General features: G+C 32.7%; 11 protein-coding genes and 1 long non-coding RNA gene across 18 annotated transcripts; 5 read left to right on the top strand and 7 right to left on the bottom strand.

Moving 5' to 3' along the window:
* The first annotated feature begins 3,777 nt into the window (after positions 1–3,777).
* Positions 3,778–5,244, top strand: LOC123895766. The gene has a single exon (XM_045946256.1). It carries the CDS (start codon positions 3,778–3,780, stop codon positions 5,242–5,244), a length of 1,467 nt encoding a protein of 488 aa, XP_045802212.1.
* A 7,712-nt stretch (positions 5,245–12,956) lies between these two features.
* On the bottom strand, positions 12,957–13,871 carry LOC123895765. Its single transcript, XM_045946255.1, has one exon. It carries the CDS (start codon positions 13,869–13,871, stop codon positions 12,957–12,959), a length of 915 nt encoding a protein of 304 aa, XP_045802211.1.
* A 1,251-nt stretch (positions 13,872–15,122) lies between these two features.
* Positions 15,123–15,570, bottom strand: LOC123894263. Its single transcript, XR_006803657.1, has 3 exons — positions 15,436–15,570; positions 15,262–15,333; positions 15,123–15,164 (listed from the first exon to the last, which is right to left on the bottom strand). It is a non-coding gene; the product is annotated as an uncharacterized LOC123894263 (long non-coding RNA).
* Positions 15,571–19,539: 3,969 nt separating this feature from the next.
* LOC123895764 (1-aminocyclopropane-1-carboxylate synthase 3-like) lies at positions 19,540–22,657 on the top strand. The gene is made up of 4 exons (XM_045946254.1): positions 19,540–19,680; positions 20,222–20,353; positions 20,897–21,057; positions 21,712–22,657. The coding sequence occupies exons 1-4, from the start codon at positions 19,540–19,542 to the stop codon at positions 22,655–22,657; spliced, it is 1,380 nt and encodes a 459-aa protein (XP_045802210.1).
* Positions 22,658–23,973: 1,316 nt separating this feature from the next.
* LOC123894255 (CSC1-like protein RXW8) lies at positions 23,974–29,588 on the top strand. Of its 2 annotated transcripts, none has more exons than XM_045944206.1 (12): positions 23,974–24,391; positions 24,576–24,926; positions 25,127–25,273; positions 25,426–25,489; positions 25,586–25,795; positions 26,172–26,351; positions 26,739–27,037; positions 27,502–27,778; positions 28,116–28,394; positions 28,702–28,935; positions 29,016–29,190; positions 29,282–29,588. In XM_045944206.1, the coding sequence occupies exons 2-12, from the start codon at positions 24,649–24,651 to the stop codon at positions 29,323–29,325; spliced, it is 2,187 nt and encodes a 728-aa protein (XP_045800162.1). In that variant the 5' UTR covers positions 23,974–24,391; positions 24,576–24,648; the 3' UTR covers positions 29,326–29,588. The 2 variants fall into 2 exon arrangements, with proteins under 2 accessions (XP_045800162.1, XP_045800161.1); XM_045944205.1 differs by having other exon boundaries at positions 24,085–24,391; positions 26,733–27,037; positions 29,282–29,567.
* Positions 29,589–37,441: 7,853 nt separating this feature from the next.
* On the bottom strand, positions 37,442–39,297 carry LOC123894258 (transcription factor RAX3-like). The gene is made up of 3 exons (XM_045944209.1): positions 38,862–39,297; positions 38,607–38,736; positions 37,442–38,469 (listed from the first exon to the last, which is right to left on the bottom strand). Exons 1-3 carry the CDS (start codon positions 38,995–38,997, stop codon positions 37,725–37,727), a joined length of 1,011 nt encoding a protein of 336 aa, XP_045800165.1. The 5' UTR covers positions 38,998–39,297; the 3' UTR covers positions 37,442–37,724.
* A 3,243-nt stretch (positions 39,298–42,540) lies between these two features.
* LOC123894257 (branched-chain-amino-acid aminotransferase 2, chloroplastic-like) lies at positions 42,541–46,386 on the bottom strand. Its single transcript, XM_045944208.1, has 10 exons — positions 45,859–46,386; positions 45,536–45,600; positions 45,095–45,269; positions 44,018–44,194; positions 43,780–43,911; positions 43,571–43,669; positions 43,364–43,480; positions 43,189–43,284; positions 42,983–43,095; positions 42,541–42,862 (listed from the first exon to the last, which is right to left on the bottom strand). Exons 1-10 carry the CDS (start codon positions 45,931–45,933, stop codon positions 42,748–42,750), a joined length of 1,164 nt encoding a protein of 387 aa, XP_045800164.1. The 5' UTR covers positions 45,934–46,386; the 3' UTR covers positions 42,541–42,747.
* Positions 46,387–48,520: 2,134 nt separating this feature from the next.
* LOC123895763 (protein MAIN-LIKE 1-like) lies at positions 48,521–52,737 on the top strand. Its single transcript, XM_045946253.1, has 4 exons — positions 48,521–48,536; positions 50,568–50,788; positions 51,135–51,812; positions 52,021–52,737. Exons 1-4 carry the CDS (start codon positions 48,521–48,523, stop codon positions 52,735–52,737), a joined length of 1,632 nt encoding a protein of 543 aa, XP_045802209.1.
* Positions 52,738–53,126: 389 nt separating this feature from the next.
* LOC123895762 lies at positions 53,127–53,720 on the bottom strand. Its single transcript, XM_045946252.1, has one exon. It carries the CDS (start codon positions 53,718–53,720, stop codon positions 53,127–53,129), a length of 594 nt encoding a protein of 197 aa, XP_045802208.1.
* A 351-nt stretch (positions 53,721–54,071) lies between these two features.
* Positions 54,072–55,903, bottom strand: LOC123895761. Its single transcript, XM_045946251.1, has 4 exons — positions 55,016–55,903; positions 54,666–54,871; positions 54,131–54,581; positions 54,072–54,086 (listed from the first exon to the last, which is right to left on the bottom strand). Exons 1-4 carry the CDS (start codon positions 55,901–55,903, stop codon positions 54,072–54,074), a joined length of 1,560 nt encoding a protein of 519 aa, XP_045802207.1.
* A 3,108-nt stretch (positions 55,904–59,011) lies between these two features.
* LOC123894261 (homeobox-leucine zipper protein HAT9-like) lies at positions 59,012–61,065 on the top strand. Its single transcript, XM_045944211.1, has 3 exons — positions 59,012–59,430; positions 59,895–59,974; positions 60,461–61,065. Exons 1-3 carry the CDS (start codon positions 59,080–59,082, stop codon positions 60,780–60,782), a joined length of 753 nt encoding a protein of 250 aa, XP_045800167.1. The 5' UTR covers positions 59,012–59,079; the 3' UTR covers positions 60,783–61,065.
* Positions 61,066–65,076: 4,011 nt separating this feature from the next.
* On the bottom strand, positions 65,077–69,408 carry LOC123894254 (endo-1,4-beta-xylanase 1-like). 6 transcript variants are annotated; one of them, XM_045944198.1, is made up of 6 exons: positions 69,129–69,408; positions 68,933–68,994; positions 67,899–68,254; positions 67,227–67,404; positions 66,578–67,114; positions 65,077–66,354 (listed from the first exon to the last, which is right to left on the bottom strand). In XM_045944198.1, the coding sequence occupies exons 2-6, from the start codon at positions 68,978–68,980 to the stop codon at positions 65,245–65,247; spliced, it is 2,229 nt and encodes a 742-aa protein (XP_045800154.1). In that variant the 5' UTR covers positions 68,981–68,994; positions 69,129–69,408; the 3' UTR covers positions 65,077–65,244. The 6 variants fall into 6 exon arrangements, with proteins under 6 accessions (XP_045800154.1, XP_045800155.1, XP_045800156.1 ...); XM_045944199.1 differs by having other exon boundaries at positions 68,933–68,997; positions 69,129–69,373; XM_045944200.1 differs by having other exon boundaries at positions 68,933–68,997; positions 69,141–69,206.
* Positions 69,409–70,151: the final 743 nt, after the last annotated feature.

Genomic DNA, 70,151 nt, shown 5'->3' with positions numbered 1-70,151 from the left:
TTATTTATATTTATTTTAAAAAAACTTTTTTTATTTAATATAAAAATAAGACAGAATTATTTAAAATATTAATAATTAAACATAAATTAAAAATTCGATAATAAACGACGAAATACGATAATTGTCATACAACACAAACAAAATACCCGATAAATGTCATAGGTTACAAACCAAATACGATAATTGTCTTAAATTACTTCTACAAATAAAACTACTAAAATGATTAATACGACAACACAAATGGACACAAATGGAGGTTATGCATTTTGACCGTTTCCCGTTCCTCTTCTTCCGGCACTTGTTCTTCCACCGCTTCCTCTTCCCACGATTGCCCTTCCGGCGCTTGTCCTTCCCACACTTGGCCTTCCGGCGCTTGCCCTACCGCCGCCCATAGACATTTCAGATGAAGAACCTACCCCTCTGCCTTGACTATTTCCACCACTATGGACAAGTGGACTTATTATGCCACCTTGATTCATAGAAGTGGAATCATGAACTGTGAAACCGGGAATTTCCAAGTCTCCAAGCATTGCCTGCCCCTGCTGCCCAAGCATCCCTTGCAATAAAGGGTCATTTTGGAGACCTGTAAAGAAATTCTCATCCGGGTCAGAGGATACGTTCAAATCAACTTCACCAGGTCGATACCCCTCCTCTTCCGCCGGGTCCTCATGAAGACTTCCCGGTTGGTAGGACGACTGTGAGTTCCTTCCAACGCTCTGAATCTGTTGAACTGCATAGTTCACACCTGTCATATAATTGAAATTGTTGGAATTTTGCTGACGTTGTGATTGATTAGGACGCTGCTGCTGCTGCTGAAGTTGTTGCTGAAATTTCTGCTGCTGTAATGGTTGCTGCTGAAATTGCTGCTGCTGAAATGGTTGCTGCTGAAATGGTTGCTGCTGAAACTGTTGCTGGTTTGATTGTCCTGGTATCCCGCTAGAGAGTTCTGCCCTGAGTTGTGTCATCATCTCTTCTCTCATAGAAGCAATTGACTGTTGATGTTCAGCTCTTAATCGTTGTTCCAATTCTTCAATACTTTCCACACGTTGAGATCGAACGGTAGGCATGGTGGCAGTACTGTCATAAGAGTCGCTCATATTATCCATCATATATCCTCTTGTCGTCCTCTGAACGAGCGAAGACGTACTACCCTGACCAACGATACGACCTTTATACTTTCCCCCGGAAAACTCCACAAATTTGTCTAATATCATATTCTGTAGCTCTACATCAGTTTTCCGCAAAGCAAGTGGAAGGGCAGCCTCGGTAGCTTTGAGTTCCTCGATGTATACCTTAATCATATCCTTCAAATATAAAATTATACCAATTAATTGAATTATACAAAATAACCAATTATTTATTAATTAAAAAAATATATCATATGTCACAACACCTTCCCACAACCTCTTCAAATCATCAATCAAAGGCTGCAAATAGATATCAATACCAACAGTTGGACTAGATGGCCCAGGTATTACAGCAGCTAAAAACATGTAAGGTTTTGACATACACATTTCGGGTGGAAGATTGTACGGGGTGACAATAACAGGCCAACATGAATATGGAGTAGCTGATACTTGAGTATACGGGGTAAATCCATCAGAACATAATCCTAATCGTACATTTCGTGGCTCTGAAGCAAAATCAGGATTAACTTGATCAAAATGCTTCCATGCAAGACCATCAGAAGGATGTCGCAACTCACCCGACCTTTTTCTTTGTTCATAATTTTCAGAGTGCCATGTCATTTTTGTGGCAGTTTGCAATGATGCATACAACTGTTGAGACAAAATCCTATTTTGATGTTTTAAAGATAACAACCCTTAATTAAATTTTAATTTGATTCTGATCATTTTGTGATCTAACAAGTGCTCTTGAGTGATTTAATTTAAGAACAGATGCAATGGATTAAATTAACCTTGTTTCACTCATAAGAAAAGAATCAAGCACGTTTTAGACAAATCTGCCTCAAGAGAATGATCTCAGATTGGTCTCCAGACTTATGTGTTCTAAAGCATAAGCACTTATTCAAGTCAACTGGTACAAGACAAGAAATAACTTTTAAGTTGGACTTATTAAAGGATCATAACAGTGCAAATAAGTCATTTAAGGCAAGGAATTGATTTTGGTTCTTGAGCTTACTCGAATAAGCTTCTTTAAGGAATAATAACTTCACATCTTGCAACAAGGCTTTATGTTCTCCAAGAACATCATTAAAGAAGTTAATCTAGACCAATGAGAACTCAGCAACAAGTACATACAGCTTGCAATGAAGGTTCATATCTGATCCAAAGTACAAGCTTATGACATGGATGGCTACACTCTCCCATAAAATAGTACTTATCTCACTATTCATGTGTCCTTTGAAGGACAAGTGAACAGTGGCTACTCTATGCCTTTGATGAAGAGTTTACAGCTGGTTGACAACTTGAAACAACTTGCAACAGCTATATTTTCGTTGGACCTTATCCACACCATCTCAGAGAATGGTCTCCAACGTCCTGGAGAATGATCTCCCAGTTTCTGCACTTAGGTGGCAATCTTATCCAAATGAATTCAAATCTTATTTTCCCACATGGGAAATACATTTGCAAAGGATATACACTCAGAGACAACTCATTGACAGTTGGTGGAAGAATATTTCTGACCAACAAGTACAATGTGACAGTCAGAGACCATTAGAAGAATGATCTCCTGGAGCATCTCAAAGACAAAATCACATGGGCTGTTTTGTTTCTCTCACAACGGAGCATCTCCATCTATAAATAGCACGTTGGTTTAATTGGAAGAGCAAGAACTTCAAGCACACAAAGCAATCTAATACATTCAAACAAGCTCTCCTTTTCACTCTTACTCTAAAGCTCTTTAGAAATCTAGGATCATATATTTGTAGAGTACTTTGAGTGTATCAATTTGTAAGCTTCACATCCGGTTAGGTGTATAAGCTTAGATCCAAAGAAATTGTTGAAAAAACCTTAGGATTATCTCAAGTCAATTGGGTATAATTGATTGAGGTAGAGCAGCTGGTTATAGCTGGATACTTTGTGATCTTGGTTTAAGATCATAAAGGGTCTTTGATCTGGGCTTAGATCAAAGAGAAGTTTTCTGTAATCTTGGTCTAGATTATAGTGGATAATCTCACGCAAGTGGGGACTGGAGTAGCCCATACTATTAAGGGGTGAACCAGGATAAATTCTTTGTGTGATCTTCTCTTCCCTTACTCTTTTATTTGTGCAAACACTAACTCACACGAATCACTATATTGCACTTACATTCGAGGAGAACGTTCTCCAGTTAATCTAACCATTTACTATCGTAGTGTGTTATTGTGCTTAAATTGTTTTGCAGTTAAATTTTTAAAGGGTCACAATTCAAACCCCCCTTTCTTGTGACAAACATTGTTACTTCAATTGGCATCAGAGCACTGCCTCTAAAAGCTAAGCATCTAACAAGTGCTTGAGGAAAAGATTCAGGAAGGAAGTAATGTCTAAACCTGCAAAATTCATCTCAGAAGGAGGATCATCAAATAGACCACCTCTTTTTGAAGGAAATGACTACTACTACTGGAAAGACAAGATGGAATTGTTTCTTAGGTCACAAGATATCAATATGTGGGCTGTAGTAGAAGTTGGAGACTATGCTCCACTGGTCAAAGACTCATTCACACCAAAACCACAGCTTGAGTGGACAACTCAAGAATCTGACAGGGTACTACTAAACACTAAAGCTCAATTATTTATTAAAAGTGCTTTGTGCAGGGAAGAATATGACAGGATCATGGAATGCAAGACGGCCAAAGATATGTGGACCACTCTCCAAACACACCATGAAGGAACCAGCCACATAAAAGAAACAAGGATTGACATAGGAGTAAGAAAGTTTGAACTGTTTGAAATGAGTAACAGTGAAACTATAGATCAAATGTATGGAAGGTTTACAGTTATCATAAATGAGCTAAATTCTCTTGGTAAAAAATATACCACACATGAGAGAATAAGAAAGCTACTAAGATGTCTACCAGAAGAATGGAGACACATAGTAACTGCAATAACTGTAGCAAAAGATCTCAAAACAATGGATCTGGAAGATTTCATTGGATCCTTAAAAGCTCATGAAGCAATACTTCAAGAAAAGAAACCAGCAAAGAACAAAATGATTGCTCTAGAATCACAAGTAGAAGAGAACTTAAAAAGAGAAATAAGATGTGATGAAGAGAATCATCTTCAACAAGACGATGAGGAAGAAATGGCTTTTCTCTCGAGAAGAATCCAAAAGCTAATGATGAGAAGAAATCAAATCAAAAGATCATTCCCACCAAGAAGAAATGAAGCTGACCTAAGCCAAGTAAAATGCTACGGATGCAATCAAACTGGACATTACAAAAATGAATGTCCAAATCTAAAGCAAAGAAAACCTCCCTACAAATCTATGATGGCTACATGGGACGATCTAGAAGAAATACCAGAAGAAGAAGAAGCAAATGTTTGCCTAATGACAAGAACTGACTTTGATGAGGTAAACCTTGAACCTTGTTCATCATGCATGAAAACTGAAAAATTATTTGATAATCTCTTATATGATTCACAGATTACTGCTCAAAAATATGATCAACTTAAAATTGAACTTACTAGAGTAATTCAAGAAAAAGATGAATATAAAACTAAAAATAAAATTTTAGAAGAAACTTTGAAAAAAGCTCAGCATGATCTAGATAAAGTTTATAAGTTAAAAGAAAACTTAGAACTAAAACAAAGTGTTTCAGTTTTAGAAAAAGACATAACCAAATGTGTAAAAGCTACTGAAACTTTTGAAAATATTATAGGAGTTCAACAAAGAGTTGTTGATAAAGATGGAATAGGTTCTAAAACGTATCAAACAATTTATGATAAAAATTTCTTACCTAAAAAGGATCAAAAAATAAAAAGACTATTTTGTTCCTTCTGTCATAAACATGGACATATAAGATACTTTTGCTTTAAGAAAAGATCTACACACCATGTAAAAGATCATTCTCCAGATAATCTCCAAAACTATTTTCAAAAGAAATCATACAAAAGATCACCTCATAAGAAAATACCATTTAAAAACACTAACCATCAAGGACCCAAAACACTATGGGTACCAAAAGTCTTACTAAACTCAAATGCAGGAATGTCTGCTAGCAGTCAAGAAAAAGCCATGGTACTTGGACAGTGGCTGCTCGAGGCACATGACCGGAGACAGACACAGCTTCCTTTCCCTTGAGGAAAAGGAAGGAGGAACCGTTACCTTTGGTAATAATGAAAAAGCTAGTATCAAAGGTAAAGGTATAATAGGTAAAATTAATTCTGCTAAATTAGAAAATGTTCATTATGTAGAGGGTCTAGAACATAACTTAATAAGTATTAGTCAACTGTGTGATAATGGTCTTGAAGTAATTTTTAAAACTCATACATGTGAAATTAAGCAAATATCTACTGGAAAAACTCTTTTTAATGGATCAAGAAAAAAGAATGTATATGTCATATATCTAGATGAACTGCCCGTTGAGTCGTGTTTTGTATCTCTTGAAAAGGATAAATGGATTTGGCACAAAAGGGCAGGACATGTAAATATGAGGACAATTGCAAAACTTTCTCAACTTGATCTAGTAAGAGGATTACCAAAGATAAGTTTTGACAAAGATAAATTATGTGAAAGTTGTACAAAAGGAAAACAAACCAAAAGTAGTTTTAAACCTAAAGACTTTATTTCAACTAAAAGACCTCTTGAATTACTTCACATAGATTTGTTTGGACCTGTCAAAACTACTAGTCTAGGTGGTAAAAATTATGGCTTTGTTATTGTTGATGACTACTCTAGATACACATGGGTTTTGTTTTTAAAAAGTAAAGATGAATCTTTTAAAATCTTTTGTAAAAAGGTTCAAAATGAAAAAGGTTCAAATATCATTTCCATAAGAAGTGATCATGGTGGAGAATTTGAAAACTCCTATTTTGAATCATTCTTCAATGAAAATGGTATTTCTCACAACTTTTCTTGTCCAAGAACTCCTCAACAAAATGGAGTTGTTGAAAGGAAAAATAGAACCTTACAAGAAATGGCAAGAACTATGATAGATGAATCCAATGTTGAAAAATACTTTTGGGCTGAAGCTATCAACACTGCTTGCTATATCTTGAATAGAATGTCTATAAGAAAAGTTTTAAACAAAACACCTTATGAACTTTGGAAAGATAAAAAACCAAATGTCTCTTATTTTCACATTTTTGGGTGTTATTGTTACATCTTAAATATTAAAGATAATCTAGGAAAATTTGACTCTAAATCTGATAAAGGAATTTTCTTAGGATACTCTCTAACCTCTAAAGCATATAGAGTTTATAATCTAACATCAAAATCTTTAGAAGAAAGCATGCATGTAAAATTTGATGAATTTGATGATATATCATGTGTAAGAGAAATAGATGATGAAGATGAGCAAAACTCATCAAAAGAACAAGTTATAGAACAGGAATCACCACCACAAGAACCTCCTAGAACTTGGAAGGTTGTAAGCAATCACCCTCAAGAACAAATAATAGGTGACACTGCAGAAGGTGTAAGAACCAGAAGATCATTTCAAGTTGATGAGAACAATCTAGCTATGATCTCTCAAATTGAGCCAAAATCCATAGAAGAAGCAATCACTGATGAATCATGGATAATTGCTATGAAAGAAGAACTTTCACAATTTGAGAAGAATGAAGTTTGGAAGCTAGTACCAGATCCTTTAGACCATTCTATCATTGGAACTAGATGGGTCTTCAGAAACAAAATGGATGAAAATGGTAAGGTAATTCGCAACAAAGCAAGACTTGTTGCTCAAGGTTATAATCAACAAGAAGGTATAGACTATGATGAAACATTTGCACCAGTAGCAAGGTTAGAAGCAATAAGAATCTTACTTGCATATGCATCTCATAAATGTTTTAAACTTTTTCAAATGGACGTAAAAAGTGCTTTTCTAAATGGATTTTTAAATGAAGAGGTTTATGTCCATCAACCTCCTGGTTTTAAAAATGAACAAAAACCTAATCATGTTTTTAAACTTACCAAAGCTCTATATGGACTTAAACAAGCACCAAGAGCATGGTATGATAGACTAAGCTCTTTTCTAATTGAAAATGGTTTTTCTAGAGGAAAAATTGATACAACACTTTTTAGAAAAACAAATGAAAATGATTTATTAATTGTACAAGTGTATGTTGACGATATTATATTTGGTGCTACTAATGAAAAAATGTGCGAGGATTTTTCAAACCTTATGCAAAGTGAATTTGAGATGAGCATGATGGGAGAACTCAAATTCTTTCTTGGCTTGCAAATCAAGCAACAAGATGATGGAATTTTTATTAGTCAAGAAAAATACATCAAAGATCTTCTCAAAAAATACAACATGAATGAAGCAAAGATCATGACTACTCCAATGCATCCATCAACAAATTTAGACAAAGATGAAAATGGTAAAACTGTGTCTGAAAAGGAATATAGAGGAATGATTGGATCACTTCTATATTTAACTGCAAGTAGACCAGACATTGTATTCTCAGTTGGTCTTTGTGCAAGATTTCAAACATCTCCAAGAGAATCTCACCTTACAGCAGTCAAAAGAATTTTTAGATATTTGGTGGGAACACCAGATGTTGGGCTATGGTACAAGAAAGGATCTCATTTTGACCTAAAGGCCTATTGTGATGCTGACTATGCTGGTGATAAGCTTGAAAGAAAAAGCACAAGTGGTGCTTGTCAATTTCTTGGTGAAGCTCTTGAAGTTGGTGCTGTAGAAAGCAAAACACCATAGCACTCTCAACAACTGAAGCAGAATATGTATCAGCTGCAAATTGTTGTTCACAAGTGATATGGATCAAAAACCAGCTTGAGGACTTTTCTCTAAGGTACACAAATATTAAAATTCTGTGTGATAATACTAGTGCCATTAATTTATCAAAGAATCCCATTCAGCATTCTAGATCTAAACATATTGAAATTAAACATCATTTCATACGTGATCATGTTTGCAAAAAGGATATTGAATTAATATTTGTTGACACTGAGTCTCAACTAGCTGATATTTTTACAAAACCTCTAGTTGAAGATCGTTTTAATTTTATTAAAGAAAATTTAAGAATTATAAAAATTCCAGCTGAACATTGTTGAACAAAATTCCTCTTCCTGGAGAACGTCAGGAGAACATTCTTTCCCTGAACGAAAAAAGATCATGTCTTAAAAATGATATAAGCTATGTCTGAAAACTCTTGAGTGTTTATTTCTCCAATTAATTATAACTTTTAAATCTTTTACTCTTCCCATGACATTTGTCTCTCTCTTTCTCACGCCTTAACTCTCTCTCTCTCTCTCCTTTTAGTTTTCCTAAGTACAATTTACAACTATTCATAATTGTACTAAGCTACACCTAACCTATCTATCAAATCCTTTCCTATTCTCTAGACACTCTCTCATTAGTGGTTTATTTAATCCAAACAAACTCTACACTCTTTCATCATCACTTCCGTAATTCTTATCTCTTCTCCACTATTCATCAAACCCTCACTGTTCATCTTCCCAAAATCAATTTGATTTCAATGGCTCGATTGAAGAGACCAGCCAACAAGAACAAAATGGAAAGTTGTTCATCCTCTTCTCAAAAGTCAGGTACCAAATCATCCTCCTCTACCTCGTCTAAATCCCTTTCAAATCGTGAAAATGAGATTGAAGTTCAATCAAATCCCTCAAATATTCCTCAAACAAACCAACCCACTTTAGATACCACACCTGCATCACCACCACCATCAATGGTTCAAATCTCTGAAGTTTTAATTGGAGCCATTCCAATTACTTGTAAAACCGTCATTGAACCCATTCAATGTTCTCAAACCGCTGCTGAAATCAAAACCACCACTCCAAAAATCAAAACTAACCCTATCTCTAAGAAGACTTCAACTTCGAACAAAACCAAAAAATCCAAATCACTTGATGTTTCAAAAGTCAGAAAATCAAGTAGATTAGCCTCAGGTGCTGGGAGAAGACCAGCAATAGATAAAACTGTGTATTCTCTCTCTGATGATGATTCAGAAAATACACACTCAGGCTCTCCAAAAGCCAAATCCGTTCCTGAAATTAAAACATACTCAAAAAGACCTTCATCGTCCAAACACCACTCCAAACCCTCAAAATCTGAATCTTCTGGAGAAGATATCATGATTAGAAAACTCAAAAAACCTGCTCCTCTTATTCATGAGGATTGTCAACAAAGCTTCGAAATCTTTTCAAAGAAAAAACCTGTTCTTCCTGGTAGAGTGTATAACTTTGATGATCTTATCAACACAGATCATGACCTAACTCAATATACCAACCCTCTTGGATGGACAAACTTGTTCAACATTAGAGAAACTCATTATCCTAACCTTATCTCAGCTTTTTACTTCAATGCTGTTATTTCCTCTGAACAAACCTACATTGCCTCTGAACTCAAAGGAATCAAATTCAAGGTCACTGAACAACTCCTCAGTGAACTCTTAGATGTACCCTCATCTGGTCACAAACTGTATGGAGAAAGCTGGTTCTCCATGGCAGGAGTGAACAAGGAATCATTCATGTCTGAAATCTATGAACCCGGAACCTCTCTCAAAAATCCATCCTCTTCCAAACTTAAACTTGTGTTCAAAATGTTCCACAACATGTGTCTTCATGCCATCTTTCCCAGAAAAGGTAGCAAGGATAAAGTCACTGACAATGATATGTTGATAATGTATCATATGTTCAACAAAATTCCTCTCAACCTACCCTTTGTCATGCTCAAACATATGGTTTCTGTCATTGAAAATGAATCCAGAAAAGTCACTCTTCCTTATGGTATGTTTCTAACAAGAGTCTTCAACAAGTTCAAAGTAAGCTTTGAAGGAGAAGAAGGAAAGAATTCATCTACCACATTCTCTCTAAAGAATATTGGAAGAATGAAGTTCATAGGAGATATTGAAGACCACACCATTCCTGATCCAAGCCAGAAAAGAAAAAGAGAGGAATTTGAAAAGGATAGCAATCTGAACCTTCTAGCTGAAGTCATGACAACACAGCAGGGAGACCATCCAGAGATCATTCTCCCAGTCTCAGCTCCAACAGAACAAACCAAAGAAACTGTAAGTGAGAAAACCACTTCTGCTCAGTTCAACCCTTTTGTATCCCTAGAGTCTGATAACCTAAGAAATGATTTTGGCAACCCTCAAAATCCACACACCTCTGTCTTGGATAATAACTTTTCCACCATTAATAATCCTGTCAATACATCCATCTTCTCACCTTTATTAACCTCTCCACAAACCTCCTTTGACACAACAGATTTTCTAAAAAATTTCATTTCAACTCCTTCAGATTTTTCAAAAATCCATCAGCCTATCTATACTGATGCTGGTCCATCTCTGCCATCCTTCCCTCAAAACTTTGCTTCCATGAACTCTTTTTGCACTAGCTATCCATCAACTGATTCTGCTGCATTCCAAAACTCTGCAAATATACCTCCTTTTGACTCTAGACCCATCAAAAAGTCAAAAGTTGAGAAAGATATGGCTAAGCTCTTTCAAGCCATCAAGATCAACAACACTCTGATGAACTACACTATCCATGAGCACCAGCTCTTTAGGACCTGGCTCATTGAAGAATTTTGCCCAGCAATGCGTATCAATCCACCTCCATCAAATCCTCCTCCACAAGTTCCAGATTTTCCAGAACTTGAAAAAGAATCCTCCTCTGATCCTACCTCTCCTGCAAATCCTCAGTAGCACTCCTTCGTACCTCCCAGGCCTTTTTGCTGTTGACAAAAGGGGGAGAATGAATTCTGTAGTAATTAGGGGGAGATTGTGAAGCCGTTTAACTCTTTTGAATTAATTCTGTTTGTTTCCAATGTACTTAGAATTTGTAGATATAGTTGGAAGTTGTTTTGGTTTCAACTTCTAATTGTATGTTGTTTGAATTCTAAGAACTTAGATTATGTTTTGAATTACTATGTTTTGATCATTAATCATGTACCTGAACAATGTCATATTCTCTGATTATGAGTTTGATTAATGGATGTTATGTTTGATTCAAATTTATGTCTTTACATATTTTTACTCAATTTGCATTTGCATATTTTATAAATTGATAAAGAATGCTAAAATTGAGGGGGAGCTTTATATGATTAAATCACAAGTATTATTACTGAATATGGTTTAATCAGAATCAATATCAAAAATTAATTAAAGGTTTTGTCATCATCAAAAAGGGGGAGATTGTTGAGACAAAATCCTATTTTGATGTTTTAAAGATAACAACCCTTAATTAAATTTTAATTTGATTCTGATCATTTTGTGATCTAACAAGTGCTCTTGAGTGATTTAATTTAAGAACAGATGCAATGGATTAAATTAACCTTGTTTCACTCATAAGAATAGAATCAAGCACGTTTTAGACAAATCTGCCTCAAGAGAATGATCTCAGATTGGTCTCCAGACTTATGTGTTCTAAAGCATAAGCACTTATTCAAGTCAACTGGTACAAGACAAGAAATAACTTTTAAGTTGGACTTATTAAAGGATCATAACAGTGCAAATAAGTCATTTAAGGCAAGGAATTGATTTTGGTTCTTGAGCTTACTCGAATAAGCTTCTTTAAGGAATAATAACTTCACATCTTGCAACAAGGCTTTATGTTCTCCAAGAACATCATTAAAGAAGTTAATCTAGACCAATGAGAACTCAGCAACAAGTACATACAGCTTGCAATGAAGGTTCATATCTGATCCAAAGTACAAGCTTATGACATGGGTGGCTACACTCTCCCATAAAATAGTACTTATCTCACTATTCATGTGTCCTTTGAAGGACAAGTGAACAGTGGCTACTCTATGCCTTTGATGAAGAGTTTACAGCTGGTTGACAACTTGAAACAACTTGCAACAGCTATATTTTCGTTGGACCTTATCCACACCATCTCAGAGAATGGTCTCCAACGTCCTGGAGAATGATCTCCCAGTTTCTGCACTTAGGTGGCAATCTTATCCAAATGAATTCAAATCTTATTTTCCCACATGGGAAATACATTTGCAAAGGATATACACTCAGAGACAACTCATTGACAGTTGGTGGAAGAATATTTCTGACCAACAAGTACAATGTGACAGTCAGAGACCATTAGAAGAATGATCTCCTGGAGCATCTCAAAGACAAAATCACATGGGCTGTTTTGTTTCTCTCACAACGGCTAGTTCCTCACTCACAACGGATATGTGTGATGTCCAAGCAACAAAGGAGCATCTCCATCTATAAATAGCACGTTGGTTTAATTGGAAGAGCAAGAACTTCAAGCACACAAAGCAATCTAATACATTCAAACAAGCTCTCCTTTTCACTCTTACTCTAAAGCTCTTTAGAAATCTAGGATCATATATTTGTAGAGTACTTTGAGTGTATCAATTTGTAAGCTTCACATCCGATTAGGTGTATAAGCTTAGATCCAAAGAAATTGTTGAAAAAACCTTAGGATTATCTCAAGTCAATTGGGTATAATTGATTGAGGTAGAGCAGCTGGTTATAGCTGGATACTTTGTGATCTTGGTTTAAGATCATAAAGGGTCTTTGATCTGGGCTTAGATCAAAGGGAAGTTTTCTGTAATCTTGGTCTAGATTATAGTGGATAATCTCACGCAAGTGGGGACTGGAGTAGCCCATACTATTAAGGGGTGAACCAGGATAAATTCTTTGTGTGATCTTCTCTTCCCTTACTCTTTTATTTGTGCAAACACTAACTCACACGAATCACTATATTGCACTTACATTCGAGGAGAACGTTCTCCAGTTAATCTAACCATTTACTATCGTAGTGTGTTATTGTGCTTAAATTGTTTTGCAGTTAAATTTTTAAAGGGTCACAATTCAAACCCCCCTTTCTTGTGACAAACATTGTTACTTCAACAACCTCTGCAACCTTGATACTATGGGTAAATAGAACATTGTCTTTCTTGGTACTGGTTTTCTACTACTTGACCTCGAATTTTTTGTTTGACGGTATCTTGGTTCTTCACAAAATTTACATTCAAGTAAATCACCGTCACTAACACCAAATTCATTGGTATAAAATATCATACAACCGTTAACACAACAGTTAATTCTCTTCACTCCTAGTCCTAGCTTTGACACTAGCTGCTTTGCCTCATAATAACTTCGCGGCAAATCACCGCGAGCGAAGATGGGTGTCGTATCCAGCACCAGTTTCGTGATCAAGTCCATAGCTAATTCTGGAACTAGATATTGAGACTTCAGACCCAAAAGTCTAACACAAACTGTTAACTTCGAGTCTGTAGAACCTTCAAACAACGGTACGTTGGTCTCTTTTAAAAGATCAAAAAATCTCTGAGCTTCGGCATTCGGCTCTTCATCTCCTTCACATTCATCTTCAAACTCGTTCACCACATTGTACCCAAGACCATCACTTATCATATTGTTCATCATGTTGAACGGGTAATGCTGATAATCTTGTGAAGGTAATTCCGCCGGGTAATTATGTTGATAATTTTGTGAAGGTAAAACAGTATTGCTTGATGAAGCACCTTGCTCCGATGTAAAGGATTCACCATGACTTGTCCAAACCCAATAATTCGGCTGAAATCCTTTAGTATGTAAATGAAACTTAATTTCATCTACGCTGCGAATACGTCTACATTGACAGACCACACAAGGACACCTAATTCCCCCTTCCCTAATAACAACGGGCTTTTGTTTTACTGCATCAATAAACAACTGAACCCCAAGTTTAAAAACGTCTTTAACATGCCCTCTTTTCCCATCTTCATAACGATCATACATCCATCTACGATCCATGTCTGGATAAATATAAAATATCAACACGACTATTTATATTATAGATATATTTCATATTAATTAGATCTACAATTAGGGGGTATCGACTTCCATGCATGTATAATCATTATTTATATAAACGTTTTTTTATTGGAATAAAAAATTAAATTGTTATTTATAAGTATTTTGTTTATTAAACATAATCATTTATTATTTTAAAAAACCATGTAACATTTATTTATTAAAAAAAAATGAAACAGAATTATTATATGACTTTAAAAAAACTCAATTAAAAAGTACATTAACTATATGACATGCATTTATTTATATATAAAACATAATTATTTTTTTATTTAAATGAAAAATTTAATTGTTTTAAGTATTTTGTTTAATTATCAATTAAAAAATACATTAACTATATGATATATATTTATTTCATTAATATATAAAACCTAATTATTTATTTATTTTAAATTACGTTTTTTTATTATTTAAATGAAAAATTTAATTGTTTTAAGTATTTTGTTTAATTAACAATTAAAAAGTACATTAACTATATGACATATTTATTTATATATAAAACATAATTATTTTTTTATTTAAATGAAAAATTTAATTGTTTTAAGTATTTTGTTTAATTATCAATTAAAAAATACATTAACTATATGATATGTATTTATTTCATTAATATATAAAACCTAATTATTTATTTATTTATTTTAAATTACGTTTTTTTTATTTAAATGAAAAATTTAATTGTTTTAAGTATTTTGTTTAATTAACATTTAAAAAGTACATTAACTATATATGACATGCATTTATTTCGTTAATATATAAAACAGAATTATTATTTTTTTTTTTAAAAACGTTTTTTATTTAAATAAAAAATTAAATTGTTAGTATTTCGTTTATTAATTAATAAAACGTTATTATTTATTATTTTTAACACTTTTTTAAATAAAAATTAAAACATAATTATCATTTTACATGCATGTGGTTAAGTTAAATATTAATAACTATTTTTCTTTTTACACGATCTAATAATTTTGTTAACAAAAATTAAAAATATAACTTTTAAACATCACATTAAACATATAACCGGCGAGAATAACTTTAAAAAAAATCACATTAAACATGTTAACCAACAATATATTTTAATAATAACAAAAAAAAATACTAACTTTAAAAAATCACACAAACATATATATTATACAAACCAAATAATATTACTTACTTGTTGTGCCGGGTAGTGTCTGACTTGGAGTTATTTAAACTAAGCTCCCAACCACAACAACGGACGAACCAACCATGAATCTTTAAATAAAAAAGAGAAAAACAACTATTAATAAAAATATATATAAACATTACAAAACAACTCATAAAGTTTTTTTAAGAAAAAAATTGAACTTACATTTTTATGCTGAGGAAGAGTGGTGTCTACATTATACTCCTATGTACAAATCGCCAGACAAAATAACACTTGCTACAAAAAAATTTAAAAACTAACTATTAGCATAAACACAATTTATCATATCAATATAAACATCAAATATTAAACTTGCATGAATATTAGAGAAATACTTACCAAAATGAAGAAAAACAAGAGTGAAATGATAAAAAGTTGGAGAATTTTTAGAGTTAAGAATTTTTAGAGAGATGTTGGAGAAATTTTAGATAGAGAAAGGATTGTAGGAAATGAGAGTTGTGAAGTGAAGGAAGATATATATAGAGGGGGATAAAATTCGTGAAAATCTGTTCTTGGAGCTTATTGGCGGTCAAAGCCGCCACTAAGCCCAACGGTTATATTTTTTTTCAATTTCCAACCACTTTGCGGCGGCCCAGGCCGCCATTAATGTCTGGGCAAGTTTCAAGAACATTACCGGTGGTCAAAACCGCCACTAAGTCCTCCAACGGTTATATTTTTTTTCAATTTCCAACCACTTTGCGGCGGCCCAGGCCGCCATTAATGTCTGGACGTGTTTCAAGAATATTACCGGCGGTCAAAACCGCCACTAAGTCCTCCAACGGCTACTTTTTTAAATTACCAACACTTTGTGGCGGTCTAGGCCGCCAGTAAGGTCTGAGGCGCCATTTTTTCTTTTTTATAAATATTCTTGGTTAGTTAGTGGCGGCCTGGACCGCCGGTAATGTCCAAGACAATTACTGACGGCCAGGACCGCCAATAAATTCAAATTTTCGTAATTAAATATTATTTGATAAGTTTGTGGCGGTTTTGGTTAATTATTGGGGGCTTAGGCCGCCAGTAAGCTACTGAGGGCCAAAACCGCCAGTAAATTTCGCCGGTAAATGAGTATTTTCTTGTAGTGTAAAAAGTAGTTAATTGAACGATCTTGAATTTGATTTCTGGTGAAAATAATTCTTATTTATACTCAAATTCTGGATTATCGGCTGTTAAGAAGTCCCACATCGGTTGCGAGATGGCCTGACTAAGTGTTTATAAACTAGAGGCAATCCTCACCTTACAAGCCGGTTTTGTAAGGTTGAGTTAGACCCAATACTCATTTCTAAGTTGGTATCAGAGCCTCTCCACGATCCGTTGGGCCACCTGTTATCAAGTTTCCGGAATCGGACCACCCACCGTTTATATCCACGCACCAAGCCCAATAGTGCTGGGCGTGAGGGTGTGTGTTAAGAAGTCTCACATCGGTTGCGAGATGGCCTGACTAAGTGTTTATAAACTAGAGGCAATCCTCACCTTACAAGCCGGTTTTGTAAGGTTGAGTTAGACTCAATACTCATTTCTAAGATCGGCGTTCCATTTCCTAGGAATCGGAGGGTTAATACCGAAAAAAAAACAAAGAAATATATATATCATAAGATCACTAAATAATATTTTTAAACTTGATAAGTTAACTTTTTCATTTTTGCATTAAGTTAACTTATTTAAGTACACCTAGTTCGATGATCAATTCTAGTATTAAAGTGGTTCCAGCCCCTCCCGATTGCAATTTTATTTTTGGCAATCTAAAAAAGAGTTTAATTGTTGTGCACTGTCGGTGTAAATTTTTTTTACACATGCATCCAATAACACGTTGCCACATCATTTAATGAATGTGACACATCATGTGTTTTTAATTACCATATATGATGTGTCGGAATATTATTGGATGTATGTGCAAAATAACTTTACACCGACGGTGCATATAAATTAAACTCATCTAAAAAATTGCAATTTTGCACGTGGGATGCGTACTTGGCAGCTCCCCTGCCTCTAGTCTAGCTTATATCATGGCAATTTTCATGATATTTGACATCCAACTTATATTCCATTATGTTTATATATCAATGTTGCATTTCAACGCCATTAAATGTCGTGGAGGCGTTACAAGAGAGTGAAATCTTATGAAAGCACAATTTTGTACCCTTTATCTATAGTTTTGATTTTGAACCCTCTTCAGCACAATTTTGTACCCACTGTCAATAGTTTTGACCCCTTCAACATTAGTATCAATTTCTAAAGTCTTCTACATTCCAATATATATCCAACAACTGCGTCAATAAAAATCTATATCCAACAAAAAATAATACATAAAAAATAACCAATGAAAGAACAAAATAAAAAAAAAATCTTATACTATCAGTTGAATAACAATATGATTAACTTGTATTTCACAATGAAATTTAAACCTATATACAAGAGAGAATCGTAAAATAAGAAATAAATAAAAGCTAAATATTGTTTAAGAAATAAATAAACATTATCAAATGAAGACACAAATGAAATGAGAGAGGTCAAAAATAAAAAACAACACAAATGAGAGAGCGGCAATATTTTTTTCCTATAGACGAAATGATAAAGTACCACTAAAATTCACACAATTGTAAGTTTAGGGGGTGTATTCAATTAGGATTTCAATGGATTTTAAAAGACTTTTTATGATGACAAAATCCTGTGGTATTCAATTAGGATTTTAAAAGACTTTAAAAAAGTCTAGTGGTATTTAATTAGGATTTTAAAAGACTTTAAAAAAGTCTAGTGATATTCAATCAAGACTCTTTACAACTTACAAAAAGTCTTGTGGTATTCAAAAGTATTCTAATTTCGATGGATTATAAAAAATAGGATTTTAATGGATTTTGATGGACTTTTTAGTGAATTTTGAGCTACAAAAAGTCTTTCCTCATATCAAGAGATTTTGATGGATTCTCATTTTTTTTATTTCTTTCACCTTTCCTTAAGTTTCTATTTCATGTTTCCTGATTATCTCATGTTTTTTATAATCACTTATATTTTCTCCCTACCTCTCCCCACGTTTCCTCTTCATGGTTGTCCTGCTACCATAGATAGTGTCACGATTCATTATAGGATATAGACATTGAAAATATATACAACAACATGTTTCAACAACAGCAACAAAACCTTGTTCGTCATTTTTTTTAAAAATTATTTTTTTGTTTATTCATTGATTTTTTTTTGGTAGAATTTTATTCATTGATTTTTTTATTATATTAATGATTGTTGATTTTTTTAAAGAATGATTAATTTCATTGATTGATTCATTATTATTTTAGAAGAAATTTATATCGAATTTATTGACTCATTTAAATCTTAAAAGTCTATAAAGTACTTCAAAATCTCAAAAGTCTGTGTCATAAAGTCTCACAAATTCTTGTGTTAAGAATCTTGATTGAAAAAGTCATTCAAAAAAGTCTTCTAAAATCTCATAAAATCAATACAATCTCACAAAGTCTTTTAAAATCTTCAAGATTTTTTTTGCTAAAATTGTCTTGTGAAATCTTAATCCAATACACCCCCTTAAATTCAAACTTGAATGAATACATTCCGTTTAACAATATCAGTATTTATCATTTGAGATACAACTTCTAAAAAAGGAGAGGAGGAAATTAAAAGATGAAAATTGAATGAGGATAATAGATAGCCATCACCCTAGTTTGATGGTTGTTGGTTTTTATAAGAAATCGGAGAAAGTTTATCTTAAAAGATGTACATTCAACTTTTATTGATGAGTTGATTCCATATTATAATGTTGATAGATGTTCAAAATCAAATATGGATGCTTATATAGCCAAGAAATTTGACTCACGTGCTTAATGAGCTTTCCTTATGACAAATTGTTTGGGAGAATCCGACTTCAATTTCTGGTTGAAATAATTTTTTGTCAGACTTTATTTACTTCACGGCCGAACTTTGAATTACATATGCACCCCTTCTCTTGATCGGATGATTAGTACAAGAAAAAAAAAAAGAAATAACGTGAAAAGTGTTCGTTATCTATAAAAAAATCGAAAAGTGCACCTGTACATTTGTTCTAAAATAAAAAAGAAATCGATAAATTGATGTATTTAATCTAAATTTTCAACCAAATAAATTATTTTTTCTATTAATTTTTCTTATATTTTGGTGGTTGGATGGAGCATTATTTTGATGTTTTACTTGACCAGTGTTTGCATTATTATATAGACCTAGATGTTGATAGTCACATTGTAGGGTTTGTGTCTCTAGTCTCACACCTTTATAAATATGCAACCCCCTGGCTATTATTTTCACCACATGCACCACTCTAGTCTTCCACATCAATCAATATTCTAAAACCTTAATTTGATCATCAGTCTCTCTGGGTGTCTTGATTTCACATTTCGATTTCTCAAGTTTAAGCTTACACAACAAATTGAACTAATATATAATATTTGTATTGTTTAAGAAAACATGTTGTCTAGGAAGGTTAGTGAAGACTCTCATGGGCAAGACTCTTCTTACTTTCTAGGATGGCAAGAATACGAGAAGAATCCCTATCATCCAATTCATAATCCCACAGGAATCATTCAGATGGGACTTGCGGAGAATCAGGTTTATTAATTTCTCAGTCTACTCGCATTTTTTGTCCACAAATTTTATCTCTAAAAAATGTTAAAATTATTAGGTCGGACGCCATAATCGAAATTTTAAACTTATTTTAGGCTTTCAAAAAGGCGGCATAAATCGTTGTTTTAAACTTTCATTTTTCCTTTTGATAATAATAGACTTTCATTTATTTAAAGGCCCTTAAGCCTCCAAACTAAATTAAAACGTTATTATTAAGTTTATACTTTGTATATCTAATACGAATCTCTCAAAAATGGTTCAAAAGTTGATCTTAACTAATTTTAATAAAAAATAAATTTTATAATAATAAAATATGGAGAACATAATTATATATATTTTTTGGGTAGAACATAAATTATTTTTATTAAATTTACTAAAATATAATATGGTCCATATATATATATATATATATATATATATATATATATTAGATGCTGAATATATTCTTCGTAATGGTGGCTATGTTTGTCAACTATATCAAGCCAAGCACTTGAGAGAAACTGACAACTTTTTAAGTAATTTGCAGCTTTCATTTGACCTTGTTGAATCATGGCTCGAAAGAAATTCCGATGTAGTGGAGATGAAGAAAGATGGAATATCCATATTTAGAGAACTCGCTCTTTTCCAGGATTATCATGGCTTACCTGCTCTCAAAAATGTAACACATACTTTTTTGAGAATTCAGTAACATATTGTTTAGAGAGTTTATACGGTGCATTTAATTTTAAGTTTTAATAAATGAATGATACTTTTTATGAATAAAAAAATTATTTGTCGATTATTGTATCTTAGAGAAAATCATTTATTCAAGTTTATTCTTGATAGCACTTTCGTGAGAGATTATTTTCATGAGTTTATGCTTGATTGCACCCGCTGCAACATCATGCTGCATGGATGCATTGGTCTACTAAAATTCTCTTCATGTGCTTCCATATATTGCGCCAATACCATAGACATAGACTATCACTTTAATGAGCATGCAGTCCCTCATTGCATAAAAATACGTATTGGTATTGGTATATATATGCAAAACACAATACGTATTGGTATATATATGCAATGCAAAACACTTCTTTCTACGTATTGGTATCATTTTACGTACTTAGAATAAAAAAATTGAAAAAAATAATTATTTATTTATTTCTTATATTTTAAGAAGGAGGGAGTGTACTCAATTCAATATTTAATTTTTATTTTGTAGGAACTGGTGGAGTTTATGGGAAAAATAAGAGGAAATAGAATAAAATTGGATTCAGAGAATCTTGTCCTCACAGCTGGCGCAACTTCAGCAAATGAAATTCTCATGTTTTGTCTCGCTGATCCAGGGGAAGCTTTCATTCTTCCCACACCCTATTATCCTGGGTACATATATATATTTATACCACTTTTATTAAATTAGTTAAATTATTTAATGCCATTGACAAATATATATTGAAAAAATGGATAAAAACATAATACATTTTTGTAGTTAACGAAGTTGTAAAATTGATTAATGATACAACTGAATTTTTATATTACAAATTTTTTTCTTCATATTAAAAATAAAATAAAAGGTCATGCTGCCAGACACTAGTTAAGCAAACAAAAGAGGTATATTTTACATTGAAAATAATATTTTTTTTTTTATATTTTAAAAACATTAACTAAACAAATTTCAAGTGAATTACAACCATCATTATCTCTATTCCATTCTTTCGATTTCATTAGTTTTAGTGTATTCAAGTGAATTACAACCATCATAATTTCAAGATAATTTCAAATGTATTCATCATTACTTGTGAAACAAGAAATTATTGCTGCGCCTATTCTATTTCTTGAGCCTATTTTCAGTGTGTGCATTGATCCTATCTTGCACCAACAATGATAACATTTGGATCAATTGTTTTAAACTATACAACAAAACTGCAATTCAAATGCTAAATTCACATTAATTTTTTTTATCATAATAGTAATTTAATTAATTGTAAGTTGCTAATTAACACTTAAAATTTTGTTGACTTAATAAAAATTTGGCAGGTTTAACAGAGATCTTAAATGGCGAACAGGAGTTGAAATCATTCCAATGCATTGCTCAAGTTCAAACGGTTTCAGAATCACATCCTCTGCTTTAGAACAAGCCTATGAAGAAGCAAAAAACAAGAACCTTATTGTCAAAGGGGTATTAGTAACTAATCCCTCAAACCCATTAGGCACAACAATGACCAAAAAAGAGCTTAACAAACTAGTAGATTTTGCAATAAACAAACAGATTCACATAATAAGCGACGAAATCTACTCGGGTACTGTCTTCGACTCACCAAAATTCGTAAGCATCATGGAAGTTATCAGCGAAAGAAGTCTAAAAAATGATGAAATTTCGAAGCATGTTCATGTTATTTATAGTCTCTCTAAAGACCTCGGTGTACCTGGTTTTCGTGTTGGAATGATATATTCAAATAACAAAAGTGTTATATCTGCAGCTACCAAAATGTCAAGTTTTGGACTTATTTCGTCGCAAACTCAATATTTGGTCGCAAAATTACTCGGTGATAAGAAATTTATTTATAAGTATATGGATGAGAATAAGAGAAGATTGAAGAAACGTAAGGAAATGGTTGTTAATGGTTTAAGAAATGCCGGGATTCGGTGTTTAAATAGCAATGCTAGTTTGTTTTGTTGGGTTGATATGAGACATTTGTTGAGTTCTTCAAGTTTTGAGGCAGAGAAAGAGCTTTGGAAAGTGATTATTTACAAAGTTGGTTTGAATATATCTCCTGGCTCTTCTTGTAATTGTTCTGAACCAGGGTGGTTTAGGATTTGTTTTGCTAATATGACTCAAGAAACTTTACAAGTTGCAATGCAAAGGATTAAGGTCTTTATGGATTCGTATTCAACCATGTTTTCTATCAAACAACCATTTCTCACTAATAGTACTAATGTCAATTATTATTATAACACTACTAGATGGATGGGAAATTACTAAGTTTTCAATTTATCATCTTATGAATGTATAATGAGGGCCCAAAAGTGTGCACAATGAAGAACTACTTGCACATATATGTATATTATTTGGTGCTATATGGCTACAAATCTTTGATTGAGTTGTAATCCTTTAGCCCTTAATAAGAGGTAGGTTAAGCAACTTGTAATGAGTTTGAGTACCCCATATTCTCCTTTAATTTGTAATCCTTTAGCCCTTAATAAGAGGTAGGTTAAGCCACTTATAATGAGTTTTAGTACCCCCCCCCCATATTCTCCTTTTAATATGCCTATCTAAAAATAAATAAGTTTTTTTTAGCTTTTATAAATATTTTTATATTTAAAAGTTAAAAAAATAAATTTCCAAATAAAGATTTAATTAATTAAAAATAATATCATACTTCTTTATGAAAAAAAATAAATTTATCTTTAAATTCAGTTTGAAAATATGTATAGAATATCAATTCATGGTGGGAAATTATTTTTTCGGACTTTACTTACTCGTGACTGAATTGTGGATTATCAAATCCCTTCCTCAAAAATTAGAGGGTTAAAAACAAAAAATGTATAGAATAAATTCTTTCCTCCCATTTAGTCAAAAAAAAAAAATTCTTTCCTCCCATATCAAGAGAATTTTTGTAGGTGAATATTACTTTATACATCTTAATAAGTGATGTACTAGTACATCGCTGAGGTGAATGCTTAAAAATTAATAAATATTATAAGTGAACTTGTTAAAATTATCCACCTCGATGATGTACCGAAACATATCTAAATAAGATTTTTTTTGTTGACAAACATCTCCAAATAAGATATGTTAATGAAGAATTTACAATTATTTATTATTTCTGAAAGTTATAATATCATAATACATAATGTAATATCATAATTATAAGGTTAAATTGCACTTTTAGCACCCTAATTTTTACAAACTTCCGATTTTGGCCTCGTAATTTTTAAAATAATACTCTTGGCCCCATAACCCTTTTGCAAAAGGATGACCATCACCGATTTTGGCTAAACCAATTCACATCTGTCAAATGACTCGCATGCCATATCAGCATGCCTTGTCAGATGGAGAATGGCTCACAAGCCGCATTAACATGACTTGTCGCATATGTTGATGTGACACGTGAGTCATTGTCCATGTGACAATACATATTGACGTAACATGTGATTCGCATGCCGCATATGCGTCGATTTGGTCAGAGTGCCAAAGTCGCAAGTTTTTGAAAATTAAGATGCTAATTTAAAAATTAAGGGATGAAAATTACAAATTTGTAAAAAATATGGTTAGTAACTAGTAAGTGCATAATCATATTGTTGTATTAGAAAAGCTTTTGTTTGGGTTTGAGACATTGGGGGTTGGCCACGTGGAGAATTAGTTAGTCTCTCTATTTTTGTTTTAGATTGCAAAAATGCAACAAGAAAGAAAGAAATAATACCTTAAGATTTTGAGATTCATTTCATTTCATGCGATTCCATTCCACATTTAACTGCCCATTCATCGTTCTCTTTTCAATTTCACAATTTTCATAAACAAGAAAAAAACAGAAAACTTTTAGGGTTTCAAATTGCATTTTTCTCCTTAAATCATTCTCTTAATAAAACCTTCTCCCAAATTGTGAATCCAATTCACAATCTATTTTGTTTCTTCCTTCAATGTTTTGATTGATTTTTCCATCATTGTTTTCCTCATTTCTCTTCATTCACAATTTGTTCACATATACATGTGCAGGTATTTTCCTAATTTCTTTTTTTCCCTCCTTTCATATATTAATTTTTACGCAAGAAAGAAATTAAACCTTGCATTTGATTTATATCATATCATATCCTACCATGTTATTATTTAAATATTTAACAACACCTTTCGTTCGTTCATGTGTAATTAATTATATTGAATATATATATTGTGTTTTCAGGTGATTAATGTGATTTTGTGTTTTTGTTATTTGGTAATGAGAGGTGTTAACTTTGCCAATTTAGTGAGCAGAGATGAACATTGCTGCTCTTTTAACTTCAGCTGGAATTAATATCACCGTATGTGTGGTACTATTTTCGCTTTATTCAATATTAAGAAAACAACCTAGCAATTTTAATGTATACTTTGGAAGAAGACTAGCCACACTATCTTCGAAAAACGTTGATCTTAGTTTAGAAAGATTTGTTCCATCTCCCACATGGGTAATGAAAGCATGGAATACAACTCAAGAAGAACTTCTTACTATTGGGGGTTTGGATGTCGTGGTTTTTAACCGGATACTTATCTTCAGGTTCTTCAATTCAACTTTGTTATATACTATGTCATTTCCTATGAAGCATGGATACAGACATAATAATTCAATGTAATCATATCATATGTATCAGTGTCATGTCAGACACTGGGACACGCCTAATCTGAGGAATGTCTGTGCTTCATAGATCATTTGTGGTTTTACTTACTAACTATTGATATTGTTACTTTCTGCTTCAGTATTCGAGTATTTTCTGTTTCTGCTATCATCTGCACTATTTTAGTGCTTCCGGTGAATTACTATGGCCGAAACACGATACATAAAGACATACCTTTTGAGTCACTAGAAGTATTTACCATTGAGAATGTCATGGAAGGATCCAGATGGTATGAACAATGTTTTATTTTTCTGATGAAAGTGTTTCTCATGTGAGTGTAGTTCAAATAGAAAATAATGTGCAGAAGCAGAAAATGAAATATATAAATATGTTTATGATGATTTCTTATATGTTTGGTTTCATTCTTTTGCTTGATTTCAGGCTTTGGTCTCATTGTCTAGCATTATACATCATAACAATTACAGCTTGTACTCTACTTTACTTTGTAAGGATATGATTTTACATGTCTTTGTTGTGTTACCTAACAAGTTTTTTTCTATGACTCATATTGTCCAACTAATTAAATAGCAATAATGTTCAGGAATATAAGAACATTACTACTTTGCGGCTAGTACATATCACTGGATTGCCTCCAAAACCAAGTCAATTTACTATTCTTGTCAGAGGAATACCCTGGTCTGCTGATGAATCATATTGTGAAGCTGTGAAAAAGTTTTTCACATATTACCATGCATCAACATATTTGTCACACCAAATAGTGTATGAGTCTGGTGCTGTTCAGAAGCTGAAGGTCTGCATCTTATCTTTAACCACTTTTATGTATATTAAGACTATATTTCACTTATGTTTTCTTTATTCAAAATTATTTGTGCAATTTTTTAAGCCCTGTTTGTTTTTGTCACATTTATTATTGTCAAAACTCAAAAGTATGTAGTACAAATTTGAAGGGAATTATTTGATTCAAGGTATTTTGACTTTATATGTGGGGTTTAATACGAAATATTTGTTTACATTTATCTCTTGGAAAATTATTGATTAACATTCATTTGTATCTTTACACAAAAAATCCTTAATATATATGATGTTCTCTAACAGAGGTTTGAACTCTAATAAATGATTTCATAAGTACTTGTAGAATTTTATTTCATTTAATCTTCTTCCTTTAGGATGATGCAGAATATGCATGTAAGGTGCTCGGTGATGGTTTGGAACAGTCTTGTAAGCCAACTATGATGCAGTGTTACTTTTGTGGAGGAACCAATAATTTTAAGATTATTGCTAATGAAATGGATAGTATACATTCGAGAACAAGCTACAGTGACGTGCATATGGTTCCAAGAAAAAAGGTTAATATTCTTGCTAGGTTGATTTTTATATGTTATGATTATGATTTATGACATTATTTGCAAACATCTTTCATTTTATAATATAGAGAAATATGATGTTCAGACATTTAATATGATTTGGCATAGTTAAGAGAACTTTCTTCAATTATACTCGAGTTTTAGTTATTCCCTTAATCAATAGAAATGTTGTTTGGACATAAAAAAATTGTTGTCGAGTGTTTTTCGTGTGTATATTTGAAATGTGTGTAAAGTGTATAAAGTAAAAAGTAGGAGAGAGATGAAGATAAACATATATTTGACACTTTTGATTTTCTAGCACAATAAATTGTAGATCTTCTGAAAAGAGTTCAAAGAGTCCTGCATAATAATGTTGTATCGTAGTTGCAGGAATGTGCAGCTGCCTTCGTGTTCTTTAAAACTCGGTATGCTACTCTTATGGCTGCTCGAAATCTTCAAGCATCAAATCCTATGTTATGGGTGACAGATCAAGCTCCTGAACCACGTGATGTTTACTGGTCCAACCTTTGCATACCATACAAACAACTTTGGATTCGAAAGATATTTACATGGGTGGCTTCTACCACATTTGTGCTTGTATTCCTCATCCCTGTCACATTTACACAAGGCATGACTCAACTAGAGAAGCTTGAGAAAATGTTCCCTTTCTTGACAGATATAGTTAAAAAGTAAGATATTACTTGCTTCCATATCTTTACTCTCTCATTTGTTTTGACAATACATAAAAACCAACTTTTTATTCTTAATTTCCACGGGTGAGTTCGGTCTATGTCCTCCAGGTTTTTTTCTTTTCATTTTTATAAGATTATGAGGTGTCAACATAGTTAAGATTCCTTCCATTATTCTGTTGCCTTTACATTTGTTTATGTTACAGTTATCATAATTAAGCATGATAAATTAATTTTGAATTTTCATTTTGGTAAATCAATTTCAAAAAGAGCAAAAAAAAGATGCATTTTATTATAAATAAATCAATTCAAAATTTTATATCATGTGACTTACTACTCTTATCATCTAACTGTAAATTATGATTCATATTTATTCATCCATGGTATGTAGAATATCATGTAGGAGTTCAAAATTTTAAAATGTTAAAAATTCATTGTAAAGTGACCCAATACTTTTTTTCCAGGAGCTTTATGGCTCAACTGGTGACTGGATACTTGCCAAGTGTTATTTTGGTTGTATTTTTAATGGGTGTTCCACCAGTGATGATGTTACTTTCCGCAATCGAGGGCCCAATTTCCCGTAGTGGCAGGAAAAAAAGTGCATGTTGCAAAGTCTTGTATTTCGTTATTTGGAATGTGTTTTTTGTCAATGTTTTTGCTGGGTCTGTTATCAGTCAACTCTCAGTGTTTACTAGTATAACAGAACTACCTGCCCAACTAGCAAAGGCTGTCCCAGCTCAGGTGATGTACTCATGTTCCAAGATGACAATTTTCTATTGTAAATTATGTGCATATCACTCAATACACATCTTATTTGGATATATATATATCAGTATACTGCTGAGGTGGATACTTCTAAGAAGTCCAAAACTAATAAACATTATTTGTGAACTAATCAGAATTATCCACCTGAGCATTGTAACAGTACATATCCAAATAAGATGTGTACCAAAGAAAGAATTCACAAAATTATGTAGCCTTTGTATGAAATTACATAGACATCAAAGAGTTGAATAATAAGTTAATCTTAAGTGATTTGCTATTAATTATAGAATTGTTCCTTTTTCATGTCAAACAGGCTACATTCTTCACAACATATGTTTTATCATCTGGTTGGGCAGCTCTAGGTTTTGAGATTATGCAACCGTTTGCTCTTTTTTGTAACTGGTTCCAAAGATTAGTACTCTGCTCTAGGGAAGATTCATACAATGGCTTCCTAAGATTTCCGTACCATACAGAAGTTCCAAGGGTCCTTCTATTTGGATTTCTTGGGTTCACATGTTCTATTTTGGCACCTTTGATACTGCCCTTTCTATTATTCTACTTTTTCCTTGCATACATCGTTTATCGTAATCAGGTTAGTATTTTGATTTTCACCATGTTTTTGTGTTCTTTTGTTCAATCATAATGTTTATTGTGCTTAATTTTTCTACTTAGGGGCACATCTACATAGTGATCATTTGAATTTATGCAGCTAATCATATATATTTTCAAATGCAAATTCATCAACCTATCATTTGAATCATACCATTTCATGTATTGTTTTAGCTTACATATATTTTTAGTCCCTCTAAGTATGTTAAAAAGAAATTTTAGTCGCTCTAATTTTTTTCTGTCGAACTTTGTCTTGAAAAAAGGCTTCCATTTAATATTATCATTTGCAGATTCTCAATGTGTATATTACAAAATATGATGGTGGCGGACAGTTTTGGCCTCTTGCCCACAACACCATAATCTTTTCATTGCTTGTGGCACAAGTTATTGCACTTGGGGTGTTTGGACAAAAACGTTCAACTATTGCATCTGGATTTACCATTCCATTGTTGATCGGTACCGTTCTATTTAACGAATATTGTCGGCAACGATTTCTTCCAGTATTTAAGAATGATGCAACACAGGTATAGTGTCTTACTCTCACCATATCACCCTATATGTTTCTCATTCTCTTATTTAAAATTAGTATACTTTTTTGTTTTAGGTTCTTATTGACATGGATACAAGAGATAAAAATTGTGGAAGGCTGGAAGAAATTTATGATCAATTGCATTCAGCTTATTGCCAATTCAAAAATAGCTCTACTCTTGCTGAACGTTTCAGTTATCCAGATAAAGAACGTATTCAGAGACTTCAGAGTTCAGAAAATTTAGAGACAGGTTTGCATCTATTCAATGGTGGAGTTTGATATTAAGAATTAAAGATATGATTGACAACTTGACTATGTTTGTTTTTTTTATTATCTTTTAGGCAAAAACAACATCCAACAAGCGATATCATGGTCTCATCGATAGTTTGATTTTGTAGAAATCAGTGTTAGGGTTGTAGATTTTACGAAAATCATGATGATTTCTATAAATGGAGGTTGTACACATGTAAATTTAGATTATCCCGATCAAAATGCTTGTACAGAATATAGGAATCAGAATCTTCCCATAATGATTAGTTGTGCAACATACTGTGAATATCTTTGTAATTGTCATATTTTCTAAGTAATTGCAAATATTTAAGATGAAATAATTGTTCATCATATTTAGAAGAGTCGGATTTCTTCAAATGTGCATGCTTTCTCTTGGCAGATTTTGTGACCGTATTCCTTCTAAGATGAATTTGGCACACTGAGGTGTCCTTCCACAACCTGTCTCTCTTGTTTGTCAGCTGTGTGAGGAAAATTCAGAGAGTTCTCTCTATCTATTTTTACATTGTAATTTTGCGATCAATGTTTGGTATGACGTGTTTAGATGGTTGGTCCTCGTCCTCATCATCCCACGAAATTTATTTTCTCTATTTAGTCTGTTGATGGCTTTTTCGTTTGGTAAACAATCTCGTTGTGGTTTGATGTTAATCAGGCATGCGGTGATTTGGTCTATTTGGAAGGCGAGGAACAATTAAAAAAAATTAATAGTAAGGTCGTGTCTGTGATAGAGGTGGCGGATAAAATCAAAGTTTTGGTGTGACCGAGGTTTCTAGTTTCTAGCTAAACTGGTTAAGAATTTGTGTCTCTTCTACGAATGGTTTTGGGAACCATTAGCTTGTTTAGGCTCTGTTTGGTAACACAAATAAGCTAGCTTATAGCTTATTATATGAGCTTATAAGCTTGTTTCAAAAAATTAGAGGTGTTTGGTAACAAGCTTTTTGTACTAGCTTATAGCTTTTTTTCAGATGCTATTTCAAGTAGCATTTGAGCTTATAGCTTATAGCTTTTTACACTTTATTCCATTTTTACCCTTTAATTTAATAACTACCCACTCTAAAAAATAAACTACCCACTATCAATTATGTAATTTTATATTTAATAACCACTTTAAAAGCTAATTTTACCAAACACTTTAATTTCAATAAGCTAGCTTTTCAGCTATCAGCTATAAGCTAGCTTTTCAGCTATCAGCTAGCTTATCAGCTATCAGCTAGCTTATAGCTTATTTTTACCAAACAGACCCTTAGTTTTTTTGGTTCTTTGGTGTTGGATTGGGTTTGATTGCTAATTTTCATCCTTATGTTTTGCTCTGTCACTGTGTTGCTATCTTCGCCCAGTTACTTTGTTTAGGTTGTTTTGCTTGGTGTGTGTGGTGTTGGCCTCCTTGTGTTGTGGTGTTGGCACCTTTGAAGGAACCGTAACATCATTCCCCCTGTTTTTGAAATTAAACCACTTTCTTCATCACTTCTACCTAGTTGATTAATACTAATGGTTAAATATGTACTTTCGTTCTATAAAATTTAAAATTTATCCTATAAATAGTTTTAGTCTCTGCAAAAGCAAAACATGTTTAAGACATTATAGAAGTTTCTCCACACAAATATTTATAAGTTTCTTACATGGGATAAATTTTGAGTTTTTTTTTTTTTTGTGTAGGAAACATTTATAATGCTCTTAGTATTATATTAAAAAGTTGTTGACAAAAAAACAACTTTCTAGGGGGACTACTCAGAGTTTCTTTCAATCGTTAATGAAATTATTCTTGTTATGTTATCATGTGTGAACTTTTAAGTTAAGTTTATTAGGAGACAAGTGAATTCGGTTGCTCACACTTTAGCTAGGGCGGCCAATTCTTGGACTAGTTTCCACAGATTTGAGATTATTCCCTCATGTATTGAATTTTTGATAATTAATGAAATGCAGTAAGTTTATTTGGTTAAAAAAAAAAAGGTTAGATATTTTTTATGGGGACAAAAACAAAAACTTGAAATTTTATGGGAATGAAACTCATATTTAACCTTTAAATAAAGAAATAAGATAAAACATATTTTGTTAATTACATATAGTGAAAAGTTAGTTGACTTAACTAGGGTGTTAAAATTCAAATTGATACAAAATAAAAACCGCAAACCGATAAAAAAAATATCGATCCAAACCGAACAAAACCAAATGGATACATATATTTCAATACTTATTTAACTTTTTATCATAATGATATATTGCATTAACCTATTATTTATTGATTTTTAATACTACTTATTAATTGAATTTAATCTTCTTTTTTTTACTATATGTTTCGAATATAATTGATAGTTTTCATTCCAAAATATTAGTAATTTCTAGGGTTAATAGCACTTTTGCCTTCTACCATTTGTGCGAGATTTGGTTTTTCCCACTGTAATTTTTTTTTCTTCGCGATTCAAACTTGTTGTAAAATGATACAGGCTTAAGCTAAAGAAAAATCAAATTATGACCATATTAGTCCACGAATCACGATGTATAAGTAAACAAGTCAAACCCAAAATAGCTATCCAAATAAGAGATGAATTTTTTTTGGGTAAGGTAATAAGAGATGAATTGAGTATACTCAAATCAGGACTAACTGTGTGACGTGGAAACTACCACAATTTCATCTTCTAAAATAATGTATCGCTCGCATGTGTGGATAGGATATGAACGCTATTTTGGAGAATCTTAACCCATGTAAAAAGTGAAAAAGGATGGTGTTGAAAAATTGGACCATTGTACATAATCTAATGTCTATTTCCAACTCAATGCGACAGTTCTATAAGCAAAAATTATAAAATATTATAAAATATAAAAATATTATTTTTAATGCAAAAATTAATTTTTTATCCTTAATTAGTGTCCTAGAACACTAGTTAATGTAACCCTTAAAATATTGTCTGCACCATTCTTAAGCAATCAGTATAAGAAATGCAATTAACGAATAAAACACGTTTGTCTAGTCCAAGAACTGACAAATTTTCATGTTAGTGAGTGTCATTATCATTGCATTAACAAATAATTAGGCAATTCCAAATTTCAATTAAATATGTGATACGGATTTAAATTTGTTTAGTATCAGAATCCAGATAGAAGGGGACTTATTATTATAAAAAGAATAATTTGATAAGAGAAATCGTCGTTTGGCTATTGTCATGGTTATGGCATGCTCTTCAATCACGGAATGGTGTTAATTTGTTTTATGCATGCTCAATTTTTAAATCATTATTATATTTGTGTAAAGTATATGAACAAACTCATAAGTCATGTTTTGGAATTCCTTTGTATTATGTTGTAGGATTGTTCTCTTGTGTTTTTTCTGGCTTAGGGATATTCCCCTGTACTTTACAGAGCATATAATTCATATTTGTAATAAATTGTTCTTTAAGCAACTAATTGCTAATACTTTATTGAGCTTGAGCATGCCTGCCCTTTTTGAGTTTTTGAGATGTTATATCATGGTCTCTTTTTTCCAGTGTAAATTGGATATCTCCGCGTACAACTGATTTCATAGATGATAAAGTCTCTCTATAAAAACAAAAGGTACAAAGTTTCCTTTGTATCTCTTTATTTCTATTAGTCTTTATTATTTATACATCTTTTTCTTACCAATGTCCTACACACAACAAGCATATAAATCCAAATTCCTTTTAGTAAAATAATCACACACTTACATAACACGCAGTAATTAATCTCGACAATTGATTTGATATCTTATGATTTATTTGAAACCTTACGACTGAAAATTTTAAATCCGTGCGGGAAATTCAAATCCCACACACACAATACACTTTTTGATCCCTAGGTTACCTTTTTGTTTGCCAAGACTACTCTTCTGAATGATGGCACAGAACACAAGTTGAGGACACAAAAAAGAGGCCAGATGGGAGAATATATAATGTGATTATTGAAATGATTAGATCAATATTGGAGCTGAAGTTTGAAACTAAATGATGACAAAATCATTAGCTAATCATGCTTACCAAGACAATATCCTTAGTCAACAAAAAATCATCCAAAAACAATACAACTGTAATCAACTACATATAATATACTCAGTGAGCTACCATATGATTGTGACTTCTTTGACCTTTTAAGCAAGCAGCAGCAAGTCAAAAATGGTAGCGGTGTAGATCCATAGACTTAAATATTTATTGCTGGACTTAATTTGTTTGTCCTATAATTTCTTTGTTATTCACACTATTGGAAGCTGATAAACATAGCTATATTAAGTGCAAGTCATCAGAAATTACATGGGATCGAGGTCTATATTTCTTGTGTTGTGAGGATCCATGTAATGGTCTACCAACCTCTTCTTTTGTGGACTTGAACCAGATCTTGTGAAAGTCATTATGTGCACACAAATTCAAACAAAAGACTTGTAATTCCTTCGACCTTAATTATAATTATAAGTAAATATTAATTTTTCAGATTTATCAAATACTGTAATTAATGTATTCGAGTCCACATATATCAATTAATTAATGAATATAAAAAAAAATTCATTTTTTTTTTTTTGATAAGCAAAAATTGAATTATAAGGAGTACAAGGGGCACTCAACCCTTACAATTCAAACGAAAACCATTAGATGCTATCAATGCAAACTAACGGATCGTTACACCAATCAGAAAATACAAAAGAAGTATTAACTCTCAACCGACCTATAAACCAAAACCAAGAAATAAAGATAATTTGATCTATCAAAGCATCCAAATTAAACACATCTCCTCGAAACACAATATTATTCCGAGTACGCCATATGCTCCAAGTAGTTGCTAACCAAATGACATGACGAGTTTTAGCAAGTCTCTTACTCTTCACCAAATCACCAAAAGATATGAAGTGCTTCCACCCTTCCTCAAAGGGGATGAAATCCACAGCCATCCACTTATAAATTTTCTTCCAAACTTGAATTGAGACAGAGCAATTAAAAAATAAATGATCTATGTCTTCTTCTTCTCTAAAGCAAAACACGCAACAAAACTCACGTGGATTATTGATAATTCCTTTTCTTACCAAAGCCATACGGGTCGAAAGTCGTGCTAATAGCAATCTCCATCCAAATATGTTCACTTTAGACGGTACATCGTTCATCCATAAATCTTGCAGCGCATCCACCACATTACTATTAATAGTCGAAAATGAATCACAGTTTTGCAAGAAACAAAATGTTGATTTTACCGTAAACATACCGGCATGGTTCATGAGCCATTTTCGATGATCCAAGCATTCCTTCTTAGGCCTAATATCTGCTAACAAAATCGACATCTCAGTTGCAGCATCCATATCATCTCGCGCTAGCTCCACAGCCCAATCAAAACTCCAAGTCCAATTATCATCACTCCAAGAACCGAAAGCAGCTATAGGAGCATTAGGTTGCAACGATTTTGCATACAATTGAGGGAATAAATTCATGAAACTTTCATGACCCAACCATCTTTCTTGCCAAAAACGGATAAGATTGCCGGATCCTAATACATTGCACACGTTGGATTTGAACCAACCTCCGCTCTCTTCACCTCCTATCCTTAAGATGTCGCGCCACCAAATGGATTGAACTCTAACATTCTTGTTGACATCCAGAAGAAAATTTGCAGCCATTGACCCATATCTATACACCAGTAACTTGCACCACAAAGTGTTATCTTCACTAAGTCCTCTCCACTTCCATTTGCATAGTAAAGCTTGATTGAACAAATCAAGATTCTTAATACCCAAACCTCCTTTATCTTTTGGGAGACATATAGTATCCCAACTAACCCAACACATCTTGTTGTTGTCCAAGCTCCCACCCCATAAAAACTTGCGTTGGATACTTGATAAAAAAAATTCATTTATAATTTACCCCGAAGGGAGTACACTACTTCCTCAGTTTGTTTGCCATGCCCGGTTAGGCTGCATTGGAAAGAAAAATCTTGTTGGGTCACAAGGGGCAGTCGAGATCATCCATATTAGATTTAGAGGTAGCAATGATACAAATGAGTTGGGCACGACACTCTTACCAAAAACATTAAGGTATTGAGTTTATGGGTCATCTATGTTCAATCTCTAATTTTCTAAGCAATGTGAAATTTAACTCACCTCATATTTGTCACAACAAATCTTATATTTTGTAAATTAATTTCGGTAAGATAAAAAGATATATATAGGGGGCATATCATATTAGAATGCCTTTTTTATATGAGAATGGTGAGAATGATTAATAGCTTTTAGATTAAAATCTAAAGGTTGAAATTAAAAGTAAGTTATAACCAACACATGTAGTCAATTAATTCTCTTTAATCCTTTCCATAACCTAATTCACGATCAATTTCCACCAAAATCTTATTTTCTAATCATAATAGAAATCAAATCAATCAGTGCTACCATAGCCTTTTTTAAATCCATAAAAGAAATAAACCCACAGAGGATCGAGATCCTGAACTTCATTTGGGAATTTAAGTGGAATTTTAGTTTCTGTTAGTCAGGATCTTTCATCTTCTTCGTCGTTATGGAGGGGAAGAAGACGGCGATCTTGTGCTGATCATGTCAGCGAACAACGGTAATTGTGCTCATGTCGGCAAACAATGGCGACCCTATGCTCATGTCTGCGAATTTTTTTTGTTTCATTCTATGTTTGATACAGTAAACCAAAGTGATGTATAATAGATTAAAATCGCATGATATAAAACAAAGTCAAATCCACTTTATTGTTCTTATTGAATTGAAACCAAATTATTCTTTTACTATGAATACAAAAACTGAATTTAGAAATACAAAGCCAAAATAATACTAGACTTGTATGTGCTATATAAATATGAAATCATAGTGGAGAGAGGAATGAAACAGATTTTGAATTTGAGGTTTTGAATGTTGGTCGTGAATTAGGTTTAAGAAGATGAAAGGGTTAAAGAGAATTAATTGACTACATGTGTTGCTTATAACTTACTTTTAATTTCAACCTTTAGATTTTGATCTAAAGGCTATTAATCATTCTCACCATTCTCATATAAAAAAGACATTCTCATATGATATGCCCCCATGGCTTCTCATATCGTACCTTAATTCTTAATTCATCTTTTACGGAGAGAAGATTTAATGCATATTCCTTTTATGGCACTATGAAAAATTGTATTTTCAATTTCGAATTTTAGTGTCGGCCTTTGACACCAAAGAAACAACAACTTAAAAATTAATCCAACAAACAAAAAACAACTGAAGATGCAAAAAGACCACCATGCCCTATTTGTGCAAAAATAAGGAGAGTTTCACTATCCACTTATACAAAGAACATGAGGATCCATGAAACTTCCACAATAAGTGTTTGAAAAAGAGGAGTTTTATTATCTACCAATTGCTTCAACATTATATTTTTGGAGAAGATAGTTGTACAATAAATAGAAGATGCTTTTTCTCAAGAGCTGTAGTACTTAGATTCATATATAAAGTATGTTGTACGCACAACATTCTCCCATTATAAATCCAGTGCTGAATATAGCTTGTAATTAATAATATAAACTTTCTCTCTATTCCCTAGTGCCCTAGCTATATATTCTACGATTGCCAAAAAAAATGTTTTCTATAACAAATAGGGTTGGGATTTTTTTTCAGGCCTGAGTCTGGCCTACGGCCTATCAAATGTTATTTATTTTGGTTTGGCCTGAGCCTTTTTAAAGTCTGGCCTGACCCTGTAGCCTATTTAAAAGTCTGTGTTACATAAAGGTCTCTCTATATAGTCTTTTTAAATAGGCTAAACAGACTTTAAAAGCCTATTTCACATTTAAACTTTTATAATTTCTTCAACATTAAGAAAAAGCTAATAAAATGATTAGCACAATAATTAAAAGTTAATAAAATAACAAATATGATTAAATAATAATATATTTTTTCTTTGGCAAAAAAAAATAAATATAAATAATAATATTATATAAATAATAATTAAATATAATAAGGTCGGCCTATCAGACTTTGTAGGCTTTTTTAGAAGCACCTATTTATGTAAATAGACTTTTTTCAAAGCCTAAGCCTGACATTTTTAATAAACAGGCCAGGCCAGATCAGACTTACACAAGCCAGGCCGAAAGCGCCTATAGGCCGCCTGACCTATTCCCAACCCTAATAACAAATATGTAAAAATAGTTAACAACAACACACGTTTTTCTAAGACAGGATTAACCTAGCGTGTGAACTAGTAGTTTGTACACTATTACTTAAAAATAATCACTGATTTTTGAAACAAAAAGTAATCACTAATATAATTAGAACACAATGATATCTCAAAATTACAACCATGATATTAAAATTCACAAACAATTCAGAAAATTAAAAGTACTCATTGACAAAGATTCAGCACACAAATTCTATACCTAGCTGAAATTTATAATCTATCTATATATAGAAAATCAAATTAATATATACAAGCTTTTTTTTTCCTTGAATTTGAAAAACACATTGATCTTGTGGCTCCGATCTCTTGCCTCTTGCCGCAGTTAGGAAGATATATCTAAGTACTACAGCTCAGTCTCACCCCAGTTACTACAAATTGTACCGTCCATGTCTTCTCCGTAGATGAATTCCAACCCGCTTAACTTCTGCGAATAATTATTATTACTAGATGTCGTTGTTGTTGCAGTGAAACTTCCTTGTTCTTGCACCAATTCTTGTCCTGTTACTCCTTCACCATAATACTGATGATCATAACTTTGAGACTGATCAGAAAAATATTGTACTAATTGGTTATTGTTCATTATAGAGCTCGTGCAGCCGGAAGAAGAGCCAATATGTTCTTCATGAATTTGTTGCATCGCAGAAACTCCGTTATCTGGGAATTGAAAATTGAACTCATGATCAAGGATTGGTTGATAACAATCATCATCTTCATTAGAGAATCTCCCTCCAAGCTTGATTAACAATTTTCTAATCGAATCTTGATCGTTGAAACTAGGAGGAGTATGACCTTGTTGGTTTGTGTATGTCAACGGTGGAATATGCATAGGTATATTATTTGATGGCCAATATGGATTTAACATATGTTGTTGAGTAGTATTTTCATAAACCAAATTTGATGAAAAACTTTCACTCTTTCTTCCATTTCTCTCATCGTGCTTAACACCGGCTAATAATCTATTACTACGTACTTGCAATTGTTGTTCTTTCCGATGTTTCCCTAAAAGCTTCTTTTTCAGCTTCGTGTTCCAATAGTTCTTTATATCATTATCAGTTCTTCCTGGCAATTGGCCTGCAATAACCGACCACCTGCGTATATGTGCGTGCACGTCACACATAAATTCAATTTTTCTTGCTAGCACTGACACTTTTGGATATATCGATATGTGACCTAAAATTAAACCAATTAGGAACACTAAATATATCTATGTATGCACTTTGTTTACCTGCTTCCAATTCTGATGTAAAGGTTACAAATGATGTTGTCTTCTTCTTCGGTGAAACCACCGTGCTTGATGTTAGGGCGAAGATAGTTTAGCCATCTTAGCCGACAACTCTTGCCACATCGCTTAAGGCCTAATTCAAAAATAAAAACTCTTTTAATTTGATGAATGAATGAATGAGTCACAAAGTAATAAATAAATAAACTAATAGGGTTAATTAAGTAGCCATAGCTAGGTATATAATATAGTATATAGTACCAATTTTTTGTGGCAAAGTGATCCAGTTACCAACAGTACCATGTTGTTGGATGTAGGATTTGAGCTTAGCATCTTCTTCTGGTGACCAAGGTCCTTTCTTCACGTTTGCTTTGTCACAGCAAGGTGCTCTCCCCATGTTGCTCTTTTGGTTGATTGTGATTTTGGAATAACCTTTTTCTGAATGAGAGAGATTGAGAGAAAGAGAAAGAGAAAGAGAAAGAGAGAGAGAAGAGAATAAAGATGAATCCAAGAAGATCCACCAATTATATACTATTTTTATATAAAGGGTGTGGCAGAAAAAGTAAGGTATTTGTATAGAAAATGTTCAGATATTTAGTATTGCTAGAAATGAAATGAATAGGAAGGAGAATATGGTTTGTTCTTCTTGTCTTTCTTTAAACACAAGAATCATTTTTTCTTTCAACTTAATGTTTTCAACTCCACTCTCACTCTCACTTGCTGTCCAAATAATAACCATATACCAACATGTCTACTCTAACTACAAACCTTTTTAATTAGTTCATTAATTTTTATCGGTAGTTCGCTATATACAAATTATTGAAAACTCACACACATATTTTTATAATTAATATTTTCGTTACACATTACATTACTATTATTATTCTTCATGGAGACATAGATAAGAGAAAAGTATTGAAAAGTAATATACACAATATATATCTGCTAGCGGATAAGAATAAGGGTAAAATATATTTTTTGTCGCTATAAAAAAATCACATGTTCATCCCTAAATAATTTCTTGTTTTGTTTTTTACCTTGATTATATTTTGTCTTTGGGGTGTTCCTATTCTTTTATGTTCATCTAAATTATTGAATAACTAAAAGGGTCTTGCATTGAGTTTAATATTATTTTTTGCAGAAGTGATATGAAGATTATGAGGAGGGACGTGGAAGCTAAAATTAGTAAATGTGCGATAAATATAAGTATATAACTATTATGAAATTAACTCAATTGAATGAAAGGAAATTGAAGTTGGAAGAAACAAATTTGCAAAAGGAAAAACTTACTTAAGAAAAGTATAATATTGCATATTGGAAAGGAGAAAAAACATACTCCCCAAATCCTTGCTCAACATGACAAATGTCGATATTGTTAGGACGAACACTTTCGCCAAAATTTGAACATGAGGCCTCACGATTGTGGGATCTAGATCTACTGCTATCATCATTCACGCAGTTTGACGCTATTTTCAATCTCAACCATTGATTTAAGATCAGACGGTCTAAATAATACATCAATTTAATACATTTAAATTATCTCGTCCGTTGATTGAAATAATTGCGTCAACACGCAGTTACAACACCAAATCCAATTCCACGATTGTGTGTGACTTTTGGTGGTGTTTGTCAATTCGTGTAAGATCAAATAAAAAAGAATTAAGGAGAGAGTAACTTTGTAGGGTCAGTGATTCTAATTTACACACCAAACTTCACCCAAGTAAGGAAATCAGAAACCTCAAACGTTGAAATTTATCATCAAATGTCAAATCACTCTTATTGCATATATGCAAACCCTCTGAAAGCTTATGGAGTTTCTAGAAACAAATTAGAGAAAGGGAACTACTGTGCTGATATTGAAAATCACGTGGAAAATTTGTATATTTTGTTTTCTTTCTTTTTGGTTGGTGAACAAATGAAATGACCAACAATAATATTGTATACTTCTATGGATCTATCAATTTTCAAAACATATCAAATGAAATTATTCATTTTGGTTTGACCTTCGGTTATCTATATAAAAGTTGCATGCAGCTGCAAGCCAGTGAAGCAAACAGCTATGTTATTATCACAACTACATTTCACATCAATGTTTTTCTATGAAAAGTTCCATAGTTTGTTTTTGTCCTGTTTTGTCAAATTTCTCTGTTAATAACTGTTGGAATCTTAAACACCAGAGCTTAATGTGTGTGAATTGAAAAAACATGCAATGCAAGAAAGTATGATAATTAGAATCTAAGTTCTAAGAAGATTTGGACGATGAGATGATGCAAATCTCTTTATATGTAATTAGTTCGAGTTGGATTATTGCGCATGACCGATTGAAGTGTGGAAACATAATGGACTATATATACTGTGTTTTTTAGTGTGGAAGCCCATGATTCAAAAGTCCGACGCAAATTCTCAACATTATTTTTTCTTAATTTCCAACAATTCAAAATCAGTCTTATGAATGCCGAAGTATTAAAATTTGTTTCACTCAAAGAATTGGTCTTTATAGTTGCATTGATAGGTAAAAAATGTCTCCGACTCAGAATTAATCTGTATAATTGTACGTAAATGACACATTGTAATATGATAATGGGGAGAAAAGCCTCAAAGATATGACCAAAAATCCCCGAAAACATTGATTAGCAAAGAATAGTAGCAAACTATTACTGTATTAATTAAATAATTTTGGTGTAAGGACAGAAGTCTCTGCTAAGATTGGGCAGCCAGCAAATATATTAAGTTTTTTTATGTATCTTGGTTTGAATTTTGACCAACATGTTTGAAAAATTTGTCTTTGTTGCCTTTCCAAAGTAGTAGTAAAGCTGAAGCCAACTTCTTCTCCAGGCTTTATTATCTTTATTTTCCATCTTAAAAAGTGCACTATATATAGTGTATGTTTGACATCACACCGGATATATTAGAATTCCAGCAATTTACTGTGATTTTTTAAAAGTTGAACTTTATTGTAAAGTTGCGGTGAGTTGATGTGATTTTATCATCATTAACATTTTTATCTATTAAATTTGAGATTCTGACATATTAATGAAACCAATGCATTTCAGAGGGACAACGTGTAAAATCTTGTTAAAATTAAGATGATTTATTTTGACAATAAAATCAATCAAGATGATTTTATATACCTTATTTATTTTCATATGAATGATTAGCATTGCATTTGAAAAAATTATAAGGACAATCATATATTTACAAAAAGTAACTAATTAATGTACTTTAAGCACATAAATTCTTCAACTCATTCCACATTGAAGGAGAGAAACAATTTTGTGATGAAACTGGATTAACTATAAATGGTTGATAAAGTTCCTCCTTGAAATGGACAAAGGAAAAAGAGTGGGTGGTGAAAATGAAGGGGGGCGGCTATTGAGTCAAACAACTTGACTTTTTGTATGATTGGGAATGGGATGCATTGAACAGTGCATATTTTCTTATTCTTCTACGTGGCTTCTTTATCAGTTGCTAATAAATGTAAGTCCCACCTACTTGGATTGGTTGATGTATGACCCAGGGATATAGGGTGGATGTACCTTGACATAGTGAAAGTCAATTTGTGATTATGAGTTTATGACCACAACATGTGTCACATGTCTTTCTTCTTCCTTTTAATTTCAATTTCAATGTATAGTTAATAACTTAATAGATAATGGATTTGGTATTGTAACTACTTTGACATAGTTACGGATTTCAATTAACGGCTGATATTATTTAGATGTATTATGTAATTTTGACTGTTTGATCTCAAATCAACGATTAAGATTAAAGATAGCGTTAAACTGCGTGAATGATTACATTATTACAACTGTTTATCTAAATTCATAGATAATGCCCTTAATTAGGCCCATACATAATGCTAAGAATAGAAAAACATACATACATCAACATCATATAAATAACTTAGTAGACAAACATACACTAATTAAAACTCGTCATGTATCAATATCACCACATAAGTCCACTTTGTTACTCTTTGGTAAAAAATAAAGCACTTTGTTACACACCATGAAGAAAAGCATAACTATGGAACATTATTTTGGCCATTTTCCACATAGGATGATGGCATGCTATGAACAATTTATCTTACAAATTATATTTCTCTGAAGCCATTTTAATGCCAGAATAATTTAATCTATGTACACACTTAATCAAATTCAACAATCCATCCCTTCTTATCTTCAATACTACCAGTTTGTAATCCTAAAATGGTATTGTACAGCTCTTCACAAATGCTTCCAGACCCTGTTTTATAGTCCACCCTGCATATATATAAACAACATTTCATCAAAATTTGGACTAATATACTACACTCTAATACCTATTCCATCTGGTGTGTGTATCTAAGTATATATGTTTCCAATCTATTAGTATTAATTTACCTTCTATTCCGGTATGTGATGCTCCCTACAGGGGCAACACCAACGGCAGTTCCTGTACAGAAAACTTCGTCCGCCTCAGTCAATTCATCCACGGCAACAACACGCTCTTCCACCTGAACCGATTTGGTCTTAATCAATAAACACATTTGAAAGAGAAAAATAATATATAGACACAAAGATGTAACACAGTAACAGTAATACATTACCTGATAACCTAAATCACTGGCAATTTCAATGACACTCTTTCTGGTGATTCCGGAAAGTATTGTTCCATTGATAGCAGGTGTTGAGATGATTTTTCCCTAAGAAATTGTAATCCAAGTTAGACTGACCAGTTGCAAGCCAATTTCGCCGATAATTTAAAAATGATTTGAATAATACCTTGGCAATAAAAATGTTACAAGAAGAGACCTCCTCGAGATTTTTCTTATTGTCCGAATCAAGGTATAATACATCCGAAAATCCTCTGCTCTTGGCTATACTTTGAGCCATCAAGACCTACATACATGTCAAGACAATTAGTGCTATGAATTATAAATGTATTTATATAATATTTGTATGATTTGAATGAAGGTTTGAAATATATACCGGTGCATAATTGGAAATAGTTTTGACACTTCCAGTGCCACGGCGAGAAGCACGGTCAAAATCCTCTTCCACATACAAGTTGAGTGGCGCCGAACCTTCCTGAAAAGTTAAATTAAAAGAGAATCCAAATTGGTGTTAATAAACTAAACCCTCCTCCGGCTGCAATGTGAACTAAATAAAGTGTGAGACACATTGAGTGAGTGAGTGACCTTGAAATAGTTGCGAACGGGGGAAGCATATATGAGGAATGTATATTCAGGTGCTGGAGCCAAACCAAGAACCGGACCACTTCCGATGAGTAGAGGCCTAAGGTACAACGATCCTTTTCCCGGTGGAGGAACCTGATTTCAATGCAACGCAATGCAATGAATGATCACTCACTTCAACTATAGTCTATACATTAATTAATTGGTCTAAAGTGACAAATTAATTTATAATCTTACTTACCCAGCGCTTATTTGCTAGAGCGGTTTGCTTCAAGGCATCAACAAATTGATCAATGGAAGGCGCTGTCATACACATTCTTTCGGCGCCAATCTTCATGCGAATTGCATTTTCTTCTGGACGGAATAGCATCAGCTTCCCATTTTCTTTTCTGTATGCTTTTGTTCCTTCGAATAATCCCTATAAGTTCATTTTTATTTCAACAATCATCAGTTATGTCAAAACAAAATCAACTTTGTGTAACCTGCATTTTGTATGGATTTAAATGATACATTACTACTACTCCTTCTCTTTAACAGAGCCGTTTACAAAGTCTAAAATAAGTTGAATCAAATTGTTAATAATGTATCTTGATCCAAACTAATGTGTTGAAAATTTTCAATAGTTAACTTGGTCGAATATTAGAATTATTTTAAAAAAACTCGAACCCAGCGAGTGTGGGTGTGAGTTTCATTTTCACACCCGAACAACATTTGGGTTTGAGTGACACCCCCAAACTCACATCCATGGGCACCCATTGCCATCCCTAATCATTTGAGGTGCTCTTAATATTCATAGTTCTTTTGTGTGAGTTTTGCATTTACCTCCCCAGGAACGGTACCACAACTATCACGTGGTAAATGATTAAATAATTCAAGTATCATCACTTGTACACGTGTTTATTATTTATTTTTTTTGGTTTTCACATGTTGATCACTCCCTCCGGTCCTAATTATAAGAAAACATTCAATTTTTAGATACATTCAAAATTTGATGTATGTAGACAATTACATAGACTAAATACATCAAATTTTCAATGCATCTAAAAAGTGAATCTCTTCTTATGATTAAGATCTTGTACAAAGGAACGTGTTCTAATTTTCCTGAGATGGGTCATTATTTATTTATAAATTTTATCCTATCTTTGTCATTATTTTTTGGTGTTATCCTGATATGGGTCATGTTTGTTTGTGTTCATCTACAACTGTAGCTTCTACAAAATGATTTTTGCATCTTTAAAAAGTATAACATTTAACAAAAAAAAAAAAAAAACTACTAAAACTAATAGTTTGACATTAGTCACACCATACCATACCATACCTGTCCATAATTTAGGACCCCCGCAGAAGGGCTAAGCTCTATGTTACCATATCGATTGAGTTGTCCATGTCCAAAATTTTGGCCCACACAACATTTTGTTACATACATGTAATCGGTTGGCATCAATCCAAAACCAAGGCTGTCCCAATCCACATTAGCGTACTCATCTTCATCACTAGTGTTGTTAGAAAAAAGAACATTGAGTTAATTGAAATATTGTTACTGTTACGTGGTCCGATAACGGAAACCTGATAACAGGTGAACCCAACGGATCGTGGAGAGGCTCTGATACCATCTTAGAAATAAGTATTGGGCCTAACCCAACCTTACAAAACCGGCCTGTAAGGTGAGAATTGCCTCTAGTATATAAACACTTAGTCAGGTCATCTCTCAACTGATGTAAGACTCTTAACACAAGATAGTATATTATTATTAAGTTACCTGTAAGTTGAGTCTGGAATTGGAAGAGGAGATGGTTGAGATGTATAGCCATTGTATGCTCCAATCTGTTTTCATATGATTATGTGTTAATTAAGACCATAAACTCTATTAACTATTAAGTCCCAACAAAAAATTTAATAGTGATATTGCAACGCTAATTATGTGACGGCCAGAGAATCTGACCATCACATAAAATGTCAGATAAAACTTGAATGCATTAAAATGTCCACAGACACTTTTAAAACCGTTGTCTATTGTTGTAGCAACGGTTTTTCATGGATAAGCAAAACTAACAAAGTGTGAGAAAGTGAAATGTTGATCACCTTAAAGGAAGATAGATAACCAGGTTGAAGAAGAATTTTCTTTATACTGGGAAAGTTGAATGTTCTTTGAATCATTTTGATCGATCCTTGATCTAGTGTGGAAAATCCGTTGGTTGAAAACAGAGTATAACTGTGATGTTTGTGTGTTTTGAAAATATTATGAAACAAAGTAGAAGCTTAAAATAATGAATATATTGGAAGGGATAAGCAAGATATGGAAAGTAGACAAGGCCAGCTCTGCACTAATCTGCATATATCTATTGAGGTAGTTACGTAGCCATTAGTATTATTTATATCCTTTGCTTTTTTTTTTTTTTGCAACACATCACATGAAAGGATGAATTTATATTAAGATCGAGGCCACTAATTATGTAATTTTGTCCAAAATCAATGTTAAAGTTATTAAATCTTTATATGAAAACAAATATGTAAATTTGAATAAACATTGGACTAATAAGGGGAAATAAAACCAAACATTGTATCAAGATGGGGAAGTCAACACATGTTAAGTTGGAAAATCAAAACAAACAATTTCACACAAGATAAAGATGTCATGGATAAGAAAACTGAAACGAAAAATAAAAAATAACCGGTTTTTTTAACAACAAAATAATAAATTTGTATTGGAACTTTTATATTTTATATTAAATATATACTTTTTTTAATAAATAATTATTGTTTTTCAATTAAAAGTTACTACTTTTGATTGTTTAATATATGCAATATTGTGCTTAAAAAACATAAAAACATGTGCAAAACCCATAAAATAAAAATGAAAAAACCATCAACAGTGATGATTTTGGATTAAAATTGATCTTAAATCACACTTTAAGCATTCCGTTAAAAGAAATTTTTTATTCAAAAAATTAAACACTTCAATTTTCAATGCATTGACTTTACGCATTTTCATAAAAATTCTATAAAAAAACTTACTATTTAAGGTCTTAAAGAGTGTCCGGGGGCACTATTTAGCATTTGTCTTTTTTTATTAACTCTCTAGTTTTAAGGAAAACAAAATCCCCAATAATTTAGAGTTCAGCCATAAAATACATAAAATTTAGTCAAAAATTATTTCTACCAAAAATTGAATTCGAATTCTCCTAAATGATTGTTAAATCAATGAATCAAAGAAAATAGTGGGGGTTGTGCGGCTGCTAATGTGTCTTTAATGAATACTACAAAATATAGGTGAAAAATTAGAGTTGAGCATATTTATATAAAAAAAAAATGTTTAAAACATTCATACTTCCTTTAAAAAAAAACATTCATACTTTTTATCAAAAGAAAAAATCATACTTAAAATAAATAGGTAAAATATGATATCTGTTTTTCTTTTTGACAAAATGTAAAATATAATATCTATTTTTATTAGTATATATGCAAACTAAAAAAAATTGATAATAAACGGCAAATGTAGGATAAATTAGCGGTTCAAGACTTCAAGTATATCTATTTTTATTAATTCTTTAAAAGGTAAATATAATTACTTCTGTTATTTTTTGCTTTAAATTAGAGCATAATTCCTTCACTCTCAAATTTTTTCATAAAAATTGTTAAATAATTTCGCTATTAGCATTACTATATATGTAGTTTGTTAGACAATATTCTTTTTGTCAACATTTTTTTTGCTAGCGCTCTTTTTTTTTTTGACAGATTTGTTAGCACTCATTTAAAAATAGTTTCTGCGTCAACAAAAATAAAAAAATAAAAATAGTTTCTATTTTATTTTTAAGTAATATAAATTCGCATTTTTCCTTTTAAAAATAATAAAACGTGATAAGGTTGTTTGATTTAAAAATGAGAATTTGCCACCTACCACTTTGGGGATAGATAGATGAGAAACATGAATACAAAGGAAGCCCATCTCGATCATAGTTGGCACTTGTCAGTCCATATCCAAAAAGATCCATTGTTAATCCACGTCAATCCACATCTTTTTACCCTTCAGATCATATTAATGTCTTACGTTTCTCAAATTTATTGGGAGTTTTTTGACATTATTCAATTTGGAAAAAATGTCATTATTTTCCTTTTTTTTTTTGTTAGGTAGCGTAGTGCTAGAAATTTCACCCTTAAGATAGATAAGTGGAATGTCTAAGATTCGATCTCGGCCTCTAAAACACGATATTCATACCAACTGAGTTAAACTCACGAGTTTTATTTTTCCTTCTTTTATGTGAAACTATTTGAATCTGCCTCTATACATTAAAATATATAAAAATGCATTAGGAGACGTGTTTCTGGCCGTGTATTTTATTTACTCAAAATATACTTGTGGAAATGTGATTCCAATAAACTCCCGCAAGTTGTCGTCATAGAGACGGATCGAAATTTTCTCTTCCCACCTAAATGAAAGCTATTCTGAATTTTATTTTTAAACAGTAAAGCAAGTATAATATATATCTTTGAATATATATTCCAGCTTCACAAATCAATAGATTTTTTTTTTACCTAAACCCCTTTACAGACATTGTCAAGGAATAAGCCCAAATAGGTAGGGTACATCTTGAAATTTTCTCTTCCCACCCCCTGTGTTTCTTTTCTATTTTTTTTTCATTTTTGCCCTTGTATAAAAACTTCAGAAACGCTTTTTTTTTTGAAGTTTTTCTAGTTCAAATTCAAAAAAAATTCAAATAATATGTTACGAAATTCAAGGGCAAAAATGAAAACCACGGGAGGTGGGAAGAGAAAATTTCATACTTCTTAGCCTCATTGTTAAGCCTGATATCTAATAATTTGTTTTAATGGCCCAATGTAAAGCCTGCTATCAACACTATAGATCATTCACCAATAAAAAAACACAATTTTGTTGAAGAGACAAAGTGTTTTTTTTTTAAAAAAAATTCATCAACTGATTTATAATAAGTGGAGAATTCACCCCTTGATAAGAATTACAAGAGAAAAATTTCGATTTCAAATATCAACTTCTTCTATTCTGCATATATAATATGATATTCCTACCAACTGATTTATATTTACGAGGACACTAAAAAGTAACTTTTTTATAGTGAACTTCGGAATTTTCTTAATTCAATTGTTAACCGCATTAATGTTAATACTTATTATGCATGAGTCTGATTTGAATTTGGTATTTCTCACTTAGCTAAACTAGTATATATGACTCAGGCGAAAAACAAAGGATAATATCTGCCTACATCTCATAATCACAATTCACAAACAATTGCCCATAGCCTACATCTCGTACTCAAACTTACCAACTCAAAAAGCACATGAATATATATATTTTTTTGCCAGGATTAAGAATTGTGCTTAGTATCATACTCAAGGCCAAAAGCCAAACATTTTTTTTTTTAAACAAAAGCCAAACATTTTCAATATACTCTTCAGAATTTCATATGATGATATATAATAGGTGAGACTTACACTACCTCTTGATAATTTGGAAATATTTATCCAATAATTAATAAAAACAAATTATATAAGAATATTTGAAACGGTATTAAAAAAATTAATATATCACCAAACTCAAGCCGAGCCGGACAGAGGCGGCGACGCGCGCATGTGTGATATTTAGCATGGTGTGCCCTATTTTCAAAAATAGGTACCCCTTGGGGCATACCCCAGGTAGTGACCTTCTAGTATAAAAACACTACTCATGTGTGTGTTCCAACCAATGTGGAACTAATTGAACCTTTTTTCAGTTCACACATAGTTCTTCATTTGTGTTGATATTTCTTTCAAGTTTTCTATCAAGTACTTGCTAGTTGCATTGACTTGTCCCTGTTTTATTCGATGAAGGAATTAGAGAATGATTCCAAAAAGAGAAAGGAACCAGATACTAACTGATGAACGACAATAATACACTAAATTGGTTACGTAAAATACAATCAAAATCAATCCTAACTACAATTCCAAATGCAGACAAAAGTGATGTCTTTGTTAACATAGACTATTGTGTAAAAAAGATAAGAAAAAGAGTGGACTTGGAAAAAGCCTAACATATAGAGCATAAACCCATATTCCCACCAGTGGACACTGGCCTTAAAGGCCGGAAGTGGAACATAATACATATATCAAAATTACAAATTTGGATTCTATGCTATGATGATTTCACGCAATTAGTTTATTAGTGATATTAGATTGAGATTAGATGATTCAAATTTTAATATAAATTTTGGTTTCGATTGTTGAAGTTTTTTAAAGTCTCACATTATTCAGATTTTCAGGCTGTTAAGTGTATAAATGTATTTAGATACTCACCATTCGAGCTAGTTTTTACGATAAGCAAATCATTTAACATTGTGTCAGAATTGATCCAAACTCATTTAACATGATATCAGAGCTGGATTAAGGATTGAAATGTGAGAATTGAGCTCAGGCCCACGCTAGACGTAAGGTTGATCCAAGCTCATTTAACATGGGAAATTTTTTTTTCTACCCCAACAATCTTCCATCTACCCCAACACAAATTTTTTAATGACGAAAATGCCCTCCTATATAAAGTAAAACCGTAAAAAAAAATTGATTTTCCACTCACATCTCAAAAAAGTGTTCTGGTGTTGTGAAAGAGGAATTTGAGAGAGTAAGTACCCGGAACACTTGTTTTCAAGTGTTCCGGTATTAAAATTTCTCATCTGTTTCGCTTGTTATTGTTTGCATACCGGAATACTCAAACCCAAGTGTTCCGGTATGCATTTTTAAACTATATTTGCATTTTTTTATTAATGAATGTTGTTTTCTATTTTCAGTGGCGCGTATCAGAGGACGCGATGGTAGAATTAGGCGTTCCGAAGATCTCGGACGTGAAGAGTTTCTACGGCGCCAGGCGGAGGAGCATCAGCAGGAGGAGGAGCTTGTGCCGGAGGTGCCACCTGTGGTGCAGCCTGTGGTGTGGCCTGGAGGACTGATTGATACTAGTCTTCTGACACGGTATCATGAGCACGTTGCTCGTCATGTATGGTTTGGCGAGGTAATCAATTTTTATTTATAGTTTTAATTAAAGTTCAATGAAATGTATAGCAGTAGGATGTATCTTATGATCAATGTTATGAAAAAATTCACTTAATGTTTTGGGAAAGAATCTCAGGTCAAAAATTATGAAAAAATTCACTTAATGTTTTGGTAACACTCGTAACCTAGTATTATTTATAAATAGCTATTGCATTTGTTTTGTTCACTTACTTGCTGCCTTATTGCATTTGTTTTGTTTTGTTTACTTAATTACTACGCTATTCTCTGGTTTCTGTCACCCATAATATGACCAAAAAAGTTGTAATTGTGATAAACTTATTTACAATCCTTTTCATATAATGTAGGAACGTCATGGACCAAGAATTGAATTAAAGATAGCATCTCTCGGTGGCAAACTGGCCGAATGGGTTCCTGATCAACATCCACGATATGTTGAAGGTTGGATGACTGCATCTGGGTTGAGATCACTTGAGCGGACCAGTTTGAACAAGGTCGATCCGAATCTTATATCCGCATTTGTTGAGAGATGGCACCTTGAGACATCGTCATTTCACATGCCATTCGGTGAAATGACAATTACACTAGATGATGTTGCCTGTTTGTTGCATATTCCGATTAGGGGTGACTTTTACACACCGTCATCGTTCACAGAGGAAGAAGCTGCAGCACTTGCAGCTGAATTGTTGGGTGTCAGTCTTCAGTGTGCGGCCAGAGAGACAAGAAAGCAGCGAGGTGGATATTTTTCTCAACAATGGCTATTTGATAACTACATAAGGCAGTGTGAAGTTGAGAATTATGATTGTGCTGCTAGGTCGTATTTGTTGTTGTTGGTCGGCTGTACCATTTGCACTGACAAGAGTTTTACACGCGTGGATGCAAAATATCTACCGATGTTTAGGGTTTTGTCTACATGTGGTAGATTTGCTTGGGGTGCAATTGCCTTGGTTGAATTATATGACACCTTGAATGATGCTTCTATCTTTACCACAAAGGGGCTCGCTGGGTATGCGACACTTTTACAGGTATTTAATATCTGTTTCATTTTTCAGCTACTATTTTCTTGATAATTTTCATTTCATGTTTTATGTAACAATTTAGTAATTATTATTCTTAATTATTTTCATTTCATGAGTATGTTATGTGTGTTGCTGCTATATGTAACTGTCCGTAAAAAGTGATGCATTATTATTTTTCAGCTTATTGAAATAATGAAAATTTTGGTTGTAACAGTGTTGGATTCACGAGTATTTCCCTACCCTTGGAAGGCGGGCTGAGTCTGGTATTGACTGTGATATTCCTGGTGCGAGTTTACCTCGAGCTAGGCGGTGGAGGTATAGGCAAGGGAATGTGAAGCTTCCTGCTTATCGACCAGTACTGGATGCATTGACCCCGGATGACGTGATATGGCGTCCGTTTCAAGACCATAGAGCTGCACTTCCTTTTGACCTGGTGAGTATGTATAGTGGATATCTGCGTGGCTGCACTGTAGTTCGTTACTTGCCTGAGAGATGTATTAGGCAGTTTGGCTACGTTCAGTATATACCACCACCACCACCTCCAGCTCCTGCCATTGATGTTATTGATAGTGACTGGATCGGTTATGACATCGCTGTTGATCGGATCGTTCAGCCGACACGTCCAGCGACATATGCTGCTGAGGCTGCAGCTGATTACTTGCCGTGGTACTATATGGTATCACATCCTATAGTATGTCGCCCTGTTGATGGACCACAGCCAGTTCCACAGTATATGGCACCACAAGATGATCCGATGGAAGCAGATGCACCAGCTCCAGCAGAAGATGACCTCCAACGCGAACGAAGATGGAGAGGTATGATTGGTTCCGCGTTGGAGAGGTTTGTCTCGCATTTAAATATCGACAGAGATGAAGAGGGATTTGAAGATCTTTTTTTAGCACTGGATGTGGCTCGTGGTGAACATCCATGACCTTTTTTTTTTCCGTGTTGTATTATTAATTTGGATGATTTTCTTGTGTGTGATTTTCTTGTATTATTAGCACTAGTGATTTGGCATTTTAACAAACAGGGATATTACTTTGCATGCCATTGACATTTGTTGCTTCTTGCTTGATATTTTTATGCTATATTTTGAAAATATGATGATGATCGGATAAAATTTAGTAATTATTATTCTTTTAATCACGTACCTCTTCAATGATTCAAATATTACTTATCCAATTAAATAATACTAACAATAACTACAAACACAATGATTCATAACAAAGCCAAATGGGTTTCTAAACAAAACCTCTTCAAGAGAAGTTTTGCATTACATGAAAATAAGTAATATTTAAATGTTTGACATAAAATTAAAAATTAATCAACAGACATAACACCATTAGGAGGTTTCACCGGAGGATTTAGAAGTTGCCAATATTGTAGGCGTCCGTTTAAGTTTGACATCCAAGATGTTGCCTCATGTGAACGAAATTTCTTCCAATCAGCTGTAACTTCGGGCAACGGAAATCCCTTTGACATGTTTACCGGCACCCAATGATTTCCACCGACAAAACCGATACAAAAAAACCTTGCTGAAGAGGAATATGAAGTCATCATAGGAAAGAAGGTCCGACTAGGTTTACCCAAAGTGACTAAAATAACATTATACCTATTTGCTACCAAGTAACCCATAGCAGGTACGGTGAACCATCTATTTGCTACCAGCGAATCTCTAACGCCCTGTAAACCTTGTCTGAATAATTTCTCATACAAACTGTTATTATTTGTCAGCTCTTCATGTAACTCTCGGCGGACGATGGACCAACCTTCCTCTGTGTAACCAAGTAAATATGCAACAGCTCTAAAACCACAATTTCCATCTCCTAACACTTCAATAATGTCAACAATATGTGGATGTATATGATCAGGAAATTGCCCCAGATACTTCTGAGATGTCAATTTTTTAGACATTTGTGATAGTTGCTTTTGAGATGGTTGAGCTTGTTGATCTTGAGATGGCTGAGATAGTTGTGTACGCGACCTCTTTGATGTACCTTGATTTATGTAGAAAAAAAATAAGTTGAATATATAAAAATAAGAAATAAAAATATAAACAATAACTATATTATAACAAAAATAAATTAGTCACCTTGTGAATCACCATATTCTCTTTCAACATGTTCAAAGTATGATGGATCACGGTACACATCATAACCCTTTGGTGCTTTGCCTTTATCTTTGTTCTTCACTCCTCCTCTGGTTTTTATTTTTTCAGGTGGTGGACACAATGAACTTGAGGCTGGATAAGCAAGTTCAAACATTTTACTCTTCAACGCTCTTTTACCAACAATATCAAGTGACCGAAATCGAGTCCATATTGCCTCCATTGCATTACTCATGTCCAACTCATATCCATCCTCTGTGTCATCCTCCAATGGTTCTTCCATAGTTAATTTCTTCCAGTGACCGTGAACTGAATCTAATGGTATCGGTACACCGCTGGTTGTATATCCACTCAATTCACAAGCACAAGGTAACTCACATGTTGACCTAAGTTTGCAACCACACAAGTTTTTATCTGTTCCAACAATGTCAATTCTCTTCATCTCATCAGAAATTAGTGTCATAGCTGCCCTGGAGACAAAGTTTCTCAAATATTGAAAAAATGGACTGTTGTGTGTCTTTTCTGCATAGTAAAAACTCTTTTGAAAAGACTTCTTAATTTTGTCAACTTCTAGTATTATGTTGTCATTCATGCCTTCCAAACACTTGCATAAGTCTCCTTTGCTGTGTTCCAACATTTGCTTCAGTCTCCAATGTGCAGACTCAACTCTAAATATCAAATTGCAAACAATAGTCAATTAAACACAGAAAAAAGAAAAATATAATTACAATTTTAAAATAAAAAAATTATACCTATTAGTCGTTGTGTTTCCTAAATGCATCACTCGATTGGTCCATGCTTCAACAAATTGTTCTTTGTGAGGGGCCAACCAGGTGTTATTGACATATTCGACAAAATTGCTTGAATTAACACATGCTTGCTGAAACGCATTCAACCGCTGCTGATACTCCACCTCATTCGGACTTTCAACAACATCTCTCCACAAATTTTTCACCTTCTGTCACATATCCTTAGGTATATGCATGGTGCATCTCCCATTCACTTTTTTGATTATGTGCCACGTACAAAGCATATTAGTAGTATGTGGAAATATATCTTTAATTGCATTCATCAAAGCAAACTCCCTATCAGTCAAAATTACTCTAGGAAATATATCTTGCTTAGTAATCAATTTCTTCAACTTACCTAACGCCCAATGATAATTGTCAGTCTTCTCAGATTCCATGTAAGCAAATCCAACAGCAAATGTCATGTTAGTTGACGTTATGCCAGTAATTTCAAGAAGTGACTGTCTATATTTATTAGTTTTGTATGTGCAGTCCATAACCAAAACAATGGGAAACAAGTTCAACAACTTGATTGAATCTGGATGCGCCCATAAAATATCACTCAAAACATCGGAGCCATCATCTTTTCTTCTATTCCAGCTGACATATTTTCCATCATCTAACAACTGCAGCAATTGTTGCAGCTCTGTTCTGGAGCCTCTTTCCTGTATTTGCATCATGTGTCTTTTCCTATATACAAGTGTGGCATCAACAACAGACTCTGGATTTTGATCTTTCAAATCTAAAACAATGTGTCTTGGTGCTACTTTACGCTTTGTCAAATCTTGAACACGTTTGTTTTCATCGGCGGTTAAACGTGCCTTGCGAGGATGACCATGATATTGGTCAGGTAGCCCGTGGTTGTGAACTCCATGAATAACCTGAACTTTCCATCCTGAACCATCTGTTGAAGGTGCAGCTCTAATTTTAAATGGACAGTTACATTTTTTCGATGCAGTTGTCGTGGAACTTTCTGAAGAGTCATACATTCCACCTTTATCACAACCTAAAATCAACTTGTCATTTCTACCTCTTATTCCGTTCTTTTTATCTGACCGAGTAATGATAATACTGACTTTGTTGGCATCTCCAACATCTCGAGCCCATGTGAGAACAGCATCCGGTGTAGCAAATTTTTGATCAGTTGTAAAAACATCTGTAGTATCTACTAATATTTGACTTGTATTCCCGATTTGAGCCATATCTGTTTAAAAAAAATTAAAAAAAAAATTAATAAAACTGCTATGCTATACCGGAACACTTTTAATGTACCGGACCACTTTTTACAACTTGTTCAACACACCGGAACACATATGTAATTACCGAAACACTTTTTTGTATAGCGGAACACTTGGTTGTATACCGGAAAACTTTTTTGTATACCGGAATACTTTGAAAAGTGTTCCGGTATTCAACAAAACACGTTTATGCTTACCGGAACGCTTTGTTATTACCGGAACACCTTTTGTATACCGGAACACTTATAAAAGTGTTCCGGTATACACACAACCGTTTCTGGAAAATTGTAATACCGGAACGATTTTGAAAAGTGTTCCGGTAATAAACTGGAAGTTTTTTTTTTCTTAACATGGTATCAAAGACGGGTTAAGAATTGCAATGTGAGAATTTGACTCAAACTCACGCCAGACGTAAGGGTGGATCTTAAAATTATTTGGAGCACCACATTACTTAAGTTCTAATTATTAAGTATATAAATGTGCTCGAATTTTTTTTTTTAACGGTAAATATATTATTAACCAAGTACAGGTATAAAAGTAACTACAGGGCGCCGTATATATGCGAAATGCCAAAATAAACATCAAAATAAACACCACCTAAAAGAGGCCCACCTCCTAATTTCAAAATCAGAAAGACACCCCTTAGATTTCAGGCCACCATAAGACATCAACCCAGCCTCAAAAGTTGCCACTAAATCGACTCTAACTCCCGATCTCGAATCAAAAATGATCGGTCATTAGAAAATGTGCTCGAAATTGAAACTGGGAAGTTTGATTTATCTCAATTCAACGACCACTACTATACATAACTAAAAAAAAAAAAAAAATCTAAAAATTTGAAAAATACCTTATCTCGAACACTTTGTCTCTTCCTCCATCTCCTGCATCATTGCCAACTTCTACGCTACATAATCATGATCATAATCTTCCTATAGAATCAAATACCCAATCATACCAAATTATTGTTTAGTCCACCTACTCTTTGTCTTGCACATGTCTACGTGGCACCGCTTGTTGATTGCCATGTGTGATAGATAAACAACTAAATAAAAGGAATCATTGTGTCCATGCCTTTTACTCTCTTCACCAACTTGCTTGGCTAGCTAGCGACTCGGAACAAAGATTTCTAGCGGATGAAATTTAATTATAGGAACCAGCATCAATGCTATGCATAGGAAATCCATCCTTAAATTAATGTGAGAATTGATATTTGATTTTAGTTAATGAGTCATGTTAAGTTGTTATTAACGCGTGTCTTATAAAGTCACATGTTAAGATACTTTAATATATAAATTATATATTTAATGATACAAAAAATTTAATGTTTGAGAGATAAAATGCACTAATTTCAATATATACTTTCTAAATTTATTTCTTTAACATGTGTCCTTGGGGTTGTCGAATCACGATGAACAATCGTGATACCAAAAACATGCACCTAATATATTTCAATGATTTAATACTTCGGCTAAAACAGTAAAGTGGTTAGAGTTTCTTCTAGAATGAACCATTCGAAAGAATTTGAGTTCAATTTTTAATAAAAACAATTTTTTAGTAGATTTTACTTATTTCGCGGCCGAACGCTGATGAATACCAAAGTCTCATTCTCGTGGAAATCAAAGGATTAATAATACTATAGTGGAAAATTTCACTATGCTCAAGTCAATATCTAGTGGGGCAAGAGGCTTGTCTGTTTAGAGATTCCTGGTTTACCTAATTACTTACTGTTTGAAAAGTCCTAAAGTTTTACGAAACCCATTTTATTTTATAAAATTTTAATTCTACACACAATAAAAAGTGAAAAAAGTTCACATAATTTAGTGTTACTCGTCACTTCAATTTCAATTGCCCAATAATGATTCTTTGAATTGAGTGATTCGTGGTGATTCATATCAAAATAATGTCCTACCACCTAGTACTTTTTTTTTTACTCATGATTAATTCAACTACTATACACATTACTTTTTTAATTTATCATATAAAAAGTTAATTATAGGTGTGAAGTTTCTTGATCTCAAAATTATGTGTAATGGCTGTCTCTTTCTAATCCTTGAGAGATAATTAAAATCAAATCACTAATCCAAAGTTGACTTTGATCTCAAGCAACTTGTGATTGGTGGGAAATGCAAATAATTAAACAAATGAATTTGGTAAAAGGACACATACAAAGTGTATTTGGTTCCCATCATGATACAGCAAATTAAGTAGTTATTATAAGCACAAAGATTAAGGGTGGGAAAATTAACATAAATACATGTGTGTCTTACAAATTAAAATGTTAAGAAACACTAATACTTTTTAGGTTTATGAATGAAGGATAAGGATACATATGTATTAAAACGGTTTGCAATATTCGAGCACGGGAATATTTTTTTCATAGCTTAGGGGAGAAGAGATTACAGTGGTCACTGGTCAACCCATAGTGATGAGATTTTCAATATTCGAGAATAGGAATATTTTTTGTAGATACTATATCTTTCATTTTTAGTAAAAAAAAAAAAAGAAATATGTAAGCTTGTATTTTTATTTTAAATTTACTAACATTTAGGCCTATTTGGATTAGTTTTTTTTTTTTTTTTTTTGAAAACTTGGTATCCGGCCTTAGGACCGACTAATCCAAGGGGATCAATCTCACCGCCCATTTGCGGGGGCCCCATTTAAAGCCAGAGTTTTTTTGCTCTGTATGGACTTAGCCCACCGAAATTGGCACCAGTGGGAATCGAACCTGAGACCTTGAGAGGAGCATAATCCAAGGACCCAAGTCAACACCACTGGATTAGCTTATTTTTAAGCTTATGCAAACAGCTTATGCAATATAAATTAGGTATATATAAGCATTGTTGATAATTTGTTTTACAAGTGTGAAAGTCATTTTGATTAAATTCTAGTTTCTAGAACATGTAATACATTAATTTATCTAATTTTGTTTGCTTAATAAATAGATAAAGGAGCCCCCACCCAATCATAAATGATATTCGTACCCCCCAACCCCACGTACGATTCTGTATTCTTTGGTCATCTCATCTACCACCACACTCACACACCACACCTTCTTTTTGCTCATTATATATATGATTTACATAAGACCACACACAAGCAATTAATACACTGCCTAAAAAAATTAATTATCCAACATTCTCATGAACACCATGAGTAATTTTGATCATATCTCTCTTGGTCTTACGTTAGGAGTAGGATCCCCTCAAAATATTAATATTGATCAAGTAGCTACTACAAAGATTGAACCGGATGATGAATATGTTTATTTCCATCAACATGCCTCTAATTCTACTAGCGTGCAAGTGTCTTCATTTTCTAACTCGTGTAATAGCATCAAGAGGGAGAGAGATCATGATTTCATCAATAGTGAACAAGTGCATCATGATGATGTTGATGAAAATGGTAACTCCAATAGGAAGAAACTTAGGCTCACCAAAGAACAATCAGCAGTATTGGAGGACACTTTCAAAGACCATTCTACCCTCAATACGGTATATATTTTCAAATTCTTAGTTTTCCTTTTCAAAGTAGTGTAATGGTTAGAATTTTAGATTTAAGGTGAATAATGGGAGGACCAGAGTTCAAACGTTGATCCGTGCATATTATATACAACATTGATCCGACTGAACTATATTTATGGGGACGGTATTTTCAAATTCTTAATTCGTGATCATGATTATCATTTTTGTCACCACCTGTACTCAGGCCATACTGGATCGTCTAATCTAATCTGGTTCGGAAGTCACTTCTGTCATCAAGTGGTTTCAGCTCTCCTGCATCATGTTTTATGTTTTGAACAAATTAATTAGTTATAATTAGTGGATACTAGTATAGTAGTATTTAATATGATTTTGAATTTTTGTTATCGATCATGAATTTTTGGTTTAATTTCTATAATTCTATAATGGTTGCCTTTATCTAGCTTTTTCTCATTTTCCTTTGACATTTTGATCAGAAGCAAAAGCAAGAATTGGCAACCAAGCTGAATCTTCGTACGAGACAAGTGGAGGTGTGGTTTCAGAACAGGAGGGCAAGGTTGTAAACTTGTAATATACATGTTTCTTTATTCTTTTTCATTCTCTTCTTAATTTATATATATCCTCTAATAATCTTAATTATAACATGTAAGAAACATTTTTTCTCATTTTATTTGCAAAAACATCATGCAAGTAGTGAAGAAAAAAAATTAGGAACATGTCATTTAATTTAAATTTATGAAAAAAAAAATTGATCATAATTTAAATCTATAATTGTAATATTAATATTTATTCTCATAATTGATAAATCTTTTGACCATATATATAATATACTTAAATAATATACTAAATATTATAGATCAATTCAATCAAGTTATTAGACTTAACTGATTAATGAGTTTTACCAAAATGATAGATCATTCGGGAGAACCTGAATCTTGACACAAATACAATATATTTATACGGTTTTTGAATATTCTAGTTTTTTGTTTCTTCTCGATTGTTTGTTATGTCATCTAATAACGGAATTGTTATGAATATGCAGGACAAAATTGAAACAAACGGAAGTGGACTGCGAAGAACTGAAGAAATGTTACGAAACTCTAACAGAAGAGAACAAGATGTTGGAAGAGGAATTGAAAGAGCTGAAATCGATGAAAACACCGGCAGAACAATTTAATTATAAACCGCTTCCGGTAGCCGGTCTTACGGTTTGCCCTTCGTGTAAGAAAATTTGCCCCGGCCGCCACGATGACAATGGCCCATCTCACACCACCGCTTTGCTTCTTAGCCCAAAGGCCCAAATTCACTTCTATACAAATAGTAATTATACGTTCACACAATCTTCTGCAACTATTGCTAGCTAGCTAGCTAGGGAGGGAGGTTGAATAGTAAATACAGTTTCATTTTCAGATAATTTTGCTTTATTAATGATATCTAGAGTACTAATTTATAGATAATTACAAATATAATATCATGTAAGAAAATGATAGCCGGTCGATTTAGAATCGGATTGATCGAGTTTTATGATCATCACGTACTACTTAATTATGTGGTGCACCTGATGATACATAGCCAATTATGTTTATAAATTGTTCATGTACAAGTTTATTATCAAAAAAATAAAATTGTAAATAGTTCTTCATTTCATTTTAATGTATTATAAACCTTTAATCGCCAAAACCATCTACAATCATTTGAAAAATAAATAAATTATGGAGAGCTACTTTTTCATACTTTTAGGTTAATAATTTCAATAGATAGTTAATTCAATTCATATTGAAAATCATGGTTATTGTATACAGATGATTAACCACAATTTTGGATGTAAGCTTTCATTTAACTATCTTCTTGAATGAATTAATTACATTTTTAAACGTGACTAATAATCAAGTGTCGTACGTAGGTGTACAAAAAGTAAGTGTTCACCTATCATTACAAACAAATTAGAATGGGCTTCTTGAATTGGTCGAGCTGACACTTTATTAATCAAACTTAGTAGTCATAATTTTTATGGATGATGATAATGAGGTAGAAGACACTTGATCATTTAACATTCGACAAGATTTATTTTGAATTATTTTAGTGATGCTAACGTAGAGATTAAAACATACTATGATTTAGACAAAAAATCTACACTTTGTGTTTTGATCACTGAGTACTATTTTATTACTATGATTAGGCTAAAGATCTACACTTTGTGTTTTGATCACTTAGTACTATTTTATTTTTGTAAATTGTGATATTATAATTATATATTAACGAAGAATGATCAATGCATCAATGCATCTAAGCATGTATATAATTTTTATTATTATTAAGATATCTAAGTCGTATCGTATCATGAATTTTAAAAATTTCTTGTATATGCATATATGTGTACTAATTGCATATACATATGTGTACCAAGAGGCAAACTAATTGCTACTAGCTAGTTTTGAAATAAGTTGGTTCGACCTGGCTCATTTTTTGTACAATGAATCCAACTATATAAATGAACTACAGGGTTAAAAAAAAAAAAAAAACAGTATGTTTGTGCATGGGACAAGTCAATTACTTGAATCATATTATCAATAGAGTTGAGATAAGTTAATTATTTGTCTTGAATTAGAATTAGAATATCATCTTCATCTTCTCACTCTAATTTTTTCAAAAAAGAAAAGAGGAATGCCACTTAATACACGACACATATTAGGCTTATGACACGCATGATCTTTTCTAAGTGCAATATAGTATAGTATTATGTAACATTCTTGTTAAAAATGGTTCTTTAACTATTAGAAACTTTCATCAAGCATGCTTTTGTTACCTATAAATTACATAAATGAATAAAGCTGGATTGAGTAAAAGTGATTAAATCAGCACGTACAAAAGACAAATTTAAAATTATCATCAAGATTAGTCCCTATTTTGTTTTTCGTAGTGGGATATTGCCTTGGAAAGTTTATGATTAGTTGCAATTTGCAAAAAAATATTGTTATTATAATCATATTAAGATAGAGTATTAGTCTTGATCAATTGTTCATGATCAATCATTATCGAATTTCTGATGTGCACCAATCGTTTGCATGTGTCGGCGTCGTAGACCCAATGAGATAGGTCTATAAGGAAAATACTTGGCAATGATAATAAAAAAACAACTTACGCGTTATTTCCATTGGATTGGATGCAACAAACAAGTTGATGATTATAGAGGAATGTATGTATGGTTGATGACAATAAGAATTAGGTAATCTTTCCACGTTTGCGCACAACCAAACCACGCTTACGTAAAGCATCCATCCTAATTAGCCAAGGTTTAAGGAATCTTTTGCGTGTAACCGTAGAGACAAACCTCGCGTATTTTGTGGTATTTATGTAGGTGTCAAATTCTCCCCAAAAATTTTAACGTTACTGCACGCACAAGTTAAAACTGAACACAAAACTTTAATTAAGCTAGAAAGACTCACATGATCTCATCTAAATTATCTTGAATGAATATATTTTTTTTTTAGATAAAGTGGTAATCTAGTGAAATTAAACTCACATATAATTGTGAGATCCCAGGTTCAAATTCGGGTCACGACGTCTGACCTAACAATTTCGGCCTAACTCACATATAAATAGTTTTTAATTTGTATACATAATACAATGGATAGTGCAACTTTTACATGTGCATCTATTTTTCGAGAGGTCACTTGGTTGATGATTTGTTCTTCAACCTTAAGAAACTCGGTTCGAGACTCGTCACCGAAAGAATATTTTAAGAGTTAATTTTTAGAATTTAATTTATATACTTTTCACTTTTATTTTAAAAAACAATATTAATTGTAAATGCTCTAAACATACTGCTGTCTTTTTTTTTTAATCATTTAAAACTAGCTACTAAGAGTATCTCCAATGATGATACCACTTTGAGTATCATATATTAATAACAAGTGGTCCCTACAATGTCACGTAATATTTATGCAACTCATATATATTTTGCTCCAATGGTGATACCACTTTTGAGTATCATACATTAATAACAAGTGACCTATATATATATATATATTTTTTTTTATTTTGTCTAATAAAAATAAAAATAATTTAATAAATACGTAGATAAATTAATTAATAATTAAATATAATGAGAAATACATGACAATAAATAAAAAATGGTGAAAAATGCATAAATATGACGGGAAATATATAATGAAAAATATAATAATTAATTTTTATTATTATACATATTATGATCTATTTGATAGAAAATAAATAAAATATGACTTGAGAACAAAACAAATAAAAATTGTGTAATATATAGAATAATATGAAATATCATCAAATTAACATCCAACTACAACGAAAAAAAATCTTTTCTGCAATGTTGTTAAAGAAACAAAATTGAATGAAAATTTATCAAATGAAAGGCAACAAGAAATAAAACCTTCCTATAGTTAAAATAGAAAAAGAAGATCTGGTCATTGAATGTCAATGATAATATTTTGACATATATGGAAGCTAATAATAATATTAAATTGATGATACGTCATGGAACTCCAATGATAAAAAAAATAAGATACCGTATCATTAGTCTATGAAACTCTCTTAGATACCCTTATTGAAGATGTTATAAGGTACTATGAATATAGTATATATTAAGTGGAAACATTCTTCAAAACACACTACAAATCATTGATAAACTTCAGTTTCATACATTTTTTTTAATAAAAGGCAAAGGTGCCTTTTAAAATTTACATTAGAAAAAAAAAAGAAGAAATTTACAAGAATGGAAAGATTAGGCCAAAACTCACAAACAGCACATAACTAGCATTTGCTTCACTAAAAACTTTATCAAGAAAATTTAATGGGATAAAATGTTCGTGAAAGAAAAAAGACATATATATATCACCTAGATATAATCTTGCAAGGTATTGGTATGACTAGATATTGATTTTTTCTCTTTCAAAATATGGTTGTGGAGATAAGTACTATAATACCAATTGAGACCTTATCAATATATTGTCATCATCTCTATTCTCTAGAAGCAAATGCTCTACTTTTGTGAATCATTGAATTAAATTAAATGTGTTTAATAATTTTTGAGGATTTTATTATCTTTGAACTATGAAAAAAAGGTGTAGTCCTTGATGACAAAGATATATTTTGTGAGAATGGTTAACAATAAAGATAAAAACTAGACCCAAAGTAAAGGATTAAAAAAAAACTAAACATGTGGCACCATAATCTCACCTAACACTAAATATGTCAGAATGACGGTGAATTACGTGATTTGTCAAAAGTTATAGAGAGTAGCTTCTAAGAAATTACGGTGAATCACCGTGATTCTAGCATATCCACTATAATACTAAACATACGCTATGTTACTATGCCATATAGTGAGTGATAATATCACAAACTAAAAATAGAGGATAAATTTTTTGAAGATAAATCTTAAAAATGATTGCATGAACTAAAAACATGTTTCACTCATTTTTATTAGACCAAAATCATTATTTACCTTAAATTCAAGTCATTAATTTAAGGCCACCTTTCCTCTTCTGAAGTATTCAACCTTTAATTTAGGCTGCTTATAAACATTTTGTAAGTACAAATACAAGACTGACTTAATTTGCTGAAGCTATCCCTAGCTTTGAGATCATCATCACCTTTATTCTTTTGAAACAAAAAACAACTATATATAACAAACAAACAAACAAATATTATTTTATTTCTTTTCCAAAATAGCAAAGTCCAACAATCTTTACATTACATAACAAACTTAGTATTTTCATCAAACCACATAAAAAAAATTGATTATAATCACAAATGCATGTCATATCAACCACATAATATAGTTCCTTAGGCTTACAAGTCAATTGATATCACCCCTGAAGAGTCACTCTTATCAACAAAAAATGTCTTAGAAATTTCCTTTTCAAAGGTAACAAGTTCCACATTGTACAAACCACTGAATCCTCTAAAGCTGAATTCTCCTTGCTCATCAACATGACCATGAGTTTGAGATAACCACTCTTCTTTAAGATCAAGAAATCTTCTGCCAGCTTCATTGATTTCACCTTCGGCATTCACCAAATGTGAATTGTCGCGACTCATAAATAATTCCCAAAATCCCCATAGCATTACACCATCTACGGCAGGGTGTGCCATAGCTTCGCGCAACATAACTTCCAAATCATCGCCTCTAATATATTCATTAGTGGAAGACACATCAAGCTCGGTAAACCAGATTGGTAGACCGAGAGAAGCCAACTTATCGAGCGCTGAACAAACAATAGGTCCAATAGGACTATCAATGTGACCTTGAATTCCAATTCCCCCAACCGGAGCACCTTGATCTTGCAAATCAAGAATCTGTTGTGTGTATTTTTCTGGAGATGAATTTGTGTCGCATCCATCTTCGACATGATAATCATTCACAAATAACGTAGCAGATGGATCTAGTTGGTGTGCAGTCTTGAACATGTTTGGCCTTATATCTTTACCTAGTATGTTCTGATAAAACGAACCATGCAACATTTCATTGTTAACATCATAGTGCTTGAACTTGCCTTTGTAGCGAGTCAATAAACCAGTTAAGCGGTTTTGGACAGCTGCCGATAAATCATTTTTATTCAGTGATTTGATCCATTGCTGCACATTGCCATCCACTTCCCAGAAGATACAATGTCCGCGAATGTCTATCTTGTACTTCTCACATAAGTCTAACATATCATCAGCATCCTTGTAGTTCAAGTTACCTTGTTGTGGCTCAGTCCAATACCACTTCAACTCGTTACCGAATACAGCCCAGTTAAAATGTTGCACAAAGAAATCAACAAAATCTTCGTTGTCAATATTTGTTCTATTGATGCATGATCCAATTGGAAAATCATTCTGTATTTGTCTAACTTTCACAAAGGTATACTCGCTTGTGTCCAGCCCAGAAAATTTTAACGTAACATCTTGCTTACGGATCTGCAATGCAGCAAATGAGAAATGTTCGAAATGAGAAACAGAAAAAAACTACCATGTAAAATATCATGTTTCTTATCCATGCATAACAGATAGACAAATAAATAGACGGATAGACAGACAGACAGACAAATAGACCGATAGATATAATAAAATGAATAGTGTGATTTAACTTTAGAATTGTGTTATGATATCGACTAAACCTAGATGTTATCGTGTATGTTACCTTGTCTGTCTGCTCCCTTAAATATCTAAACCTCGCCTGCCTATCGACAGGAAAAATTTGAAGTCCAGCAACCATTAAGTCAACACCAGAAACAGGACCTTGGATATAAACAAAAACATTAGATGGCTGTTTTTCAATTCTAAACGAACCACCGATTTCATGCCATCTTCTGTCAGCAACTTCGGTTTGCCCTCCATTGACCCACTGGCCATCAACACTAAGAGCAATACCCACATTCTGAGGCCCATGTGATCCGGAACTAATCCGGACCCAAGCAGATACTTGATAAGTTAAATAGAGTGTCAATTTCTCAGTAATTGTCTGAGAAGGACCCATATATGTTTGTGTGCGGTTAGTTACAAGAATGTAGCGTCCACTCAGGGATTCATGAGGACCGAGAGAGTCTCTTGCCATTGGCGGAATTACACGCGGTGAACCAGTTCCAACGCTCAAAGTACAATTACCAAGAGGAGACCAACCATTGATACCATTATCCAGATTACTATTCTCAATTATATTAACACCAAAAGCAACATTCTGCAAAACAATAACAATCTTCAAGTGCTTGAAACATACATAATTGGCCATACAACAAAAGCGCATCAAAGAAACATTTAAGTTTAAATTTTAACAATGATGAAAGGCTAACCTTAAAATCCGGGGGTGATGACGGCGGTGTTTTAGCTGCATGTTTTATAACCAAAGTATTTAGAAGAATGTCAGTGCCTGCAGGAGGGCCTTCTAAATAAACAATTACTTTTGAGGGAGAATCATTTAGAAGGAATTTTCCCTGAATTTGAGCCCAATCTTTATCTGTTGCCTGCACACTTTAGTAAACACAAGCTATGTTCAGCAATTTAAACATATGTTAAGGGAGGACTCTAATATTAATTATTCATGATTTTGAAAGAACATAATCATAAACTACTACACCAAGTTTCCTTTTCGCCCCCTAACTTTTACAAATTTGCGATTTTGGTCCCTACTACTACACCATGTCAGCATATGTGGCAAGTCATGCTGCCATGGCATTTGAGTCATTGTCCACGAGGCAAGACATGCTAACGTGGCATGTGAGTCACTTGACACATGTGCGTTGACTTGGTCAGGAGGCCAAAATTGTAAGTTCATGAAAGTTAGTGGGCCAAAATTTCTATTTTGAAAATTAAGGGGCTAAAATTGCAAGTTTGTGAAAGTTAGGGGGGCAAAAATGCAATTTAGTCTTTCTTTTATTAATATTAGAATGAAAATAACCGCAAGAGTCATATCATTATTCTATGTATACCCTGGTAAATCAAAGAAATGAGATAGAGATACTAACTTGGCAATGCCTATATACTGCTCTCGGAAATCTGGCTTTTGAACATACAATGTAGCGCGTACATCAGAAATAGTGACATTGTTGCCAAATATCCGAACTAAAGCAGTGACTTCGTACACAAACTTGCGCTGCACTCGTCCAGTGATCTCTTGCTGAATTCCGTTCCAACTTTGTGTACGTTCGGTTGCAGATGCAAAGAATTTCCCGGATTTTGGAAGGATTTTACCATCTGCAATGGAATCATGTAATGCAATCTTGCAGCCTCTTCCAGTCCAATTATTAAGGCCATCCTCAAACTGAGGATTTAGAATGATGTTTTCGTCGTCAGTAGAAACACATACTGTGTTTGTTGTCTTCTGAAACAAGGGGGAAATGCATCAAAACTTATGAGTAAAAAAATTTAAAGATGCCATGAAACAATGAGAGAAGTGAAACTGACACATATTTATAGCTATTTTGATCTAGCAATTGAAGAAGCGATAGCTACTACACAAGTTATGAGCTTGATGTTCATAAATTATATTAGACATTATCTTGTTGTAGAATACCACCAAGATGTAACATTATTTTAAAGTGCATAATTAATTACATTATGTTCAACTTTATCATGCTGTAGAATATCACCAGTTTTGAAGCAGGTCAATTCTATAATTAACAATATTCAAAGAGTTAAGATACTAATTAGTTACATGAATTAAGATACTAATTAGTTACATGGATTAAAAGACACCAGTAATATTTTATAATGAATCATTCATAGTTTAATATGTATGTACAAAGAAGACTAATTCCATCTTATATTTCCAAGGACTTCAGCTAATAATCAAGTTCTATATGAATTATTTCCTACGATCAAATCCAACGCTTTATTTCCTATGATAGCCAAAGGGCGCGGGCTTATCATAACGCAGACAAGAAAGATGCATAATTCATTTCATTTTGGTAAATGCAGTACCCTTATTAACAAATTAAATAAGGCAAAGAAACATAAACAAATTAAATACTGAATAGTAGTGAATAATAGAAGTGCATGCCTCTGAGCCTGAGAGGTTTCCAGCATTGACCTTCTCCGAGTTTGCCATAGTTTCTCAACAGACTTCTAAAACCAATACAACAATCAAACAAAATACCTTCAATTAATACCATGAAAAAATAAATTCATAATTAAACAACCATGACAAAAAGAACATGCATGGTGAAGACACTTTTCTTGCAGAGAAAGAAACAAACCTAGGAACGTACTAGGTAAAGAATGATTATGCTTATGCTTACAGTGGAAGTGAAAGTTGTAAACTCTGCTTGTGAAATAGAAGGACTAGAACCTCTTCAACATATATACACATTGGCTCAGCAAATTTGAGAAGTGAAAGCTAAGAAAAACAGTGGGACCAACCAAGCCTAACCAATAAACAAGAGCACCATTGTTGAAAAGCCATTAGCTTTTTTTTCCAAAAGTTTTCCTATGTCAGGATAAACTGTTCAAACAACATGATCAGATCAATTTCATAACATTATAATCAAAGATCCTTTTAAGTAATCTCTATAAAAATAGGGAAAAAAATAAAAAGGAAGACGGTGCCTTTGTGTATTAGTTTTTTTCCCCTATTGCTTTGCATTGCAGATAAGATAAGCAATGCTTGAATTGGAATGGAAGCCTAAGGTTCACAAATTGAGAAAGAATGCTATAAAATCTTAATTTAACACTATCAAAAATAGTGATTTCTATGAAGCTTGGATCACAAGTTTCGCAATAGCTAAGGTGTATTAATCATATGCACCAAAATGCAGAATAACCAAGCTTGAGAGTAAATGCTTACTAGAAATAGCTTAGCACCATCTTTATGTGCTTTACAAAACTTTTACGAAACTAGTAAATGCTACCACATTATCATTAAGTTTTTACAAGTTCCTTTTCAAAAAAAAAAAATTATAAGTTATACAAATAATCCATTTGAGGTAAATATAATTGAATTAGTCTCGTGAGTACGACTTGGTAGCTAACGAGACGCTAATTTACAGGAGTCTTGGTAGCTAACAAAATACTATAGCATTGTGTTATGGTAAGGTATATGAATATGAATAATAATTATTCCGTTAATGGTGATTAAGATGGCATAACTAAATTAACGTTTTCATGAGAGGGAAGAGAGTGAAAGAGAAACATGTGTATAGCGGCATTTTACCTAAATGTTTGTGATCAAGCACAAACAGGTGAGAGATATGAACGTAGGGAGAATGAAGAATGAAGCATTC

This window comes from Trifolium pratense, linkage group LG7 (genome assembly GCF_020283565.1).
Source record: "Trifolium pratense cultivar HEN17-A07 linkage group LG7, ARS_RC_1.1, whole genome shotgun sequence".
Classification (NCBI taxonomy): domain Eukaryota; kingdom Viridiplantae; phylum Streptophyta; class Magnoliopsida; order Fabales; family Fabaceae; genus Trifolium; species Trifolium pratense.
This window is presented reverse-complemented; position numbering and strand designations above follow the sequence as displayed.

Bases quoted from the DNA above. Each gene is read 5' to 3' on its own strand.
- LOC123895766 (XM_045946256.1), top strand. From the start codon at position 3,778: ATGGAATGCAAGACGGCCAAAGATATGTGGACCACTCTCCAAACACAC.
- LOC123895765 (XM_045946255.1), bottom strand. From the start codon at position 13,871: ATGGATCGTAGATGGATGTATGATCGTTATGAAGATGGGAAAAGAGGG.
- LOC123895764 (XM_045946254.1), top strand. From the start codon at position 19,540: ATGTTGTCTAGGAAGGTTAGTGAAGACTCTCATGGGCAAGACTCTTCT. The intron at 20,354-20,896 runs GTAACACATACT...TTTATTTTGTAG, and splicing joins GCTTACCTGCTCTCAAAAAT to GAACTGGTGGAGTTTATGGG. The intron at 21,058-21,711 runs GTACATATATAT...AAAATTTGGCAG, and splicing joins CCCACACCCTATTATCCTGG to GTTTAACAGAGATCTTAAAT.
- LOC123894255 (XM_045944205.1), top strand. From the start codon at position 24,649: ATGAACATTGCTGCTCTTTTAACTTCAGCTGGAATTAATATCACCGTA. The intron at 24,927-25,126 runs GTTCTTCAATTC...TTTCTGCTTCAG, and splicing joins AACCGGATACTTATCTTCAG to TATTCGAGTATTTTCTGTTT. The intron at 26,352-26,732 runs GTTAATATTCTT...GTTGTATCGTAG, and splicing joins ATATGGTTCCAAGAAAAAAG to TTGCAGGAATGTGCAGCTGC.
- LOC123894258 (XM_045944209.1), bottom strand. From the start codon at position 38,997: ATGGGGAGAGCACCTTGCTGTGACAAAGCAAACGTGAAGAAAGGACCT. The intron at 38,737-38,861 runs GTACTATATACT...TTTTTGAATTAG, and splicing joins CACTTTGCCACAAAAAATTG to GCCTTAAGCGATGTGGCAAG. The intron at 38,470-38,606 runs GTAAACAAAGTG...ACATATACGCAG, and splicing joins TACATCAGAATTGGAAGCAG to GTGGTCGGTTATTGCAGGCC.
- LOC123894257 (XM_045944208.1), bottom strand. From the start codon at position 45,933: ATGATTCAAAGAACATTCAACTTTCCCAGTATAAAGAAAATTCTTCTT. The intron at 43,912-44,017 runs GTAAGTAAGATT...CATTGAAATCAG, and splicing joins CTCTAGCAAATAAGCGCTGG to GTTCCTCCACCGGGAAAAGG. The intron at 43,096-43,188 runs GTAATGTATTAC...AAATCGGTTCAG, and splicing joins CCAGTGATTTAGGTTATCAG to GTGGAAGAGCGTGTTGTTGC.
- LOC123895763 (XM_045946253.1), top strand. The intron at 50,789-51,134 runs GTAATCAATTTT...CATATAATGTAG, and splicing joins GTCATGTATGGTTTGGCGAG to GAACGTCATGGACCAAGAAT. The intron at 51,813-52,020 runs GTATTTAATATC...TGGTTGTAACAG, and splicing joins GGTATGCGACACTTTTACAG to TGTTGGATTCACGAGTATTT.
- LOC123895762 (XM_045946252.1), bottom strand. From the start codon at position 53,720: ATGTCTAAAAAATTGACATCTCAGAAGTATCTGGGGCAATTTCCTGAT.
- LOC123895761 (XM_045946251.1), bottom strand. From the start codon at position 55,903: ATGGCTCAAATCGGGAATACAAGTCAAATATTAGTAGATACTACAGAT. The intron at 54,872-55,015 runs GTAATTTTGACT...GATATGTGACAG, and splicing joins AGCAAGATATATTTCCTAGA to AAGGTGAAAAATTTGTGGAG. The intron at 54,582-54,665 runs GTATAATTTTTT...TTTGATATTTAG, and splicing joins GGAAACACAACGACTAATAG to AGTTGAGTCTGCACATTGGA.
- LOC123894261 (XM_045944211.1), top strand. From the start codon at position 59,080: ATGAACACCATGAGTAATTTTGATCATATCTCTCTTGGTCTTACGTTA. The intron at 59,431-59,894 runs GTATATATTTTC...CATTTTGATCAG, and splicing joins ACCATTCTACCCTCAATACG to AAGCAAAAGCAAGAATTGGC. The intron at 59,975-60,460 runs GTTGTAAACTTG...ATGAATATGCAG, and splicing joins TTTCAGAACAGGAGGGCAAG to GACAAAATTGAAACAAACGG.
- LOC123894254 (XM_045944198.1), bottom strand. From the start codon at position 68,980: ATGGCAAACTCGGAGAAGGTCAATGCTGGAAACCTCTCAGGCTCAGAG. The intron at 68,255-68,932 runs GCATGCACTTCT...CCCTTGTTTCAG, and splicing joins GAAACCTCTCAGGCTCAGAG to AAGACAACAAACACAGTATG. The intron at 66,355-66,577 runs GTAACATACACG...GCTGCATTGCAG, and splicing joins TAAGGGAGCAGACAGACAAG to ATCCGTAAGCAAGATGTTAC.